This window comes from Thalia democratica, chromosome 6, assembly GCF_965202585.1.
Source record: "Thalia democratica chromosome 6, ktThaDemo2.hap1.1, whole genome shotgun sequence".
Classification (NCBI taxonomy): domain Eukaryota; kingdom Metazoa; phylum Chordata; class Thaliacea; order Salpida; family Salpidae; genus Thalia; species Thalia democratica.
Genome location: NC_139170.1, coordinates 6,926,228 through 6,987,175, shown reverse-complemented (window position 1 = coordinate 6,987,175; position 60,948 = coordinate 6,926,228). Strand labels below are relative to the sequence as shown.

Genomic DNA, 60,948 nt, shown 5'->3' with positions numbered 1-60,948 from the left:
GAGTTTTTGCGAGCTTATACTAAAAATTGTAAATAATGTAAACATAAGTCTCCATTCATTTTCTTTTTAAAAGCTAATTTTTTTCGTTTCCAATTCGTTTGTGCTTTTCAGGCTTTATATATTTTTAGAAAACAAATAAGTCATAAGTCTAAATTTAAATGCAATAAAAGCAAAAAAAAAGTGAATTGAATGACGATACTTTTTATATACTATATAAACATGACTGAAAAATTGAAAAAAGATTAACAAGACGAAATTTGGTTATCTTCGGACTTGTTGTGAAAACAAACAAGTCTGTTTGAGTGTCGTTGATAGGTCTAAGTTGAAACTTAATAATGAAATAGAAGCAGTCTGTCAGTAGATATTACATGCTTTATCAGTTTGACAAATAACAATGTTTTTTATAATAAAAACAGTTTTTATTTGGAATGGTAATATCTAATAAATATGAATTAGTAACAAAACAAAAGTAAAAAAGTTCGCAAAATGTTAGTTTTTAATTCCTTGTCAAGATCAGGGTTTCCTAAAATAAGTCAAGTAGCCCCCTTAGGAGCTATGACAGATATTCAGGGGACCAAGAGCAGCAGAGGGGCCAAAAGGGGATGGGGCCACGAGCAGAAAATGAGCTACAGGGGGCCATAAGGTCATAATTTGAAACTTACACTAGATGTTCTGGAGTTGCAGATGAAGAGCAAAAAACATAGGTCTTAGTTGTTTTTTTTTTGGTAATAGCTTTTTTAATTTCTTTAAAGGGGGCCATTTAAAAAAAATGGAAAATAATGGTCTAAATAGACCTGGGTAATTTATAAAACAACTTGTGCGAGTTTTTTAAGCTAAACATGGAAACTAACCGGTTATATAGTAGTGATAGATTAGTCCACAACCATACAACGCTTGCGACCTTAGACTTACAGCATAGCTTACTAACTGTGTTGGAATAGTATTTGTCGAGATATGCTACGCAGACTAAAAATCCAAAATGTCCTACTTTTAGCTAGAATAAATATCTAAGTTTGGGTGTAGAGTATTCATTTCATGATAGAAGTTGGTTAAATCACTTAGTCACAACCCTAGTCAATTTGTATCTAGCATTAAAAGAAAACTACCAATTACAAACAAATTCTAAAACAAAACCTCTATTCTACACAAGATATGTAAATGATATGTTCGTAGTCCCACAAAACAACACTGATTTGACCAACTTCTATCATGAAATGAATACTCTACACCAAAAATTGTTATTTCTCTCTAGAATGATCCGTTAACGGAAAACTACCGTTTCTCGACACTGAAGTAAAGCAAGTATCAAACCAACTACACACAAGTGTGTACAGAAAACCAACAGACACTGGTCTAAAAATGCAATATCCTAGTATTTGTCCAAAATGTTGCAAACTTGGTTTAATAAACTTTTATCAAAACAGAGCGCTAAGTATATGCTCAAAATTTGTCGCTTTTAAAGAAAAACTTACAAAAAAAACTTATTACCTAACCATCAGTATCCAAAAAACCTTATAGAGTCCAAAATCAACAAATTCCTTGAAATTCATAAAATCGACAATTCAACAGCTAAGCAAAATGAAAGTATTAACACAAAAAGTGAAAAGAAATCATAAATTGAAAACTGTTCTTATTTTACAACAGTTTACGTTGGTCGTTGTTCAATAACATTCCAAAAACGAATAGCATCCATGTTCCAAAAACACAACACTGTTGTTAAACCGGCCTACACCAGCAAAAAGGTTTCTGACTACTTCAGCAACAAAAGTAAATGCTTGGAAGTATTTGACGCAAATGTTATTCATAAGTACACCTGCTCTGCATCTCCTACATTAGAGAAACATCACGAAAAGTCTTCCAACGAATAACAGACCGCTGCGGAACAGATAAAAACACCGCAACATTTTAACATCATTTTTAATTGAACGCGCTGTCAAAATTTTAAAGTTTTGAAACGATGTAAACAAAGCGAACTGTACAGCCTTAAACCAATATTGGTTGAGGAGAAGCGACCTAAGTTGTATACGCAGTTAGCATTAAATGGTAAAACAAGTTTAATTACAATCTCTAAATAAACATATCTTAACTTAAGTTCCTCTTGCTAAACTCTGAAGTTAGTATTTATTTGAATTAATTCTTACGTCATAATTAAAACTTATTTTTTAAACTGGTTTACTAACCAATATATTTTCAAATTCATTAAAATTTACTACTTGATGAAGGAACTCGTATAGTTTTGAATACGTTTTGGAAAAAAAAAAGAGTAACCTCTGTATATTTAGTTGCAAATAGTGCATAAATATTTTAAATAATAGTATAATAGTAAACTTTTATCATAATAGTACATATACTCTTATGCCGACTCATTATTTCTCCTCCAGTAGTTGAGATCTATTTATTTGTTTTCTTAAAACCAAAACATTTAATATTATTGCTCTTAAATCCCGAATTGAACACTCTGTAAAGAAAACCAATTAATCAGTCATGGAAAATTTAAAAAAGATAGAACTTAACTGCTTTAATTAAATTGTTTTAATGCTATTTACCATAACTGTCACATACCTTTTTCGATTTATTTAAGTACTTACGAGGTTTTTGACCGAAACTGAGTTTGAAAAATAAGTTCTTGAGAGAATAAATTCATTATTTCTCTTTCAGTAGTTGAGATCTCTTTATTTGTTTTCTTAAAACCAAAACATATAATATTAGTACATATTTATTTTTAAATATTTTTCTATTTTTTTTTACTATCACTCTTACCCTTAACTCTTACCTTTTGTCGGTATATTTTTTTTACATTATTGTTAAGAATTTATTTTTTTATTTTTATACTCATACAAAATTTAGCCTCCGTGCAAAAGTATATTCGTGGAAAACTGACCCGTTTTCCATAAAATATTTCATAGTTTCATATAAAATATTAAAGCTTCAATATAATAAGTTAACATTTTAAGTTGGAAACAAAATATCTCAGTTAATAAAGAATTGTAATGAAACTAAACTTCAAATGTACTACAGTTTTTTATAGAAATTCTAAAAAGTTAAAAACCATAGTCAGGTATTAGTAAACTTTAAAAAAACTATTAAAAGAGGAACAAAAAACTTTAAAGTAAAACTTTTTTTTATAACAAGAACGTCTTAAATTAAAGATTTTTTTTTTGACTAGTATTTAAATACTAATTAGTTAGCACTTTACTACGTTTTTGTTGTATTTATAAAATAAAAGACTAAACTTATACGTAAATTTGAAACCTACCTAATTTTAATTGACTAAACTTTATATTTTAAAACAAATAAATTATGAGCTACAAGACCTTTAGCTTTTCCTGTAATGTACCTACTGTCTAGTTTCAAGTATGAAGTTAGAATTTTAGATTATGTTATCTCTTTAATTTAACAAAAAACCGATACATATGTACAGGTTTAATTAAAATTTGTTAAATATAATAACACTACACACTGGTTTATAGTTTTGGAGAGCAACAATGGGCGATGATGCTGACAAAAAACAACTTGATTGTTCAACTGACAATCAAAATTATGATGATGTCAACGTGAAACTGCTTTTCAACAAAGTGTACGTAGTGAACGTCAACAAAAGAAAGTTAACAAAAAAATCTCTGTACTTTCGAGCTTTCCTCAACACTTTCCGCAAAAATCACCTTTCGCGCCTATTCGAGGTCAACTTTGAAACGAGCCGAAGCATCTTCAAGCAAGTGGCGCGCTACATTGAGAAGGGCAGCCTTCATTTCAGCAAAAACGAAATTTTCGAAGTTTACGAGCTCGCCGTCTACCTGGGAATGGCCGGTTTGCAGCAGCTCTGCCTCGACCATTTCGCTTTCAATCTGACCAGCGGCAACGTCGAAAACCGGCTGAAACCGTTGCAAAAACATCAATTATCGGGTAATGATTTCAAAAAAGTAGCTTTACAGTTTGAAAAGAGCGGTTTGCCCTCGCTTTCCGGGCTGTATTTTTTAGTTACAGAAAAGAGAAAATTCAGAAGTCAGCACTTGAAGATGTACTGTGCAAAAACCAACTCTGTTCACGATATCAAAGTGGACATGCCCGAAAAGAAAAGGTACGAACTTGAAAGATTCAGCAGTGTTCTTGCTATTTCTTACCCGGAAAAACATGCAAAAAAAAACGAAAGCTCCTTGCTGTTGTACGACATCGTGTCAGGCAAAGTGGATCAGATATCAACCATGAGAGATAAAAGAGTTTCAACGAATAGAAATGAATCAAATCAGACCGTAGTTTGTTCCAGCAGTTTCAGGCTGTTCGTTATTAGCTTCACTGGAGGTTACAAGCTTGCTAGCCGCCTTTCATTGTCAATTTATGAAAAAGCCAACGGAAAAGTTAAGCTGTCTGCAAATGAAAATTTCTACCAACCGTTTAAAGGAAAATTTCCAGTTTTTGGCAAAGTGTATTTGCTATTTGCGCACTACGCCGAAGACAAAGTTTTTATTTTCTACTGCGAAGATAAATGTAAATACAAACAAATCGACATCGCAAACGAATTGTATATGGTGACAGTTTGTGTTGAAAAAATGTCAATTGTCAAAAACGAGAAAGTGTTGATTGAAAACCCTGAACTTGACAAGCTTTTGGTTTTCAGAGACTACTTTAGAAAATTATTTATTGACGAGAAACAACATAAGTTGCTGATCGACGTGGGTCCCGCTTTTCCTACTTATTCTTGTTCGCATTTTCCTGTGGAAGATAATCGTTCGCCAACTTTGATTTTCGACATCCAAAGGCAACGGTTTTATTTGAAAGAGTTCAGAATTGGCGAAGCCATGCTAGACCACTTTGGAAACATTTCTTCCGACGACCCGTTCAAAGTGATGTTGATAGGAGGCGTTTTGTACGCAATCTACCCGCAAGAACGCCATACTGATCCGACTTTTAAAAAAATTAAAGGTTTTTTTGACATAGCGACGTTTCGTTATGAAGATTGCGAAATAAGTGACGGAAAAACTGTGTTGAGGAGCGAAGATGAGGGCATTGTTTTTGATGAACAACCTTTCATCGAGTCCGTTTGTTTTGTTTAAGGACGTTTAGTTTATAATTTTTTTTCTGAATTAGTTTTTAATAGTTTAAAGTATTTTTTTAGGTACTAGTATCTAAAAACTCAAACAGTCTTTTTGTGTTGATAAATATCTAATAAAAACTAACAAATTTGTTCCAGTAAAAATTCAATTTATAATATATATATATCATAAGTAATTTTTATTCGATCTGTTTGTCTAAAACTTTTTTAAAACAGCTATTTTAACAAAAAATAAGTTTAAAATAGCTTTCAGAAAAGATTCACATTATTTTTAAGAGAGTAAATTTTTCTAAAACTGTTATGGCAGAATTTAGGATCAAGTATTTTTTGTAATTCCCTTAGTTGTTCCAGATTTTGAAAGAAAAGTAAAATTCAACGCTTCAAGGTATTAACGTCAACAATCAGATGGCAAACACTGCCCAAACTCTGAAAAACACATAAAATTGAAAATAAAAGTTATTTTTTTTATCCTCTGGCAATCATATGAATGCTTGCTCGTGAAGAAACTTTAGACTCTTTTCTAACTAGACTTTTTTTTTTCTTTTATTAAGGTGGAGACTTATATTGAATTTAAAAAAACTCATTAGGTCACAAATGGAATGGTGCTGAAAAGGAAGATAGAACAAAAAAAAATATTAAAAATTAGCTTAAATGCATCAACAACAGTTAAACTATTAGCTATAAAAATTAAAATTAGCTTTTATGTTTTTTAAAAATAGAAAGAGTCTATCATGAGATCAAGTGCTTATAAGATCAATATAGTATAAGTTTAGTTTATGATCTACATTATTGTTATGGTATTTGTATAGACTATTGACTATATAAAGGCAGACTGTTTTAACTTTTTCATTCTTAAATAAACAAACATCAAAACTACTAAAAGATAAACTGTCAAAACTAATCAACTAGTCTTAAATTCATTACGGCTGTATTAACACACTGGAGTACTTATACATAAATTGAAAGCAATTGAAATTACATCTTCCAAAATTTATAAATTTTATCTTTTTCAAAAAAATTCTAGTTTTGTTTAGGGATTTAACCTTAACTTATTGATATGCAACATTCTAAGAGTCGAAAAGTTCGTTAAAAGTATCTGTTAGCTTAATGTTAAATAAACGAAATCAGTGAAAATCTTAGGAAAACGAAACTTTTATAAGGTTTTTAACGCCGTTGCAGTTCATATCAAATCTAAATATTCTAAAAGCAAAAAAAAATCTTTGACTTTAAAAATAAATTGTAAAAGTATGTAGTTGTTTAAAATAGTTATGATGCCAATCCGTGATTTTACTTCACTAAATGTGAAAAAGTACTACTTTTCAAAACAAATTTTGAAGTTTGCAATGTATAAAAGTTGTTTTAGCTAACTAAAAGTTTTAACTGGATATACTAAAATGTTTGAAAACTGTAGTAAAATTTACTTAAATATTTTCAAAATAACGAAAGGTGAAACAAATACATAGTTGTTTATTAATCAGATAATTAAGTTATAGTTTATTAAACGATAAAAAAGACATTTAAAATATTTGTTCCTATGACCTGGTGCACGAAGAACCTTTCGATTATCGGGTCGCCCACCACGGATACCTTTTAAGGTTTATCCAGGACAGTGGTCATTTAAAATTTTGCACCTAAAATTTTTACAATTTAGAAAAAAAATTTTTGATCTGCTTCAATAAGAAAATAGATTAGAATGAATAGCTAAGAGCACCGCGCAAAGCACGCTTTTGTGCTATCCGAATAAGGCAAACAAATATTATTATAAGAACATTTTTAATTAGAATTTTTTTAATTTTACGCTAACTTTCAAATGCTTTTAGAAAATTCTTAATATTTTTAAAAACTGTTGCTTAAACTAAGCGTTAGATTAGAATAGAATTAATTTCAAATAGAAAATGTAAAAAAAAAAAATTAAAATAAAAAGAACTACTTTAATAAGAAAATTGTTTATAATAAACACCTTAAAGTGCAAAATACCAAAAAGAGCGTTTTTTTGTGCTAGCCGAATAAAGCAAATAAATAATATTATAAGCAAAAGTAGTACAAAAAGTTTGAAATTCTTAAATTTTGTACTAACCTTCAAATACTCTTAAAAAATCTTTCAGTTTTCAAAAACTGCTGTTTAAACTAAGCATTAAAGCACAATCACTTTATCTGATAGAAAAAAGGTTTTTCAATTTTAAAAAAATCTAAATTCGTTAATATAAACTCCTGCCTCAGAAAGCTCCGCCTTCTTTCGGTTTTGCTTCGCATACGAAAATACGAAGGCGTGCGTTCTTGTTTTTATCCCCTATACCTCGAAAGTTTCGTTTTCTCCGTACGTTTACGATGTTGTTATTCATCCCATCCACCCTAAGAATTAATATCGAATATATATTACAAACAATTAATAGATTCCAGAAATTTCATGTTACGTCACTAACTCTTCCAGATGTCCTTTTTTAGAAAAGTTTGCATAAAATTAGCATTATTTTTTTTTTGAGTTTGTTATTAAATTTAATATCGTTGGAACTTTACTTTAAAATTACTGTAATAATTAAATGTTAATAAATAAAAAAGTTATACGTTAAGAAATAAATAAAATATAACACAACTTTAATAATTAATAAATAAAGCAAAGAAGATTTATGTGCTAGAAGAAATTACCACTTGAAAAACAACTGAATATAAAGGTTTTTATACTAATCTAAAATGTTCATATAAATTGATTGTTTTACAATTTAGGGCAACTCAAAGCTATAAAACTTGACTTAAAAAGATTTAAAAAGATTTAAAAAGTATTTTCATGGTTTTATTGATAGTGTGTGTTATATTTTGAAGCTGCATCATAATGGTTAAAACTTAATGTTGAATGTCAAATGTTGAAACTGATGGTTGTTGTACTATAATTTCATCCATCGTAATTAAAAAACTTATTACCTAAGAATCAGTATTGAAAGAACCTTATAGAGTCCAAAATGAACAAATTCATCACAGTAATGAAAAATAAAAGGATTGAAGCTATTAGATTTAAGTTGCTTCTGCTGGTACTTCTTTAAACTAATTCATAAATAATAAAAGTTAAAACTATTCAAGCTTTCTTTCTATTTTATTTGTGTCATTATTTTAGATAAAAATTTAAAAAAAAAACATCAGGTAATCTATTGTGAAATTAAAAAAGCTAATCCATAAGTTTAAGATATTTTCTAAACTATTTTTTCATAAATTAATATAAAATTTTTCTACTTCAAAGATTTATTGTGGTATATTGTATATGTTCATTATTTTATCTAAATTTTTATTAACTGAGACTATCATTTCAACTATCAATGTTTGCCATATACCTTCTAAACATAATGATATTTTATTAATTTTAATTTTCATATTACTGTTTTGACTATAACTTTTAAACTTTTGCATATTTATTTTTCGAAAAGTTTTATATGAGGGGATTTAAACTTGGCTTATTTTCTAAATTTTGGGTTAAAAGTTTTTTATGATAATCTTACAGCTGTTGTGAAAAAAAGTTGAATTTAGAACAAATTTGCAGCGTTTAAACGACTTTTTGCATCTATGAGCCATTACCAGTGATAACCGTTTAAAGATATTTTTAAAGTTTGTAATTTATAATTTTGTAACAAAAAGCTAAAATTTCTTACGTACGAACTTCAGTTATGGTACTCCTATAAGACGTAGATTTACGATTTATACGGGTTTTTCGTTTTTACATGTTGATTTTGACCTCAATATTAGTTTATTTGATATCAAAAAAAATTTCTTAATACAACTTATCATAAAATAATTGCAAAACATCAAAACGATAATACGTAAACTAAGGGTTTTGCACACAAGATACAGCAATATGAATTAAGGTACTAAAAAATATTCAGCTAACTAGAGAAAATTTAAGGATCATTTTTGACTCTTAATAAGAGAATTCTCCGAAAAAAGTGTTTTAAGGCTAAAATGACTTTTGTGTGACGTCACTTTTGAGTAACATACGTCAAAAATAAAATGTTTAAGGCTAAATTGCAAAACTAAATACCTTGGGAAAAAACGGCCATACCATTTTAAAGACCATTTTTGACTCTTTATGGAAGAATTCTCCGAAACAATTTTTAAAGGCGAAAAATGAATTTTTTTGAGAAGTCATTTTTGGACAAAAAGCTTCCAAAATTTAAAATCAAAGACTGAATTGCAAAACTACAAAATTTAAGAAAAGTTTTAAAAAGCCATTTTTGACTCTTTATAGAAGAATTCTCCGAAACAAGATTAAATCGAATACTACACTACTACACTATACAGTACTACACTATACAGTACTACACTATACAGTACTACACTATACAATACTACACTAGCAGATGCAACGTCATATTTTATTGGAATTCTAAAAAGACAACGCTTTCATAAAAATTTATACACAGATGTTTAAAAATTAAGCATTATTATTAAAAATAAACACATGAAGCTGGAAATTAGCACAATGAATTAAACCCGACATTTTTTGCTACAAATGTTTCATCGTTGTAAAAGAAAGACAGTCCGTTGTTGCCTGGCGATACCCGAAATAACTTTTTATTCTTTTTATTGATTTCAAACATATCTGCACCTCTGCCCATGGAAATTCCAAATTTGTATTCTGGAATTCTACATAAACGTGTATTTATAAGTATTATCAAAACGCTTATTACTTTTGCACACTAAGTTATGGGTTGCACGGTTTAAACGTTTTAAAATAAATCGAATTAGCAGAAAACACTATTAAGAACTTTTTTTAAATGTTTTCTGAGAGTTTTAATCTATATCTAATTAGATTTTTGTTATAAAATTAGTAAACACTACAACTATGTTAATTAACTAATTTACTCGTAATTAAATCATTATTTTCATAAACACATATGTTTAATTCATAGAAAAAATACTTACATTAGTGCCCTATCGTGAACTACTAAAGGACATGGGTAATTTTCATCTTTCGTTTTGAAAACATTTAATGTGGCTCCACTTTTCTTCGCATCTTAAAAAGATATTCATATTAATAAAACAGCTAAAAAATGTTGTTAAAAAGTTTCAAAAATGCTAAATTTATTCAGCTTTTGTCGTTTAAATTACATATACTTTTTTTTATTATATGCGAATTATAATATACATATAATTAGTATATATATTTCTGTAAGACGTTCCCAATGATGTGTGACTCAATAACCAAAAGGTTTTGAGTCCTAAGACCAAATTTTTTGAGCGATTTTTTGTCGTTCAATAAAAAATATAAATATTGTGGAACCCCGATTTAAATTATGTTTTATTTATGTATTTTTTATTTAAGTTAAGAATTACCAGTTCTAATCTTTGGAAAGTTTTTCTTCAACAAATCAATTTCGGATTCCTTTGCATCGGAGTTTGTGTACAATTTAATTGTAATATGAGGATATTTAAACTTTCTAATCAAATACTTGAAAAGTTCTTCAAAATTCTCGCGCTGTTTTTATTTTTAATTTAAAACCTTTGTTACATTACACAAGTATTAACTCAACTTATATGGTTTAATTACTTACACAAAATATTTAGTTTATTTAGTAAAAAATAAATCAAAAAGTTTACATGTCTTTTTATCTTTAAATAGGGATCTTTCAGCACAATCTCAGTTGTTTTTTCAATGACGGATTTGCTCAAGTGTCGGAACAGACCCTCATAAATTTCTGTAAAATGTTCCAATCTGCTTCTAAAATTTTGAGATTTGGTGGAGTTCCAAATTGTCTAATAAAAAGATATAAAAAGTATAAGATAATGTAAAGCCTGTGGTGTAGATGTTAGTAGTTATTCATTAAACGAATAGTTTATTATCGCTATTAAAAATTAGAAAACAATCTTCACTTGTAAGAAATAGCTTTAATTTATTAATAGATTTTAAATTTCACTAACAAAATTACTAACTAATTTATTTTGCAAAAATTTTGATTTATTTTCAGGTGTTTCTGCTTTAAAATTTGAATTATTTTGATTCAAAATTCTATTCAGATCCTTTTTATTATCAGCTGTTAAGTTTGAATTATTTTGATTCAAAATTCTATTCAGATCCTTTTTATTATCAGCTGTTAAGTTTGAATTATTTTGATTCAAAATTCTATTCAGATCCTTTTTATTATCAGCTGTTAAGTTTGAATTATTTTGATTCAAAATTCTATTCAGATCCTTTTTATTATCAGCTGTTAAGTCTGAATTATTTTGATTCAAAATTCTATTCAGATCCTTTTTATTATCAGCTGTTAAGTTTGAATTATTTTGATTCAAAATTCTATTCAGATCCTTTTTATTATCAGCTGTTAAGTTTGAATTATTTTGATTCAAAATTCTATTCAGATCCTTTTTATTATCAGCTGTTAAGTCTGAATTATTTTGATTCAAAATTCTATTCAGATCCTTTTTATTATCAGCTGTTAAGTTTGAATTATTTTGATTCAAAATTCTATTCAGATCCTTTTTATTATCAGCTGTTAAGTTTGAATTATTTTCTGCCACTTTAATTTGGTTGTTGTATTTAATTTGATCATTTTGCAATAATTGATTCAATCTATCAATCATTCTTTTACTTTCACCATTGTACGGTTGATCAAACAACGCCTCACTTATTTCATCTAAAACTTTCTTTTCTTCGCTCTCTGCAAACTTTAAGTTAAAATGTTTACTAGTTTTGATTTATCAAAAAATTATCCTTAAGTGTTCTGTAGATGATACCTAATATTACTGTTTAAAGAAAAACTGCGAGTTTAACAAATACATAGTGCAGTGTGAGTTATTTTAAAACTTTCTAAAGTTATTTAAAATTAATTAGTAAAAAATGTTAAAAAACCTCAGTTTGGTCTTTCAAAGCATTTGTCTGAAGGTTTCTTTGCTCTTTCCTATTTTTAGAGAGAGCTCTCCTTCCAAACTTCCAAGAATACAACAGTTCAAAACACATGAAGTTTACTGTGAAAACGCTATTTAAAAAAATCCGCTTAAAAAAGATATTAGTTCCAAGATTTTAAAAAATAATAATTTTTACGATTCTACTGTATTACAACAAGTAAATATACATAAATACACAATGTACATATAATCTGAATAACTATCAAGACACTTAGTTTATGAAATATCGTTTTCATGTAGCAGTCAAAATATAGTGAAAAATTTATTTCAATTGCTAATAAAGTTAATGATTGAACTAGATAAATATATTATTTGTTAGCGTGTCTTAAAAACAGATTACACTTTAAAAAGAATTTAATTTTTTAAAACTTTGGAATTTTTTAACAAATACCAAACTTTGAACTTTTATATAAACATATATATTAGTTACTTAATATACCTGTGACATTAAGGTTGATAAAACTTAAAATCATACTTAAAATAAATTTTTACTGCTTTAGTTAAAAGCTATATTCTGCAATGTTACAACTTTAGACTTTTTTTATAACACTAATTATAAGATATACATGGTTGCATATTTTATATGGAAAACAATTTATTGATTAGAAGTCTTCTCACTGATTAACATTTATTCATATATTAAAGTTATTCTTTTTTGTCTACCTTAAACGAAACTCGTAAACAAACTTCAAAATGCACCAAAAAAAAGTTTTCAAAATAAAAGTTATTTTTGAAAAGTGTTTTTAAGATTATATAGTTAGTTTGTAATAAATGTTTTGAAGTTTATTAATCTTTTACTAAACAATAAAACATTTTTTATAATAAAAAATATATTATTAAAGGGTACAGTTATTTTATGCCGTTTAGTTAAATCAATAGAAGTAAATATATGGGTATGAACTATGCTTAATGTCTTTCTAAGATATTTATTTTGTTGAGTCTACATAATAGAACACTTGTTATTGTATATTTATTTTTAAACGTAGCTTCGATACTTCACTACAATAGTCTTAAAAACTTACAGCTTTAAAGTAGAAAGTTTTTATTTAAATATATTTTATTCAGCATTTGGTTCTTATACCAAACAGCTGCAATACTAGTAGTAGATTAATGTGATTAAAAAATAATCATACTAGTAACTCTTTCGTTCGTTTTAGGACAGCGGTCCGCAAACTGCGGCCCACAAAGCCGAAAATTGCGGCAGGCGAGGTAGTTTCCAGTTTAAAATGTACAGTTTTAAAAACATTTATAAGATTTTTTTGGTAAAAGTTTACAAACAGGCCCTTAATTAAATAACCAATCATTACTGGTGTTCTAATATCGATTTTTTATCCCATTTTCGGTATAAAGTAGTGTCGATACCACAAATAATTTGAAGAACTGTGTGCCGCGAAAGATCTTTTATACAGTGCAGCCCGCGAGTTATTTTTCTAGGCAAACTGTTCTGCGACTTATAAAAGGCTGCCGACTACTGTTTTAGGACCTTACAAAGAATATTGTCAAGTTACTTGAAATTTTTAAATGTGAAAACAAAAGAAAACAAATCCGGTTAGATTTAAACTTTATTTATAATAACTTTTCTAAAGCTTTAGCTTAGTAGTTTTTATTGCAAATATTTCATTGAATTATAACGAAACTTTATTTTACCAAGAATGTAAACAGGTCTCATAACTGTAAATTTTAAAACAACATCCAGTTGAAACTCTAATTTTGTTTTTTACAATAAAAATATATCTATAGTTAGTGACATTTAATAGATTATGTTACTTATAAGTAATTTGAATGTTACTATTTACTATCTTTTTATATGTTTTAACCTTTTGAAAACAATGTACAGAGATTGCTATCTAATTTTAAACTTGCTAATACCGACGAAATTTAACTTTATAACTAATGTGATAAAAATGTTAAGCTATTGAAATAATTATTTCTAAATGTAAAATATTAAATAAAAATTGATCAAAATAGACCACGTTATTTTATATTGATTTAATCAGTTGAAAATTAATTGTTTTTAGCCAATAAATTTTACTTAACAGTTGTTAATTTATCTTAATTATAAATTTTTAAAGTTTTTTTAAGAGAAATTTTCTCTTTAACGCTATATATGACTTGCTTTATTAACATAGATAAACAAAATATGTCTAAATCAATAGGCAGATAAAGGTAAATAACATTAGATGTCTATTTATTTTGTTTACTAGCTATTTTTTATAAAAACTCTATTGTTATTTATATTAATACTTAGCATAATCTATAATTTTATCACAAAACACCAATAAAACAATACTACATATTTTTTTTATTTTTTTTGAAACTTTAATTTGTTTGTTTTTATGTTTTTATATGAAAATGTATATACTAAGAAAAAAATATTAGTACAAAAATCATAATAAAATTTTTAATTATAGAGAAAAACTTCAACTTTTCTTAACTTATAATAGTTATAAAGATTAACACTGATCTTACTTTACTTTTTAGTGATAAACTTCGATTGTTTTTAATATGTTTGTTTTCTGAAAAAAAAAATAAAACACTTATTCTCTCTACTTCAATATTTAAACTATTTTCAAAACATTAGTTTCACTAAGTACAACATTGGTTATACTTTTCAGCTCACTTTGTTACATAACAAAAACACCAAAAGTTACAGTAAAGGTCAAAAGTTTTTTTAAAACACTTTTTAGGAGTACGCGTTTACCAAAACATTGCTTTAAAATCATAAACTTTAAGAATATAAATTACTTTGCTTTGGTATATTTTTGGCATGAAGTTTTATGTTTTTTACCTGTCGTTTTAACTATAATGTGATTTTAAAGAAGTTATTTGAGCTTTGATGATTTTAAAATTCAAGAAGTTAGAACTTTTAATTACTGTTTATTCTATTTTAAAATAAAACCATTTGTTGTCCACTTTGTTTAAAGTAGCTAAAAATCGTTTTCAGCATGTAAAATATGTCATTTTGAAAAATTAGTAATAAATTTAATTATCTACAAGCATTAAAGTATAACTCTAAGCTTAATTGTATACGGATGGACATATTAAAAGTTATACTGAACGATAAAACAAAGCTTAAAATATTTGGTCCTGTAAACTGGTGCACGAAGAACCTTACGGTTATTGAGGCGCACACCAAATGGATACCATTTAACTTCTTGTCAATGACAAATAGTTCAAATACAAATAAGTAGTAGTCAATTCCTTCGATTTAATAAGTAGCCGATTTCAGTTTTAAAGCAAAGTAAAAATTTAATAAAAACCTAAGTAAAACATAAAAAATAAAATGTAACAGCACTATTATTAGAATGTTTTCTTTAAACAAAACGTAAAAAGTTTACGTAATATTCTTAGTTAATTTGTCTACAATTAACTTTTCTTCCTACTATGAAGCATTATTTTTATTTCCTCAGGTTTGTTTATCAAAGTTTCTACCTGTAAGTAGTTTTCTTCAAAGAGTTTATACTCGACAAAAATCATTTAAATTTGAATTCTTATTCTAGATTTTACTGGAAAGTATATCTCATAAGCTATACAACATTTTTTGTAAATAATCAATTCAAAATTTCTACTAAATTTTCTATAATCTCAGTTTTGTTGTTCAAAAATAGAGTCATACTTTAGCAGAAAAAACTTTACATAAGTTATATTATAGCTCTTATAACTAATTAAAATTCATGATCACTTCAAAATTATTTTTGTTTGATACTGCATAAACAAAACATAAAAAGCCGAACAACTTATTTTCATTTTTGTTTACAAAATATTGTTGATTGTTTGTTTGTAACTGTATGACTGTTGAAAAAAGTTTTTTGAATTAGCTAAAAAACTTTTTACGACAAATCAAATAGTTACAACCACAAAAAGTTGGACAATTAAAAAGTTAGGAAAAACATCAAGATCAACCCTGTAAGCTCCGCGGAAAGTTAAAAAAAAAACTAGTAAGGAATAACCAGGGTAAAAGGTATTTTTTTTAATTAAAAGTTAAGACACAGGGGAGGGTGTTCATTTTGGTTTTTATAAGTTAAAACAATTTTGTAGGGTTTTATCTTAAAATTGGCTTTATCTGGGCTATCAGACATTTTTAACTGCTTAAAAACATAAAAGTAACTTTGGAGATATAATCGTCAAAGTCAGTGGTCTCAATAGTAGTAGCAAACTAAAAAGAGAGCATAAATTACTAAAAATCTATCTTCCATTTCATTTTATAACCAACCTTCTTCAAAATTTCATAGAAAGTTCGTAGCTAATATTTACGGTCAAATGGATATCTTCATTGTTTTTGACGAATCATTTTTTTTCATTGTTTTCTATTAGCTAGTTGACCTTTTTTCCAATAGTTACACATTTCTCACTTTGCCTGTTTTCAGGTTTATTTCCAAAAAATATGAGGTATCTACTTTAAAAATCAAAATATTGGATAAATTTTGCTCAAAGTATTTAATTGTTATATATAATTAAGAAATTGTTGTGCATATTTTACTAACAGAATCTTTTTTACAGAACTTTCTATATCTCAAAAGTTTATTTAAATTGCTATGCTTTAAAAATTTAACTTTTAAAACCAATCGAAACGTTTTTGAGAAACGTTATCATAGCCAAAAATAACTTTTTATTTTGTTTAAAAAAATATTTTTTAATTAAGTGAGGATCATATCGTTTAAATTGTTTAATTGTATTTATTAATTTTTATTTATAAACAGCATATTAATTTGTATCTAATTTAAATTTCATTATGCTAAAAACAAGTATTTTGAACTTCCAGGTTTTATTGTCTTGTTTTAACTGAAACTAAATTTCCAGATATTGTGTTTCCAAATTTTCAGGTAAAATGACCGGCCTGTTGTTTTTTAAGTTAGATAAAAGTCCAATTTCTTTTACTTTTTACATCATTTTTCATATTAAATTTCAAGTTGTTTTAGAACTTATCTGGTCTTGGTTGTTATCAGTGCAGTTCTAAAACATTATTAATTTATAAGTGAACCATTAAAAATGGTGCATATTTGTAGAAAAGTACACATATCTGGCAAGTCACCCAAAAAGTTTTTGTACAGGGTTAGCACATGTGGCTTTTTTATGTGGGGTCGCACATTCATTTGAATACTTTCTATAGTATCTTTTATTACCACTGAGAAAATAAAGTAAGTTTCTACTTTTATTTTATATTATTTGATTAATTAACTGCAAACAACAGCCACTTGGCCCAGTTTAGGAAACCCTGCTCTGAAGCAATTTAAGTTCTTGAGTATCTGTAGGAGTTGCGTTTATTAAAAGGGGCCTTTCGAAAAAAAAGTTTGGGAAATCCTGCTTAAGAGTATCTCTTGAACTTGTATAATACCGTTGAAGTGTATGAACTCACTTGAAACATTTGTTAATTAAATAAATCGAACAATCACAGACTATAATCTCACAATAAACTGACAATGTCTGAGACGTTGAGTTGTAAATGATTTAGCCGTGTCAATTTTTATTAGTTTCATCCACTAATGGTCGTTTCAGTTCTTTGTACTTAATCCCGCTTGGTAAGATGCCAAAGCGGTTTCTCGTGACTTTCCTGCCTGTTGACTACAAATAAGGACGAGACCGGTCGTAGGTCGTCTCCTCGGATGCTGTTGTTGTTGATCGTGTGGTGAAGTTCATCATTAGTTGATTAGATAAAGAAAGAGTAATGTGAAATTTGTTTTTATCAGCAATTATAGCAAATTTGTTTCGCTAGGATATTTTTTAACAAACGATCAAGTTGAAATTTTTAATACTTGTGTAAAAAATACTATATTTTCATATTACTTAACATTTATATGCTACATATACATGCAGTTTCTTACCTTAATATTTTTTGGTTTAGTTACGCATTTTGGTAAGGGATAATAAGCTGTAATAAAAATAAAATAGTTAGTATTTTATGTTTTGATTTTTCAGATATTAACAAAAAGATTTCAACTTCTAGAGGAGAAATCATGTTTTTTAAATTATTTCCAGATTTTTTAAAACAGACTCAGCTCCGGTCAAATACCTCTTTAGTGCTTATTTAAAAAATTATATTCAAATAGAATGATATCTTTCTATTTGAGTTTTTGAATTTGCCGCTGTTGGTATCTTTCAGAATTTGAAACTTCTATTTAAATAAGATTTTTCAAATAAGCACTGAAGAGGTATTTGACCGAAGCTAAGTCTGCTTTAAAAAAACCTGGAATGAATTTAATAAAATTAAAATAGTTACAATAAAAAAAGATAAGTAAACTCACTTAAACGTATCAGTCAAAACTGCATGTGTATAAACTATAAAGCAATCAAATCTAGTAATGCAAATCTCCAGCCAATACTTTAAACGAAGGGACACTTTACATAAGGCGTCAGCTGAAGTTCTATGGTCGCTTCTGATTGGCTACTATCTTATTTATTTTAAGTTTAAAGTAACAAAACTTTTCTTTATATATTTTGGTAAGGTGGGTTAGGGACAAGGTTGTACAGAAAAATGTTTGGGTAAGATTGGTTCGGGATAAGGGTATAGATGTTCTCTAAAATTCTGCTGCATTTTCTTTTTACCTCATTTGCATAATGTTATGAAAGAAAAAAATTTAAAAAACTTACAACTGCAACCGACCCTGGCACGAGTGGAGATTTTTGCACAAATTAAGTACGCAACACGCATCTGCATAGAATTTTTCTGTTTGGTTTGTTTCGAGATTTAGTGGTTACTAACGCAGATTCGCACTTAATGTGGATGCGAGCTGTACACATGTGTTACTTTACGCGGGTGTGTACCACTTTAAATGCATACTTTGTGCACTAGTGACCTTACGTGAAAAAAATTAACCTTCCCTACAAAATTTACGCTATGCAAAAGTGTTTCCTCGTTTAAAATGACTCATTCCCACTTTAAAACCCCTAATCCATTTACTTTTGAAAGTAATAAAAAATGTTTTATAAAAAAGGTTAAATATTTTTTGATATTTACTTTTGTGAATTTAGCAATTCTTCTCTTTTTTCTGTTAAATCTTTGAGCAAATAACTTTAAAAAAATGCTTAACAATGATAAACTGTTAAAAGAACCTATTTATCGTTGTTAATTAAAATAAGTATTTAAAAATTTCAATATAACTTAAATTAAGTTTGTAACAAATTTTATTTTTAACTATATTAACTTTTTTATTACAACCTTAAATATTTAAATAAATAAAAATGAACATTAAACGCATTAACTTTATTTAAGTATATTAAATTAAATTTTGTACATACAAAAAAATAATGAGCTACAAAGTATTATCTTTTATCAATTATTATTTAGTTTCTTAGTATAAATTTTTAGTTTGTCTTTATATGTTTCACTTGAATATTTTTAATAACAAACTATATAATAAATACTATGCCGCTGTTTTAACCTACTTGTCAAAATCATGTTATCAACTCTGATTTGACTGAGTTTTGAGTATTTTAGAATAATGAACAACATTGAGTTATAGCATAGTTTTAGCACTCAATTGCAAAATAAATAAATTCAAATAAAATACAGTACACTACCACTTAAGTACGCAAATTGAACCCGACCAAAAAGTGCGTACTTAGCACGCACGGGTAGTGCGTACTTTTTAAAGACATAGTATAATATAAACATTAGTTGTTTGTTTTCTTTCTTTAAACTAGCCACCAAATAATTAAGCCAAATAAACAAGTCTTTTTATTTTAAATAACATTTAATACATAATTCTAATCTGCACAACTTTTTATTAGATTTAAAAAACATTTTTTGTCTATAAAAAGTTTCTACATAATTAATACATACTATTAATATAGAAAGTCAATGTCAGTCAATGGTATAAAAAAGAATATTAAGCCATATTTTGTTTTGTTAGAAGTAAAGTACCAAACTACATTGTGTCTACCAAACACTTTGAAAACATCAATGTTTGTACATTTAAATTAAGTTATGACTTAACTATGTTGTATTTGTAGGTTTTTTAGCTTTGTCATCTAGATTTATTAATTTAATAGCATTACAGCTAAAATATCATTATTTTTTTCAGTTTTCTTCAGCCACTATATAAGTATTTTGTTTATTAACATTTAGCAACAGGACTGTCACAATTGGCTACTTAGACTACCCAGGATTACTCACCCTAATTTTAATTTTTGTGAAAGTCTTAGGCTAACTCAGCAGGTTGGCCATTCTACCTTTCTTGATAAGTGCGTACTTAAGGCGTGATGCGTACCAAAAAAAGTGCGTACTTAAGCGGTAGTCTACTGTAAAACATAGAATATATTAAATATAGTAACCACAAACTTTTTACTGGACTATGTTGTATTTTTAAAATCGTTTATTTATTTACTTTTAAGTTAAAAATGACTTGGATGATATGTGTATAAACTAAAAAATAAATACTAACCAGTCCATTTGAAATCATTCAAAAATGATGACTACATAAAAAGTTGAGAAATAATTTCTTTTATCATAACTTACACTTAATATCAGGAAGCTAAACTACTAACTGAAGTGCCATGTATTGACTTTTAAACCAATGCCATTTTAGAAAATACAAAGTTGGACCAAGGGATGTTTTAATAAAGAGAGAAAAGACCTCACAACTATGGATCGGTGTGGAGAAAGACCTTTCAGTCATTGAGCTTCATACCATATATTTTGTAAATAACTTTGATAAGTTTTAATAAGAACTTTAATAAATTTAACTTAAAATAAAGATCAGTATAAATTAATTCTGTTTTTTTACTTCAATAAGATATATAAATTAATTCTAAAAAAAAAAAATGGTAGGCACTCTTTTTAAACCCTCCTTTTTACTACCAATATTAACTATGAAAACCATAGTTTACCATTGTCACCACACTGTCTCCTCCCAAATATTTTGATTATTATGATCATGTACGTTCACATTTTTCTTGTTGTCCTTTCTACAAGAGCAACCATAAAAAATGCAATAAAAATGTCAATAATAAAACAAAAAGGGAGAATTTGTAAAATTGATATAACTAACATATTTTTCATTTTATATGTAAAAACAAACATGAGTACATGATTTAAGTTTAGAGCATAACTTATTCTAATATTATCTTTAAAAAAAACTCATTTCAACTCACAGTTTGACTGAAAAATTGTTTTAATATTTTTAAGGAGAAAATAATATTTTATTTTTTCAAGGACAATGGTTACAATTTATTTTTTATTAAGGCTCTTAAATATAAGCATCTTAGATGTTTTAAATAGAAACCTAGAAATAATACCTACAAAAAGCAGAATTTAAAAAATTAAGTTTAAAAAATCTTAAATTAGCTTCTTGAATAGCATATTGATTTTCTAAATATTAGGGTTCTAGTGTTAAGGTTTTGGTAATTACCAAGCATGATGTCACACCAATATCAAACTAAAATTGTAGAATTTTCAATGTCTAATTGGACTAATCATAAATTTAGGCTAAAATCAATGTTTTTAGTGTTGTATGTTAAGTATAAAAGGTTAATCGTTTTTAACAAGCTTTATAAATACATTAATAGATTTACTTTTAAGTAAGATAAGTTGTTTTTAAACATTATATATTTATAAGCTAAACTAAAAAGTTTTACTAGATACTTCTAATTATTATTATACTAAACTTAAACATATACTTTCAGATAAAATTTTTTATAATATTGTATCAAACAAAAATAAAACTGTATTTAAATAATAATATATAATAAATAATATATTGTAAATACCATTTTTTAAATTCAATTTTATTTTATATACTTTTTACTAAGCTACAAAATGCTTTTTACAAATTTAAAAAATTCAAAATAAATTTTGAGATGTAGCCGGTCAAAGTCTGAGGCAAAAATAGGTTATTTATGTGAGGTGCAAACTAAAAGGGAAAAAAAAGACTATTTTAAAAAAATCTATCTCTTCCTACGCTTTTTGAGATAACTACCTCAAACTTAAAGAAATTTTTCCTCGATAAATTTAAAAAATTGAGTTGGAAAAAAATAAAAATTGTATATAAAAGATAAACAAAAAAACATTTTTTTGTTTTTTCATTTTGAAATTTTAATTTTTTGCTTTTTTTAAATTTTGTTTTAACAGAATTTTCTAAATAATGCAAGGAACATTTCCTGAAAATTTTAGTTAGTTATCTCAAAAAACGTAGGAGGAGGTATATTTTTAGTGATTACTAGTTATTTGCCATTTTAGTTTGTGCCTCCCATAAGGATCCTATTGTTGCCTCCGACTTTGACCCGCTATATCCCTAAAATTATTTTGAATTTTCAAAGTTAGTAAAAAGCATCTTGTAGCTCAAAAAAAATTGTATAAAATAAGATTAAATTTCAAAAAAAAAAGGTGTTTTACTCCCCCTATACCCTTAATCTAATTAAAAATTTATATATTATAATTTCAAGGCAAAATTGCACATGCTAATTGTTTGAATATAAAATCTGTTATAGTATTAATATAAACTACTATAGAAATTAAAATTGATAAAGAAATGAAAATGATAAAGACTCTTTGACAAAAATTGGAAAAAAAATTAAGTAAATTTAACAAAATATAATGCTGATAACACACACCATAAACCTAAGAATATGAAAGTTTTCTGAACTAATTATTTATTGCAGGTCAACAAGTAAATATGTAACAGATCACAAAATTATATTTTCTATTTAAAAATTTATCTCAAAGACATAAGTAAGTCAAAGTATTCAAAGAAAATCTGGCCAAGTCAATTCTATGTCTTCTAGTAACGAACTGTTGATTTTAATAGTTTTTAATAGTTTTAATAAATTATTTAAACAAACCAAAACAAATTGTATAAAGTTACTGTGGTCATAGACATTCATAGTATTATGACTTATTTAAATTATATTTGAAATTTTATTATATACGCAGATTAAATTAGGCTGGTTTTTTTCCTTAAAGAGTGGCAAACCTGTCAGAGTTGTTACACTTTCAGGCAACTCATGCTTGTTTTAAAGTTCAGAAAACCTCAGTTAGTTTTAAAGTTTAGAAAAACTCAGGCTAGTTAAGATAATTTTTCCTACATCACAGGCTAGTTTTTGAACATTACAATCTGTTAATTTCTTGAAAAGTGAGGTTTTCTCTTCTAGTTAGTTAGTCCTTTTGTTGTTATGTTTATATTATTAAGTTTAGGATTTTTGAATAATGTTATTATTTTTCTCTTAAACTAGTCAAGCTAGTTTTTTGTCACTCAGACTGGCTTTTTGCCTTGAATTAATAAAGTTGCTACCCTGAATAAATAAAGTTGATACTTATATTTTTGTAATAAAACCTTGCAAGCATACAAACAAAAAGTTACAAGAAATATCGTAAACTATAGTAGCTAAAACTTTGTCAATTTTTAAACCTGAAGAACCTCTGAATATAATTCTTATACAAAATAAATATAGAATAAAACAAAACTTTTTGTTAATCTCTGACAGTGAAAAATTTATAATTAAAAAGTAACAAACATGAGCACACCCCAGCGGATGCCCTACCAGCCGCCAAGCAGAAACTACAGGGGTCAGAGGGGAGGTTACACCCCTTCCGGTAACTACAGGCCCCATTCCCCTGCCAACCCGGCCATGCACGGAAGAAAAAGACCTGGCCCAGGTCACCCAGGGTCGCCTGCCCATGGACCTGCAGGAGCCATGCATGGAGCTGACATGAGGTGAGATTTTATTTATGTTTTTTATTTTAATGAATGAGGTCAGTTGTATCTGTTTTAATAAATTTTATAAAGAAATAACATATACACAGGGCTACAGTCAGGTTAAATTATTTTTTTTTAGTATTGTTAAAATGTCAGTTTTTATCAGTTCATATACTTGAAAATTTTATTTTTAATTATATTTTTAATTATTTTGACAATAATTTTAAAAATTATGTTATTAAATTGTGAATGGCTTTCTAAATAAAATATTGGTTTGTAAATAAATATCATTTCCTACATATTATTTTTTAAAATACAGTATGTTTTGTACCTTAAACTTTTAACAAACACCAATACAAAATACTGCTAGCATAATAATAGTATTTTTTTTTCAATACCTAATAAATATTAATGAGTTTTGATTATTTGGTTTTTATTCACACTAATTCTTTTTTTCTAATTTGTTACATTATTAAGGGCATAGGGATAGTAAACACCTTTTTTTGGTTTTTGATCTTATTTTATATAGTTTTTGCTAAGCTCCAAAATGCTTTTTACAGATTTAAAAAATTCAAAATAATTTTTGAGATATAGCTGGTCAAAGTCGGAGGCAACAATAGGTTCCTTGTGGGAGGCGGAAACTAAAACAGCAAAAATAGACTATTTCACTAAAAATCTATCTTCTCCTACGTTTTTTGAGATAACTACCTCAAATTTTCAGGAAATGTTCCTTGATATATTTAGAAAATTCTGTTCCGACAGAATTTTCTAAATATATCAAGGAACAATTCCTGAAAACTTGAGGTAGTTATCTTGAAAAACGTAGGAGGAGATAGATTTTTAGTGATTTCTAGTTATTTGCTGTTTTAGTTTGCGCCTCCCACAAGGTTCCTATTGTTGCCTCCGACTTTGACCGGATATATCTCAAAAATGATTTTGAATTTTTTAAAATCTGTAAAAAGCATCTTGTAGCTGAGTAAAAACTATATAAAATAAGATCAAAAACCAAAAAAGGGTGTTTACCCCCCCCCCCCATTACCTTAACTTATTTTACCCTAATTATGTTGAGAAAAATAAACCTATTAAAAAGTACAAGTTACCATACAATATAGAACAAAAAAACTAACTACTTCTGAGAAACAGTAGTATAAGCTAATCATTCTCACTGTTATTGTTCAAAAACTTGTGTTGTTTTTTATAGAAGCTATATATTATTAACTTAGGAAAACTTTTAGATAATTAGAATTTTTATGTGTAATTTTTGTACTTTTGGTTTGATGTGTTTTTTTCTGGATGCAAGTATGTATTTTGTTCAGATATAAGTATACTTTTCAGACAAAATCAGATTAATGTTAAAATATAAACGTTTAGACTGTATTAGTGTAATCGTTTGTAACAATAATAATTCTATACTTAAATACATGACTATTTATTTGAATACATTTAATAAATAATCAAGTTTTCAATCTTTAAAGGAGCAAGCACGCACCCAAAAAGAAAAAGTTGAGCGACAAAATAGTTCCGGAGGCGGTCAGAGATGATTTTCCTGACTCACAGGTAGATAAGTTCTTGTGTTTGTTACAGAAATTTAATAACTTGATACTTCTTACTTATTTTGTTTGATAGGTTTTAGTTTATTTTTCAAAACAATGTTAAACCTTGGGAATCAAATTTTAATTTGTATCTTAAGTGCTTTTACATAAAGTGGAATAGTAGTAAATTGTTACTTTCAATGATTTTAACTCAATAAAAATGTGTAGATTAAAACACCAATTATAAAACCTTAAAATACAACCCATTTTAGGTTGTTAGACTTAATCTTTTATTTAAATTTTAAGTAAAAGTTTGAGTAAGTATTAAGGGCATGGGGGTCCGACATTTTTTTTCACCAAAAATAACATATGATCTTATATGAAAGCTTGAAGTACAATCTACAAGCCAGTTTTTATAGAATTAAAAAATCTTATTTAACTTTTGAAATATTATAATTTTATAAAAATTTTCCAATATAAACGTATGGACCACAAATTTTTCAGGGTCAACTTTCTCAGAAATTTAAAAAATCACTAAAAATCTATCTTCTCCTTCATTTTTTGAGCTAGAGACCTCAAACTTTCAGGAAATGTTCCTTTTATAGTTTAAAAGACTTTGAATGTTGGAATTTTAAAAAATAAAAATTTTGTATAAAAAAAACAGAAAAAATAGATGTTTTTTTTTAATAAAAATTTTATTTTTCAAAATTAAAAAAATTCCTGCAAAATTTAATAATACACTTTCTGTGAAAATTTGAAGAAGATTGGTTGAAAAATGAAGGAGGAGATAGATTTTTAGTGAAATTGTCTTTTTTTGCGTTTTTAGTTTGCGCCTTCCATAAGGAACCTATTTAGGTCACCAACTTTGATCGCTCATATCTTGAATTTTTTCAAGCGTTTAAAAATGTCTGATAGCTCAGATAAAACTCTACAAAATAAAACCAACTTGTAAAAATCAAGGTGGACCCCCTATGCCCTTAAAGTCATTGCATTCTAAAATTTTTAATTAATTAAATTTAATTAAAAGTTTTATTAAAAGTTTAAAACGTTGTATCATATTATTATAGTTTTACTGTTGTAAAGGTTTCAACATATAAAATTAACACTAAATTTTTAATAATTTAAAAGTAAGTATGAGCTTTTAATGATTTAAAACGGTCATTACTCATTTCCCTATTTTCTTATATGAATGTTATTATAGGAAAAGTTTTATTTATTTTTATAAGTTTAGTTTAAATATAGTTGGATATTACGTACTTGAATCAGTCACTAACTTTTAGCAACTTAACATTACAAAAAAAAAGTTTGGTTTGGTAGTTTTTTTTACAACTTTTGTTTGAATTGAAAACAATTTAATAACTTTCTATCAAGGGACTTTCTTTTTTCCCCAAAAAATAATAACTTGTAAAAAACTCCTTGTCAGTAAACAAACGTTATAAATGTTATATTGCTACTCAATTGAAAACTCGCAACAAATCCTCACACGCACAGGCATACATGCATGTACATGCATCATACATGAGGATAAACTTTCTAAAATATTTGAAACTGTAATAACAGGTTGCCCATTGAGATATATTAACACTGTATTCTGTAATTCTCAAACCCGCATTTGTTTGAAACATCCCACACACTTGCGCAGGCCTACATGGATCTGCTGGCGCTGGAGCGCAAGCTGGACTCGACGATAATGAGGAAGAGGCTCGACATCCAGGAGGCGCTGAAGAGGCCGCAGAAGGTGAAGAGGAAGCTGAGGATTTTCATTTCCAACCACTTCACTCCGGCCAAGAAGGACGAGCAGGGCAATGAGGTTTCCAAGGTGGGTTTCGTGATATATTTGTTTTTCAAATACATAGTTTGAAGAATAACAATAATATAAAGGTAGGTAACAGATTTTTTTCTTGAAAATGAAGTTTGTAAGATAAGTTTCATGATATATTTTAATATATTTGTTTTACAAACACAAAAGTTTTAAAGAATAACATTGAAATAAAGGTAGGTAAGAAACTTTTTTCTTGAGAATGAAGTTTCTAGGATAGATTTTATGTTTGTTTAGATATTTATAAAAGTTAAGTGAATTAGAGGTTACGTGTGTGCTTTGTTTTAAAATGAATACTTTTTTGTGCTGTACCAAGATGTAAGTTTTCAAGGTAATTTTATTGATTGTGTGATATTAAAGAAAATTTACCAGGATAAAATTTATGTTTGTACTGTGTGCTTTCTGACTTGCATTGATGGTCAAACATTTTTGAATTTTTACTAAAATTCGGTTATATACACCGTGACTTGTTTTATTTATTTATAAATTTTTTAACACTATAGTTTTTTAACAAGATTTTTTTGAATTTATCATACATTTTTGTTAAACATTTTTATTGCTTTTACTAGTTCATGTTTGAATTGGTAAGCTGCTAAAAAAATGCTACATAAAAAACAAGTTTATGATTATGACGTCACAAAATCATGTTATGACGTCACAGGCGTGCTGGGAGCTGAAGGTTGAGGGCAGGCTGTTGGACGAGCAGGGAGCGGTGTGCAAGCAGGACGCGTCCGGCAAGCACAAGCGCAAGTTCTCCTCATTCTTCAAAAGCCTGGTGATCGAACTGGACAAGGAGCTGTACGGACCGGACAACCATCTGGTGGAGTGGCACAGGACCAGCCAGACCAACGAGACCGACGGGTTTCAGGTTTACACGCTTTTGTTTTGTACAAGGTTGCCACAGGAATTTTGTACAGGAATTCGAGAAATTAAAAAAAACCTGAAATTTTAACAATTTTCACATGTTCAGTAGCAAAATTTCGATTTGACTCGAAAAATCTATCATATTAATAAAAGTTTTTGTCATCATCAAATATTTTTTATTAAAAACATGTTTCAAGTTTCTTTACAGTATCTTTTCAATGTTTTTATACTATTTTACACAGTTTCTTATATAGAAGTTAACTTAAAGCTAAAAATAGACCCAAAAGTTGTGTACTTAAAAAAATCTGGAAGAAATTTGGAAAACCTAAAAATAAATTTAAAAAAAGAGTGGCAACCCTATTTGTAGTTGTTACTTTTTGTTTCAATAAATAGTTTCTGGATCTAACTCATGTTTAGTTGTCATTTTGAGATAAAAAATTTTCAAAGCGTGCGAAATTAATTAAAATAGTTGAAAAGCTATGTTTTTTTTTGTTACATCAAATAAATTCAAGGTGTTTTTATGCCCTTATTGAAAAAGATAAGTTTTATATAATTTTAAGGTATAGTACTACCATTTCACATTAGTAACTTGCTTTTTGAAAACAAGGACTTCCTCTATTGTTTATTAAAAGACAGTTGAAATCAATGGTTTTCAAATTTAATGATTCTACTCATTGACAGCAATCAAATAAATACATAGAAGACTATGTGCTAAAAATCTGTCAATGTTCAAAAAACTAAATTTTACAAGAAAGAAATACTATTTATAAGCGAGACTTAATAAAACAAACTTTTACTTGATCTTTTCACTGTAATTGACTTATTATCAACTGAACGGCTTTCGAAAAACTCCATATTAGTTGGTAATTAATTTTTATTGTACTACTGTTGTAACAATATTAAAATTGTAATATTTTGTAAATAGGTTTGTTACATAAATTATTACTTTTTTTTTGTACCGCAGAAGTTAGACATGTATCAGGTGAGTTATTTTAAAACTCAAATGTCTATTAAAATTAAAAAACTGATGCATGAATTTGTCATTATTAAGTTTTAATAATAAATACAGCCTCAAGTATTTATTTATTTTTAAAATAAAGAATTAAGTTTAGTTCTATAGTCTTTTGTTTCCTGATAGATTCTCCGAATTAAGTTAAAATATTTAAAAATAAGTTCGTCTGTTGGAAAAAAAAGCTTTTTGATAAATTTTATTTCTTCAAAAATACATCAACAACAAATTTAAATCAATTTTGCAACTTTTACCAAAAAGTGTCTCAAAATAATAACGCAGCTCTTTTTTAAATAAACATTGAACTTTCTTCAAAGGAGCCACTTTTTCCCTTTATTTTAAATTTTCTAGGAAAGTATGCGCTTCCATGGTAACTCATTATAAACGAAACTTCAACGTTATGACGTCACTTAAACGTAACTGTTATGACGTCACAGGTGAAGCGGGACGGTGAGAAGAACGTCAAGTGCACGATGCTGTTCATGCTCAACTACCAGCCGCTGCAGTACAGGGTGGAGGGGAGGCTGGCCAAGCTGCTGGCCCTCCACACGCAGACCAGGCCGGTCATCATACAGGCGCTGTGGCAGTACATCAAGAACAAAAAGTTGCAGGTTTGTTGTTGTGTGAAATTGGTTAAATTTTTTATATAAAGTATATGAGCTGTGGCAGTACATCAAGAACAAAAAGTTGCAGGTTTGTTGTTGTGTGAAATTGGTTAAATTTTTTATATAAATTATATGAACTGTGGCAGTACATCAAGAACAAAAAGTTGCAGGTTTGTTGTTGTGTGAAATTGGTTAAATTTTTTATATAAATTATATGAACTGTGGCAGTACTTCAAGAACAAAAAGTTGCAGGTGGGAATTTTTATCTAAGTGTAGCTACGTAAATTCAATTAAAATTACAGATGATTTAATTGCTAAATTACGTGTATATTCATAGAAATGTATAATAATTCAGAACAGAATTATAAACGGTGGCCACAAAACCTGGAATTTGACAATTCAGGCAAGAAATTCTCGAAAAACCTTGAATTTAGAAAATTAAAAAAAACCTAGAATTAAAAAAATTAAAGTTTCTTAACAGCTATGTAAATTTTATCATTTTTATACTAAAAAAAGTATACCACAATTTTCATGTAAATTTTACAGGGTTGCCACTCGGTCAGGAAATCAGGAAAAGTCAGGAAAAATTTTAAAAAAATGACAAAAGTCAGGAAAAATTGGGGGTTTTAAAAAAAGTCAGGAAAAGTCAAGGAATTTGATAAAAAAAAAAGTCAGATTTTGTCAGTTTAAATTTACAAAATTTCTTGTTTTCCAAAGCCTTCAAATGGCAAAAATTAATTAAAAGTCCTCTAAGTCAGAAAAAAGTTCCAAAATTTTCCTAGAAATGTACAAAAATATTAAATTTCATTTCCAATGCCTTCAACTTGTATAAATTAGTAACATTAAACAAGTAAGGGTACTTACTAGTACAAACAGATTTTGTAAGCTTTTTAATATTGATGATCTGTAGCAAGGACAATTCCATAGTGAAACTGATATATACACAAAAGTTTATCTAGCATAGTTTTAGAATCAAAGTGTTTTTTGTTTAAGTAAATAGTTAGTTCTTTATAACTCAGAAGTTAGTTTAGTATTTTATGTAACAAGTTAATGTCTATACTCTACCTCTTTATAATTTTTTTTAAAGTTGTTTATATTTATAAAATAAGTTATAAGAGAGGTGTATGCCAAGATTAAGTTTACTTATTATTTGTATTTTTGTAGAGTAAGTTAAGTTTTTAAAGTTAATAAGAGTATATTTGTTTGTTACAAATTTTATACTAAATGATAAGAGGAAATATTTTATAAATAAAAGTAAAAATAAATGAGTGCCAAAAAAATGAAGCCCACTGGTTGTGGCTTGATTTAGAGAAAAGATTCTCTTCAACAAGTGTAGGGGAAGCAGATGAGAGCGTTTTAAATAAAATAAGGCAAATGATTTTAACTGCCAAGAAAATGAAGAGGAATGCAGTTCAGATGAAGGAAACCATATCTTCATTAGATGAAGAGGTTGAAGAGTTAACAAACAAACGGAAAAAATAAATTTTAGTTCATACATTAAAAAAAACAGTATTTGATTAAGTTCTTTATTGTTTTAATGTTTTAACTGTAAAAGCTCGTTATTGTTTTAAGGTTTGAGTTGTGAAAGCTCCTTTTTGATTTAAGGTTTTAATTGTAAAAGTTCCTTATATGTCGTTTCGTTTATTTAGATACATTTATGCTATAAATTCTAAAAAATTGTGTTCTTTATTGTTTTAAGGTTTCAACTGTAAAAATTTGTTATTGTTTTAAGATTTTAGTTGTGAAAGTTTGTTATATGTCGTTTCTTTATCTAGATACATTTATGCTAGGAAATGCTAAAAAATTGTGTCTTTTTTCAGACAAGCTGTATTTATAAGGTAATAATACAAGTATTTTGCTGACATAGCTGTTTAATACAAACATCAATTATACACAGATGGTTTAATAAGTGATGTACTAGAAGTTTGATTATAGAATTCAGCAAAAAACTGTTGTTTTTAACCTGTATAAAAATTAGATTGAAAGCTGTATATAGTTTAAGTGTTAGATTATGTATTTTAGAATAAGTTTAATTTAAGAGTTTTATTTAGAAAAGTCAGGAAAATTTTGGTAAAAAGTTTGATCAGTGTCAACCATGATTTTATCATTTTTATACTAAAAAAAAGCATACCACAATTTTCAATTAGTAATCGATAAAATGTCACTTTATTTATAAAGTACCTGTTTACGCAACATCGCACAGGACTCACACGAACGCGAGTACATCAACTGCGACGTCTACTTGCAGCAGATCTTCAACAGGCAGCGCATCAAGTTCCAGGAGATTCCCCAGTTGCTCAGTCCGCTGCTCATGCAGCCCGAACCCGTGGTCATCCATCACACCGTGTCGGTGGACCCGGCTGACGCGAAGAAGCAGTCCTGCTATGACATCACAGTGAGTTTGTTGTTAAGTTTTTAATGTTTGTTTTTACAACATCACGTTGTTTGTATTGAAACTTGGAATATTTGATCAATACTCGTGTTAAATTATCTAAGCGATTTGTTTTTTGTATGAGAAAAATAAATTATTTGTTGTTATGATATCGCAGTGAACTTTCACTTGTCTGTATTGAATTTTTCAATATTTGTTATGACATTGCAATGAATTAATTGTTTGTATTAATCTTCCTAATGAATTGTTTGTAGTGAATGTAAAATCACAGTGAGCATTTTTCAATATTACTATTAACTTTTTAAATACTTGTGTTGAGACATTTCAATTAGCGTTATCGTATTTCTGCTCAAACTATTAAGAAGTACGTAAACTAATAGGTTGATGTAGACAAAAAAATTAAACTTTTGTCAACAATCAACAAAAACATCGGCGAAAGTCTGCAGAAGCCCGGTTTTACGTGAGAAGCCGTGAGACAAGCTCAAGTTTTAACAAAGGGTTGATCATGCCAATTCAGTTATCAGACCACAAGCCTTCGGTAAACCGAGACCGGTTTCGTCTTTATTAGGACTCATCATCTTTAATAAGGACGAAACCGGTCTCAGTCTACCGAAGGCTTGTGGTCTGATAATTGAGTTGGCATTATCAACCCTTTGTTTTTAACTTTTGATTCAAATAAATTATTTTACCAAGTTGATGTAGACAAAAATAATTATTTTTACAATTATTATATCGCTAGGTGATGAAGACAAAATTTGAACTTTTATTTTACAATCATTATATCGCTAGGTGATGAAGACAAAATTTGAACTTTTATTTTACAATCATTATATTGTTAGGTTGATGAATACAAAATTTAAACTTATATTTTATAATTATTATATTAACAGGTTGATGTGGACGACACTCTTCAGAGCCAGATGTCGACATTTCTATTGAGTCAAACAAGTCAGCACGACATTTACGAACTTGACAAGAAGATTCACGACTGCGTTGCCAACATCAAGCAGCATCACCTGCAGAGAACTTTCTTCCTTGCTTTCTCAAAAAGCCCGCAGGTAAGAATTAACTATAATTTATTATATTTAATTATATCCTTCGGCCAACAGGACATCGTTTACATTTTCAATTCATTACAAATTTTGTTAAAACTTTTTCACAAAACTCATCAAAAAAAAAATGGCCATTCACCTTCTTTAAAATTTTAAAGTGCAACTAAATAAAATTTTTCAATGCAGTTTTATCATACAACCAACTGGAGTTCATATGCGAATGGAATCATAAAAAAGTTAAAACATTTTTAAACTACACTTTAAAAAACTTAAGAATTCACATGCGATTAAATCAAGATGTTTTTTTTTTTACATTTTTTCAAGGAGTTCATATGCGATTGGATCATTGATTTTAATCAAATAATTTTTTTAGGGGTTCTTACATACAGGGTTGCCACTCGGTCAGGAAATCAGGAAAAGTCAGGAAAAATTTAAAAAAATGACAAAAGTCAGGAAATTTTATTAAATTTAAAAAAGATTCAGATTTAGTCAGTTTAAATTTACAAAATTCCTTGTTTTCCAAAGCCTTCAAATGGTAAAAATTGATTACAAGTCCTTTAAAGTCAGAGAAAAAATCCAAAATTTACCTGGAATTTAACAAAAATATTTAATTTTACTTCCAATGCTTCACCTGGTATAAATTAGTAAAATATCCTTTATAAAACTGCAAAAATTTTCTATTAACATATTGAACAAATACCCTACTTGAACAAACAGATTTTGTAAGCTTTTTAGTATTGATGATCTGTAGCAACGACATTTCCATAGTGAAACTGTGATATATACACTAGTTGTAAAAGTTCCTTATATGTCATTTCTTTATCTAGATACATTTATGCTAGGAAATGCTAAAAAATTGTGTCTTTTTTCAGACGAGCTGTGTTTATAAGGTGATAATACAAGTATTTTTCTGATAGAGCTGTTTATTAAAAATTTGAATCATACACAAATGGTTTAAGTGATGTACTGAAAGTTTGATAGAATTCAGCAGAAAACTGTTGTTTTTAACCTGTAACAAAATTAGATTGAAAGCTTTATATAGTTTGAAGTGTTAGATTATGTATTTTAGAATAAGTTTAATTTAAGAGTATGATTTAGAAAAGTCGGGAAATTTTTCTCAGCTTGATCAGTGGCAACCATGTACATAGATTAAATATAAAAATAATGAATGAAACTATTTTTCCAACTCCAGAGTTATACGCAACTGAATAATAAAAATTTATTTTTCAAGGAGTTCATATGCGATTGGATTCAGTCGCAATCTGCCGATTTGAAGACGATGACTGACGCGGCGTGTGGTGACAGCAGAGAAAGATCAGCTGAATACTACTATCAGGTAATTAAAATTTAATAAAAAAAGTAATATAAATAACTAATATTGAATATTACTACCAAGTAATAATACTTACAATTAATATAAAATGAATATATAATACTTAATATCACTACCAGGTAATAATACTTGTTATAAAACAATTAATATAACACAAACAAATAATACCTGGTATTACTACCAGGTGATATTATTTTTTTATTTGTGAAACTAAAATTCAAAACTTCTGAATTTCTTACAAAGTACCGGAGAAATAACATTGATGCTATTTATCTGATAATATATATATATATTATAAAACAAAGTTGTAATATCCAGGGATGGACGCATGAGGCGGTACAGAGGTACTTTTATCAGAAGGTGCAGCAGCGTAGGCTGGAACTCGAGCAAGCGCTCAAGTCAAACAACCAGATTTGAATGTGATGAAAAGTTTTCTGATAAAAAAATGTTTAAAGTAATTTTTAATGATAGTACCGGATAAAAAACAGTTTTACATAACAAATGTTTTATTACAGTCTTTCTGTTTTGATAATAAGTATAAACCAACAGTTAGATTAAAAAATTGATTTTTCAAAACAAATGTATTGTTTTACTTAAAAACTTTTTTTTGCTTCGAATTGTACAGATTAGTTTTCCTGATGTTTTGGTTTAAAAGTCCAACTATCAAAAAAAAATTAAATAACATTTTTGTAAACAGATATGCTTTTAGCTTTTTGATGTGTGTAAAATGAACCACAATTTTTTTTTGTATAAAACAAATTTCTAACAATAGTTTTAAAATTAAAATTTTGGTTTTAGTTGTTCAGATGATATGTTGAAAAGTCAGTTTAAATACTAGTAATTTTTGCTGGTTTATTTGACATATTAAAAACTTCCGAACTTAGCTGATGTTGTTTTAAAGTAAAAACTATTTAAGAATTATAATACTTTAGTATGAATTGTACATATGGTTATAAAGTGTTTCTTTTTGATTTTCAAACTAATTTGTTTTAGCTTTTCGATGTATGTTGTAATAATCGTCCATTTAGTTTTTAAAAGTGGCTGTTTTAAAGTTCTATATTAATATTTCTTATCTTTGTAAGAAAAACTATTACTTAAAAATAAACCTTATGATATAAATGATTTATTAAAAAAGTTTTTTGTACTTATATTATATCTTTTTTTCATCTAGATACAGTTTTTGTAACTGCTTGTATAAATATTATGAAATATATGGACAGTAATTAAATTTTTCAAAGAATTAAATTGAAACCAAATAGTGTGGATTAAAAAGATAAATAAATATTATAACATAGACTTATCTCTAAAGTTAAAATGATACCATTATCTTAAATCTTTTCAATTAAAAATACCAATAAATTACAATCTACATAAAATAGTATCAAAATAGTAACAGTTTTTGTCGGAATAATAAACTTGGTTTATATTTACTTCACAAACTTTTAACAGTTTATAAAGTTTAATTTCTTTTTTTACAGCTAATATAGTTTTTAAAAGTTTATAAAAACTAAAAGACTTTTAAAAGTAGTCATAAAAAGTAATTGTGTATAATTAAAAACGTATAATACTTGTAACAGGGTTTCCAAAAAAAACTGGAATTTGAGAAATTAAAAAAAAACCTGGAATTTTCGACAAAAATCACTAAAAAACCTGGAATTTTAAACAACTTTACATGTTAAGTAGTTAAATTTCGATTTCTCCCAAAAAATCTATCATATAGATAAATATTTTTTGTCATCATCAAAAATCATAACAATCTAATTTACAGTTAAAAAGCGTAACCTGCAAAGCAATCCAAATCTTTTTTAAAGTTGGTGAAGTTTCGTTGATTAAACATTTGAAATTTTTTTCCTTAGCAGATTATAATTACCTACATCTTTACAATTCCAAATTGTTTTGTAAGTTAATTTTATTTTGTTATACTATGCACTACTGTTATACAACGTACTACTGTTATTTAAAATCAGTTATTATAATACTATTACATTTTAAAATAATAAGGTTTGCTTAAAAAAATTGACCCTGAAAGGAATACTTTGCTATTAAAACGACAACTTGTCTAAATAATTTGTCATATTACTGCTTAAAAAAATGTTTTGTATAAGATTTATTGAAACTTTCAGCTATTCAAAGTGCTGTTATTATGAAATAGAGTTTTAAATAAAGTTTTAATAATTTTTTGTTTCCTATTTCATTAAACAATATATAAGTACAGAAATATTTTAATGTAAATAAGCTTAATATATTGTTTTAAATTACGTTCCTGTAAACTCTTTGTTTGTGAAATATTTAATTAAGTTTTACAGAAAATTAAGTGCATAACAAAAAATACAAATTGTTGTGTTTCTAAGAGTAGTTTTTATTAAATAATAATTTTTTTGATAAGGTAATTATCATAAATATAGACAACTTATATTGCTTTAAAACTTTCATATTGGAGTGTCTATAAATTTAAACAATTTTTTTGCATATAACATGATTTAATATTTTTTATCCCACTCATATATATACACGGACATCTGAAAAATGACAAGTACGGCAGAAATAGTCCCACACAAAGCTGCACCAAACCAAAATATATACCAACAAAAAACGCTGTAGCTTTGAAAGTTGATACGAGAATTTACCGATGCTCCGGTTCACACACATTATCTTTTATTTTAACTAAAACCTTGATGCTTCTAACTGGCGTGACATGGTCTTGTGCACTTGCAGCTGCATTTCAAAATAAGGCGGGTTCCAAAAACGCGGATTTCCCAAACGTTTGTCTCCTGCGAAATCTTCAACGAAAGGGCGGATGTACATCAGCTGATCATACATCATGTGCTCTGCTTTGCACAAGACGTTCCAGTTCATCACGTCGTTGATGTTTTAGTAAAAATTAATTTTACAAATTGATTTTAAATGTTAATACCAGTTTAATAATTGAGACATTTTTTAATATTTTTCAAACACTTCTACTTTTAAAAATGAAAATTGTTTTTATCTTAAGCTCATTTTAATAAGGTTAGGCTCATGTACGCTTAAGTAAAATAACCATCTTTACAAAAATATAGTCTGAAGCCAAAACTTTTAACTTGTAAATAAAAATAAATATACCTATAATGTTTTATTAGGTTTATTTTAGTCGTTAAAAAGCTAAACTTTAGTGGTTTTTAAACTAACTGGCTATAAAGTAAACTATATTTAAAAGTGTTTTTGCATTTCAAAGTTACCAAAATTAGTAAAATGATAAAAAGCTAATTCAAAGGTTTAAGTACTCTATGATAAATATATAAACTTCAAATAATGAATCAATAGTAATAATTTTTTTTGTACTATGAAATATAAAAACTATAAACTAATATGTCCAAACATTATGAGCGCCTTTTTTATGTTCAACAAACAATATTAATTATTAAGTTTTGACAAAATACTTTTCAACTTCACTACTTACGCTTTAAAAAAAAAAGTTTAATTATTTATAAAACGTTAGAAAGATCACTGTCAAATATTTTTCTACAATAAAATTTTACATTTTTTTTAATTACTTTTGTACCTTATTTATTCAGAATGTTTATACAATATAAGGAAACTGTAATAAAGCATTGATATTTAAACTCAGAAAAAAAAAATTAAAGAATTCCATTGTCTGGATAGTTTTATTTGAAGTTAAGAAGCTAAGTGATTTTTCTTTTATTTTCCAAAACTAAATATTTGTGTTAGAAAGTGCACTTGGTTTAAACAGGCTTAGTAAATCTAAAGTTTTAATATTAATTGTATATAAAATATACTTTACTGCTTTTTTTTTCACATGAAGGAAAACATGTATGAAAAAAAAAATTAAAACTATTATAACTAACAATTAGTAGAGTGATGCTTGTTTAATTATACCATGTTTAATAGTGCTAAAAGAAAAAAAAGTTAAATATAAAGTATTCTGCAATAGCCAATAATATTTTTAACCTTTATCAAAGTAGAACACTTTGTTAATTTTTTTGTTTTAATAATGTAATCAAAAACTGACATCTAGTATACTAGCTCAGAGTTGTCATTACTTGCCATGATTGAAGTTTTGGTAAATCTGTTTGCTTTAATTAACTTGTTTTTATTTTTAGACTGCGTGTAATTAGTCTTAACAATATATTTAAAAGAAATGAAGTTTTTTAAACCGCAGTTTAGATATAAAAGATTTAGATGAAAAATTAATAATGCATTTAGAAAAGCAGCTAAAAAATAAAATGTTAAAGATTTGCTAACAACAAAATAAGACAAACTCTTTGCTAAGAAGCAATAAAAAATTAAAAACTGAAGATGAAAATCTAGAAAAAGAAACAAACACGCAAGTAAAAAATAAAAGCACCCAAACTTCAAATTCAATTGACGAAAGTAAAGAAATGCTACCCACAATCATACCTACCGAAAACAGAAGCCTTATGCAGGTTACAAGCACCCAGCAAGTAGAAACAGACGTATCAGAAAGCACAAAACAAGCAGAAGGACCTAGCATTGCGAGTACATGTAAAGTGAGTAGCCCAAATGACGGCGCTCCAAAACGGCAGGAAAAAATAGATCAAAGAAAATGTCTGATTCCTGGCATGAGAAATTTAAATTCAACTTAAAAACTTCTTTTTACAACAGATGAACATATTCAGGATTATCTAACTTAGTTATTTGTTTTTAGTGCTTTTTTTTAATGCTTCTATGGTTTAGAATTTCGAAAAAAAAATTTACAAGAAAGTATTTTAAACTAAACTTTTATTTTTTGTATACTTTCTAAACAATAAAAAATTGTTTTTTAAACAAAAATAAATACTTAATTTTCAAAAGTACATTAATAAATGAATCTGAAAATTTACAATTTTGAATTTTTACAATGAATGTTACAACTTTGTTTTACAAGACTTGATCAATATAAGAATGTTTTTACAAACAATATTTTAACTCAAATATTAAATGTTATTTGATATAATCAATTATATATGTTTTTATACTTTTTCTGTATAATAAACTGTTATAACACTTTAAACAAACTTAATCATTTAAGCAATAAACATTGTTTATTTTTATACAACATGATCAATATTAGTTAAATTTTTTATAGTGTTTGTTTTTCTCAATCAAATATATTTAGAGTTGCGGTTTCTTACTCAGCTTTAAGTGAAAATATACAGTTTTGGTATACTTAAACCTTAAATATTTCTCCTTCAGTGTTATACGAGTTTAGTTAAATTTATTAATATAATATAATAAATTTATTAATATATTTAATACATACTAATTTAAAGTTAAATAAATATATGTTTTTATATTTACCAATAATGCAATTTTAATTATTTAAACAGTTGTTTTATTTTATTTAAAGTGTTTTATATAAAACAAATGAAAAACTGTCTTTCAATTCATTCTAGCCACTCTTTTAATGCAATGAAGTAAAAACTTGAAAAAGTAAATGAAATGAATATTAGGCTTTTTAAAAGTTTTACTAGCGATCTTTTAAGTAGATCTGTTTGCTATTTAAAACTTTAGCACTTTTATGCTACAAAAACTTATTTGCAAATCACTAAAAAAATACAATAAGCTTTGTTTCCAATAAATTTGTGCCTTTGTTTAATTTCAAATGATAAGGAATTGTTTAATTAAGACGATTTCGTTTTGTTCACATTTATTAATGTGACAACCTTTGATATAATGCAAGAGAATTTTATCATTTAAGTTTTAAAAGTTTGATTTAATATACTTTTTCGATAGTTTTCGGATAACTAATAAAGATTCTAGCTAGTTCGTATCTTTTTTAGCTTACACTTTAAATAATATACTTTTTTTAAAGTTTTATTTTTATGATTTAAAAATTATTTAAATTTTTTTGGATATACTGTTAATTGAACGATAAAAAAAGCGCTCAGAAAGTTTGGTTTAAGGACCAAACAAAGGAACCTTTCGGTTATCGAGACGTACACTACATTCTTATTAAAATTTCTTACGAGCTATTAAACGTATTTTTTATTATCTAATTGTTTAAACCTTAAGTGATAAATCAATCAAATAAACCTATCTTTTAGTATTAGATCGTTTAGTACCAAGTTTTTGTTTTTCTATTTTATACACAAAATTAAAATATTGATACTTGCTTAACTTAAAAAAAAAATTGGTAATTTAATTTTTAATTAAACTTTTGAATGTATATTTTGTAGGTATGTAACTTATATTTATTTGTTAACAACGTGAACTATTATTTTACACTTCGGCCGCAAAACCCCCGTAATCAATCTGGCCGCCAATAAAAAAGTAATACATTTCTATTTTAAAATACACAATATATAAATATATCAAAATATCTGTAAATATATTTAATAACACATAAATAAAGAGTCTGTAAAATTGCCCAAAATAAAACTATTTAAGATAAGAAAGTTGTAACTGTGAAAGTTTTAACAGTATAACAAACTAACTAAATGTGCTTAATTGTTTTTACAAAAAATGACAACTTATAACAGGCGTCGGCAAGCAATTTACGTAATCTAAGATACTTATGTACTAATGCACTCTTTGTCATTACTTAATAGCTGAATAACAATTTTATTTTCTTAAACACCACCCAATTTTGTTAAGCCAGCTATGAGGCAAAATAAGCTGTGCGTCGTTTGTGTGTTTGTAAACAGTTCCAAACCATATTTAGCATATGATATGTTTGTTGAACTTCTTAATTACTTTTCTAATAAATGATAGAATACGTTTAAGTTAACAAACAGTTCTATTGTCAAATGCTTTTTAAACTACAACATCTATTGAAACCAATTTAGTTTAAAGTTAAACATAGTTGAAGAGGACATGCTCATTAAAACTATAATTTATGTTTATGCCAGTTTAGATACAATTTTGTTTTACTAACTTTCACTTCAAAAAGAACCCTAGAAGACCTACGGACTTTTAAAAAACTATTTTAAATAAATACTAAGTTATCAGTCGTTTATATTGATTGAATAAAAAAAATCACCTTACACATTGCAGTAGCTTTTATGGTTTTAAGAACTCAAAAATATATTAGCTAAATCGAAAATCAAAGGACTTCGTGTTATATAAGGTGCAAACTTATAAGTTTGTAAAATGAATAAAATATAAAAAAAGACCTGCGTTAATAAAAATCAACGATTCATTTTTAATATTTTACAACAGTATATAAAATAATAAAGTACGGCAATACAAAACTGCACCGAACTAAATATATACCAACACAAGCAGCTGAAGCAAATTGACACAAGAGTTTCACTGATGCTCCATTTCTCATACACCACCTACTACTGAATCAAATAAACCCTTGTACGCTTCTAGCAGGCGTGACATGGACTTGTGCACTTGCAGCTTCATTTCAGCATTGGACGGTTTTTTCAAATGATCGTAAAACCAATCTCTTAAAACTTGCACACTCGCGGAATCACTGTCTCCTTCGAAACCTTCCGCAAAAGAGTGGATGTATCGTAGCTGTTCGTCGTTCATGGATTCTGCTTTGCACAAAACGTTGCTCTTCATCACGTCGTTGATGTACAACGTGAAACCGTTGGCAGGCTTGACAACATTGATGCTGTACAACTTGCTCCTTTCCGGAATGTACATAACTAGCTGGAGAATTTTTCTGAGTTGTCCAAAGGCTCGTTCGCCAGTGAAGTGAGACCAACCCGCGTCATCGGTAAAACTGTTACCTGACATACTTTCGACTGAGATGTGTTTATTGACTGTTAGGGTTTGTATGAGGTAATTTATAAGTGCAATATACTGTCTCACTGATTTTGATCGCTATAAGTGATAAGGTTTGCACTGTTTTACAAAATAGCGTTTAGTTTTAAATATATTAAAATAAGTAGCAACATATTTCTCATATAAGGTACAGTTTTAATTAATAACTATTACAAGATTAATAATTTATGCTTATAAATACATATATGTAATTAAATAAATCGTTATAGTGCATGTTAACTTTTTTTAGAATACGTTTTTATAGGTACATGGTAAGTATTTTTTTAGATATAAGTATTTTAACAATCGTTAAAAAAATACAAAAATTAGTATGTAAGTAATGAAATGAACCAAAGATTATTGAGTAATTTTGCTTATAATTACAAGTAGAACGTTTCTAAAGGTATGTGGTAGTAAAAAAAACAACTTACAAACCAATTCTAAAAATTAAATACCCTTTTAGTTATTGAGATAGTTTATAATTTTTTTTTAAACACTTCGACTTTAAAAATTAAAAATTGTTTTCTTTATCTTAAATGCATTTTAAAAACATTAGGCTCATGTAAGTTTAAGTAAAATAACCAGTTAAATTTTACAAAATATAGTCTGAAGCCAAGACTTTTAATTATTTATGAAAATCAAGAAACCTGAAATGTTTTATTAGGTTGATTCAGTCGTTAAAAAGTTAAATTTTAGTTGTTTTTTAAACTATTGGTTATAATGCAAATTATGTTTAAAAATATTTTGTATTTTAAAGGTACTAAAAATTATTTAAATGATAAAAAGCTAACTTAAAAGGTTAAAGTACAACCATCATAAACATATAAACTTCAGATAATGAACCAATAGTAATCACAAAATCTTTTTTACGTACAATGAAATATAAAAACTATAAACTTTTAGCACCAAATATTTTGAGCTCTTTTTTTTTGTCGTTCAACAAATAGTATTTGTTATAAGTTGTTTCAAAATACTTTTCAAAATAATATTTTTGCTTTAAGTGAAAGAAATATATATCAATAAACTTTTCAAAAAAGTGTTCTAAAAAATTGTTTTTAAAATGTTAGAAAGTTAACAGTCAAATATTTTTCTACAAAAAACGTTTACTTTTGTGTATCAATTACTTTTGTATCTTATTTATTCAAAACATTTATACAATTTATGGAAACTTCATTAAAGTAATAAAACTTTAAAACAACATTAGAAAAAAAAACTGTTTTATAGGAAAGAATATAAGCTTAGAACTTTTTTAAAGAATACAATTTTGACTTTTTTTAAGCTGTCAGGACAATTTTATCTGAAATCAAAAAACTAAGTGAATTTTTTTTTGTTTTCCAAAACTAAATAATTGTGTTAGAAAGTGCACTTGGTTTAAACAGGCTTAATTAATCTAAAGTCTAAAATTTAATTATATATACTACATACTTTACTGCTTTTTTTTTAAATTTTACTAAAGTATTTGTAAAACTTGCAGGAAACGAATAAGAAAATTAAAAATATGTTAACTAACATTTAGTAGAGTGGTGCTTGTTTAATTATGCTATTTTTAGTTGTGCCATAAGAAAAAAAGATTAAATATAAAGTTTTCTGCAATAGGCAACTAATTTTTTAATTTTTATCAAAGTAGAACACTTTTTTCAAAAACTTTGTTTCAATAATTTAATAAAAATTGTCATCTAGTTTACTTGCTCAGAGTTTTTACTTCTTGCCATTATTGAAGTTTTGGTAAGTCTATTCGCTTTAATTGATATGCTTTTATTTTTAAACTGCGTGTAAATAGTCTTGACAAAATATTTACACGAAATGAGATTTTTTAAACCGCTAGATTTAAGAAAACATAACTCATAATCGCCCTGCTTTGAAAATTGACAATTTTGTAACCATACGCTCATTGCCACAATAGCAACTACGCCAGGGGTCGGCAGGCAGTTGGTGCTCGCGGGCCAAATTTCAAGTTTTCAAAATCTTCGCGGGCCACAGTTTTAGTGATATTTGAATAATATTTTGGCTTTTGTTTTGGCCACACCAGAGATAGTTATACTTTTATTCACTTTATTACTTTAAATGACTTTTAGCTACATATAGAATGCCTATTTAATATATAAATATCTATTGGAATAGAATTTAAATTGTTTAATATACTTATGTCTTAATAAGATATGTACTTTCTTAAACACTTGATAAGTTAAACTTCATAAATTAATTTTATTATTTTACTTACAACTTAACTCTTTATAAAAACCGAGCTTGAAAAAAATTTTTGGTAACTTTTATACATTTTTAATATTATGAACCACCTTTTCATATTTAAAAATATCTAACTTTTGAAAATATTTTTTGCATCTTAAATAGTTTGCATTCTTTAGAAAACTCAGCAATTAGTTAGTTAAATAAAACTAATATTTATTTATACTGTAGATAAGCTATATCAAAGTTTTTAACATAATTAATACTGCAATACTTTAATAAAATATTTTATTAGTAATCTATTAGTCTTTTACACGGTTGCCACTTTAAAAGCAAAAGTGTCGAAATTATATTAAAAGTTTAATAAAAGTTAAAATAGCTAAAAACTTTTTGTTAATCAAGCTTAAATACATAACTAAAATATCATTATTATAAAAAAGCACAATATGTAAATAGAAAAAAAAATTACAGTTAGTAAACTACATTACAGTCTTAAAAACTATTCTGAGAATTCAAAGATTTATTCAAAGTCTTTGAAATAAAAGTTTCAGATAGACCTGAATTTATCAAAAGTTTCTTAAACAGCTATAACCTAGTCTAAATTAAAAAAAAAACTAGCCTGTTTGTTTGGTAACCCCGTTTAGAATAAAGTTCACAAAATAAAGAAATTGCGAAGTTTATTAACAGTGAATTAATTATGTAAATAAAAACATTATTATTCAGGTTGAATATACATTTAAGTTTTTAATAATTTTTAACAAATGTATAACAATTTATTACGCCATTAAGAATTATAAAAACCTGTTTTTTTTTTGATCATTCAAGCAATTCTTTATCTGCAATAAAAATATTGCATTTAAAAAGAGCAAATGTGAATTGTTAGACTAGCTATTAGATAGAACTATAATACGTTGATTTGGAGTTATTGCGAGAAACAAAAAAAAAAGTAAATCGCTTAAGTCAGTTTCAACAACATCATGACCATTTTTAGTAACTACAGACTGATAAAAAAAACTGTTAAGGCAAGTTATAAAGTAGCAAAAGTAATTACTATAAAAAGATACCGTTTAGAGTTGAAAACTTGTTTAAATAACTTGTGTTGGGGTAAGTAAAATTTTTTTGTTTATTTCTTCAATGTCTACAAGAAATCGTGTTTAGGAAATGTCTGAAGGCAATAAAGTCGCATAAACCAAATTAGGATTTAAAACAATTTGTTAAGATGTGAGAACTGATACAACAAATAATGCTCATTTTAGAATTTTTATTACAGGTGGTTCTAATAATTTTGACATTTTAGAAGAGTTTTTAGGTTTAGTCAAATACAAAGCACAACAATAGGTGAAGACATTTTAAAAGCAAAAGTGCAATGCACCAATATAAAGTTTTTAAAAGTACAACTGTTTCTTCTATTTTTGTGTATAATTAAGTTAAAAGTAAAAAGAAACTGTCTTAAGTTGTATAGAAAATTTAAAAGATACTGTTAAGCTACATTAAATATATTTTTTATTAAAAAAAAAATTATATGGTAATTTTTTTGTGTCAAATCGAAATTTCATTACTTTACATGTAAAAGTTGTTTAAAATTCAAGGCTTTTACAGATCTTTTAAGCAAAAATTGTCAAATTCCAAGCTTTTCCGGGGTTTTGGCAACACTTATACGTATACAATTTATTTAAATAATAGTTCAAATTATATCAGCTGCAAGACTTAAGTCTAAAATACATTTACAATCCAAACCAACACTGTGCATTGAACAAAACATACATCATAAATTTAATTTACCACTCTTTAAAGCAAAAAAGTCAGTCCGAGTGACCGAAACTAGCCTGATATTTTAGCTTACAAAAAGCTATTCAAGCCAAAAACTGAGAAATGACTAAATTGGCCTGAGATTTGAAGTCTTTAAAAAGTCATAGTCTGAGTGTAGCAACTTTTATTTGTTTATTTGATCGAATTTGAACTAGTTTGATTAAAAATGTACAAACTTAATAAATTACCATCTGTCAATATAGTTTGTATTAAACAGGTAGTTTTAAAAAACAGCAACTGTTTATATTAGTATGCAACGCATTAAAATTAACTTATTTTGCCAAAAATCATTGTTTGAAAAATCAAAAAGTATACCTAACAAAAAATTTTTTTAAATTATCTCATATATATTGTTTTAAATGTGTCTGTACACACTTAGATATTACATGTAGAAACAACAATGTTAGAAAACTATGCACAAAGTAAATTATATCTCGTTAAGTATTAAATAAAAAGTGGTTTAAAGTATGAGCATCTTTGTTCATTGGTGTGCATAGGAATTAATTTAAATTGCAAAGTAAACTTATAAAAAATCAAAGGTATCAAAATCAAATTAACCTTATTTATTACTACTGTTGTTATTTTAAATTTTTTTGTGCACACTAGAATATAAAATTTAGTAATAAAACATCTGTAATAGAAACTTAGGTATAAAAAACGTTTAAAAAAAACTAAACTGTAAAGAAATAACATTTTAGTTAATTACTGTGCATTATCTTTGTACAAAAGGGAAAACAATTGCATTTAGTTTTTACCAAACAGGTTTTATATAACTATTTTACTATTTTAAAGCACTTTTTACACTCTTTTTTTCAAAAATTAAGTTGCTGTTGTAAGAAGAAAGTTACTATGAAATTGAGAAAAAAAACCTGGTGGAATGCTAATCTGTCTTTTTCAAATTTTTAAGCCAAATTAGTAAAGTCTTTTAGTTGTTTTAAAATGTTATACAGAAACTTAAAACAAAATTAGTCAAACAAATATAACTTAAAATATATTTTTGCTCAGCGAGCCACTTTTACATGCTCGCGGGCTGCAAAATTTTCTTTCGCGGGCCGCATTCCATTCAAAAAATTAACGTGCTCGCGGGCCGCAGATTTACCCTTCGCGAGCCGCATTTGGCCCGCGGGCCGCAGTTTGCCGACCCCTGAACTACGCCCTAGTTTACTCAATGCTAAATTAGTATCTGCTGAACTTTTATTTATCTCTTATTTACTTTTTTTTATCAAATTGATAACTTTAACTGATGCCCTTATAATGAGCTAAATTTTTATGATATAATTTCAGATTTTTATTAAACAACGATAGTATGTTTTTATATGAATATGTCATGTAATTAAATCTTAGTAATTGACGGTAAATTTTTCATTTTAACTTGACATCAAGAAAAAATAAACTACTACTGTTAGTACTAAAAACATAATTTCTAAATATTGAATTGAATAAAAGGTCTACTGTATAAACTTAAGTTAAATTTATTGAAACACTTAAGTAATGACTTCACCACGTAATATAAGCGTTTTTGAAACATTTTGTGCAAAAAACAACAAGCTGCGCCCCTGCCTAGTAACACGTGTAAATCTAAAATAGAGGATTAAAATAGAGAGAGCTTAAGACTTTTTTAATTGTTATTGTATTAGTTTTAGAAATATTCTTTTGTTGTTATATAATTTAGTATTGAAAGAAAGTTATAGAAATAAAACCTATTAGAAATAAAAAACTAGGCATACAAAACAACTTTGTTAGTTCAAAAGAAAAACATACTACACACCAATTGATATGACCATGTACAATTAATTATATTTACTTGAAAATGTCATAAATTATGAAAATCTAACAAAATTAGCTATATTCAAATTTAACTTTTAAAAAATTTGACATCTAAACAAGTTTGAAAATCTAATTAATCCTGTATAATTAGCTTACGATTTCTGATATTTAAAAAATTTGTCCGAAACACAGTAAACTGTTTTTAGTATTCAGCAAAAACAAAATGGGCCAGAGGAAGAGGCAAGCTTGCCCCATATGACCAAACATCGTTTTCAACCTCGTACACTTCAACAGAGTCGGTATTCGCTTTTTCGATTGTGCACTTCCCGAAAACAACAACTTTACCATCTATTGCACTGCAGCAAAAATATGATCGAGCCAAGTTCATTTGTTTAACAAAACTCAGCTGGTTTGTCACGCTCGAGTAAACTTCAACTGATGCAAGTACCTCGCCCCAACCATTAACACCCCCTAGTACGTAAAACTTTTTGTTGTGAGCCACAGATGTGTGGTTATATCGATCCGTTTGAAGTTTGATATTAGCAGTTGTCCACTTATTTTCTGCTAAATCGTATGTTTCTATTGTGTCTAATCTTTTTTGGTTTGAAATACCACCGATTGCCCACACTTTATCTTGAAAGTAAATTAAGAAAAATCGAGTTCTTTTTACATTCATACTAGCAGCTTGAACCCACTTGCAAGTCTCTGTGCTGTAAACTTCACATTTGTCGAAATCTGTGCCATAACTGTCATCCCCCCTTCGCTACGAAGACGCACTCTGCAAACGAACACATCCCAAAGTTACTTCTTGTTTTGATCATCATGAGGAATGATGAGTTGAAATTTTCAGCACTTTTACAAACTGGTATCATCTCAACACCAGTAAATTCTGTGCTGTTATAACCCCCAACAGAGTATAATTTGTTTCTAATAAGAAAAGAGTTGTGACCGACTCTCGTTATTTTGATTCTGAAAATGATTTCCATTTCTTTGACTTCAAACTGAGTTTGTAAACAGCACTGTTGTATACAAAACAGTTCGATCCATTTAGTGAACTTGTAAGTCCACCAGTAATAAATAAACCATCTTTAGCATCTATGGTTGGGAGTCTTTTTCTGTGTATTTAAAATTTTATAATTTAATTAACTCCATGAAATTCACTGTATGTAACATTTTGAATAATCATAAAAACTTGTTAATTTTATAATTTGGACAATTCAGATTAATTTTCATCGCGTTTTCCAAACAACCTTTATGATACTTGTGAGCACATTGGGTGATAAAAACATCTTTATTTACTAAAACCAAAGTATCCAGACATATATTGCATATGTACTCCATATTATTTTGTAACTTTATTAAGCTAAATTAGTGTATGATTTAGATTGTTATCGTAAAAGATAAAAACCATATAAATATAAAATTTAATAAAAACGGTGCTTAAATTCAGTCGTAAAAAAAAACAAAAAAATCTATTTAAGTTTAAATTTACTTTTAAAACGATTCAAGTTTTTTTTTAGTTATTATCACAAATATACACTTCAAATTTTTTACATCATCATTCAACAATCTCTAGACGGCATCGCTCGACAATCAACGACAATTATGTTTTGCGAGCTCGTCACCACCTCTTTAGGAGTCATTAGACAAACATAGTCACGGTGAACCGTTGTAGCAGCCGAACTAAAAATACAACTTTCGCACATAGCTTTTTTGTTGGTAGGGTACAGCTTGTTCCATGATGATGTAAAAATATCTAAGCTTTGCTGACGATCACTAGATTAACTGATCAAACAAGTGTGAACTAGGCTAGTATACTTGAAGGTTAGTCTGAGCTCAAAAAAGCTGAATCAACAAAAAAAAGCAAGATTTTTTCACGTTATTTAAAACATTTAAATTTTATTTAATGATTAGTTTTTAATGAGTTTGGGTAAGGCTAGTTAGAAATAAGAGTGAAAAAATATTTAAAAAAAGTTGCTGTCTCAGTTTTTTTTTCAAGCTAAGACTGATTTTTAAGTATACTTTCCCGTGAACTATAATGTCACTTTAAAACTGACAATGTCTAAAAGGTTGAGTTGTTATCCAATATTTGGCTGCATTAACAAATAAACGCTCCTTGGACCAAACTTATTGGCGCTTTTTTTGTCGTGAAATATACAATATATACTACTTTTGCGTTAGTTAGTTTTTTTAGTGTTTATAACCACGTGTAAAATAAAATGTCTAAATTATAAGAAGTTTAAATATTAAAAAATATAAATTCAGATAACTAGAAGCAATAAAAAAATGAACTCTAAATCGTTTTTTAAGAGTATATGTTTGCTTAACAAATCTTAAAGTTCAAAAAGTAGAAAACTTTTATTGATTCTTTAATGATGAGAAAATGCCTAACAGTTTCAATCAAAAGTATTTTCAACAAAAAAAAAGACTTGTATTTTGCAAAATCTTGTTTAAATACTTCAAAAGTCTAGCATTTTAATAAAAAACGTCTTTTTGTTGTTTTGGCTTTGAATTTACGTGTGATTTTCAATAAAAACTGGGAAATACCCAGATTTTAAAAGTAATAATATGATATTTTTGACACGAGCATAAAGTTATTGTTATAGGAAAATTTATTAATTTTTCAAAAAACATAAAACTTTAATGTCAATTATTTTCCTTATCTTAAAAGCTATCTAAAATTTTTTTTTATTTTAGAGAACGCACCTTTGCCTTTAATTAAAAAAAAAAAAATATTTAATTTGGGGTTGGAATTATTTCATGGGGTCCCTCCAAAAATAAAGGTTTTTTTTCGTTTTTTTTCATCAAATGGTATTAGAACCAAAAATAAATATTTTTTTTTAATTTTTTTTTTCGATTTCCCTTAGTTTGCATGTTATAAAAACTCTTAAATAGTTATTTTATAAATAATGTTAATATCTTTTACGATTTGGCCCAAAATCAAAATGTAGTATATTACACTATCATTTGCCTTGGCCATTTCCTAGATAAAAAATTGATAAAAGGAAAAAAAAAGTTAATAAGAATGTGAATATACAACAAATTTAATTAAATTATTTTATTTTAATTTAGTTTGATGTAATTCACATTCTTACTAACTTTTTTTTTCCTTTTATCAATTTTTTATCTAGGAAATGGCCAAGGCAAATGATAGTGTAATATACTACATTTTGATTTTGGGCCAAATCGTAAAAGATATTAACATTATTTATAAAATAACTATTTAAGAGTTTTTATAACATGCAAACTAAGGGAAATCAAAAAATAAATTAAAAAAAAATATTTATTTTTGGTTCTAATACCATTTGATGAAAAAAAACGAAAAAAAACCTTTATTTTTGGAGGGACCCCATGAAATAATTCCAACCCCAAATTAAATAATTTTTTTTTAAAATTAAAGGCAAAGTTGCGTTCTCTAAAATTTAAAAAAAAAATTTTAGATAGCTTTGAAGATAAGGAAAATAATTGACATTAAAGTTTTATGTTTTTTGAAAAATTAATAAATTTTCCTATAACAATAACTTTATGCTCGTATTTTTGACTAGTAATGTTTAACTTTATTTAATTTATAGGATTCTTATTGTTATACTATATAAACTTATAATATATAATTTTTTAGTCATTTCAAAGCCAGCACTTGTGAAATTTAATGAATTAAAAAAATAATAAAATGTAATTTTTCATTCAGCTTTATCTGTTGTCCACAACACTTGTTTATTTTAAATCAGATTCTTGCAGACCATATTTTTCATATTTCTCAAAACTTAGGCTAACATGTTTAATTCAGGCTGGTTTTGGTATCTCAAGCTGGCATTTTTGCTTCAATGAGTCATAATCCTGTTTTATGTATCCTAAAGGCGTACTATATATTGGAATATGATATATCTGACTTAAACTTTCAAGAATTTACAAAAAAAAGCTTAAGACAATATGGCTAATTAACCTGGATTTTGGTCATCAAGGCAAAAAAAAACCTCAAATTAAAAAAATATAGTTTGAACAATTTGTACAAGTTTATGAAATTTAGATAAATTAAATATTTTATTTAATTTAAAAGCTACATATTATTTAGTGGTTTATTTGGTACAAAAAATAAAAGTAAATCTATTTAATGAATATATATTGAGTAGTTTTATACTATCAATGAGTATTTTTCACCATAGATTTCTTCTACTACTACTTATCTGTAAATATTAGTGTTAAAAAACATAATCTATTAAGGCCATAGGGGTTAAATCACCTTTTTCACAATTTAGTCTTGTTTTATTGAGTTTTAACTAAGCTACAAGTTGCTTTTTACAAATTTTTAAATCTTAAAATAGTTTTTGATATATAGCCGGTCAAAGTTGGAGACTACAATAGGTTTCTTATGGGAGGCGCAAACTTATGACAAAAAAACAAAGAAAAACTTTTTTTTGTTAATTTTTTTTATAACATTGTAATTTGTTATTTTTTTTAAATTGTGTTGCAGAAGAATTTTCTAAATATGGTAAGAAACAAAAAGTTTGGGGCATTTATCTCAATAAACAAAGGAGAAGATAGATTCTTAGTGAAATAGTCAGTCTAATTTTACTGTTTTAGTTTGTGCCTCCCACAAGAAACCTATTGTTGCCTCCAATTCTGACAATATATCTCAAAAATTATTTAGAGTTTTGAAAATCTGTTAAAAGCAATTTGTAGCTTGATTAAAACTAAAAATATGACTAAATGGTGAAAAAAGTGTGCTTAACCCCCCTATGCTCTTAGTAGATTATGTTTTTTTAATACTAATACTTACAGGTAAGTACTTAATGGTTTTTAGAAAATTTAAGGTTAACATGTTAACTTGTCATTGAAAGTTGAAATGACATCATGTTTACTAGTAAAAAAACACTAAGCTTTATAGGTAGTAATAAAGACTGTTTATTTTTCCCTAGTAATAAGCAAATAATGATTATTAGTACAAAAAATAGTAAATATTTAAATAAAATATGTACAGACCTAACAACCCTGCAGGTTGTAATGTAAGATTAAAATGTCACTAAATACAAAACTAGCTTAATGATAGAAACTTTTATAAAAATATTCAGGATGACTGAGACTATCTATTTTTCTTCTAAATGTCACAAGTATGATAAAAGAATTAAATATTTGTTTAGTTACCATTTTTGGTACTCTTAAATTCAGAAAGCTGAAACGTGAAAAACAAAGTAAAACACTGGGTAAATTTGAAAAATGTTGTAATTAACAAAGTTTTATTTTTTGTTGCACTGAATACTTTTTTAAATATTATACATTTGTTTAAAATAAAAACTTGTACATTAAGTAATGATATACTACTTTATTGAGTTATTGCTTTTTATTTGAGTTGTTAATTTAATTGAATTAAGGAGGAAATGTTTAAGATTGTTATCTTAAAAAATATTCTTTAAAAGTAAAGTTATAAAATTGAAAATAAAAAATTTAACAAAATAATATTATAACTGCTAAAAGTTTAACATTAAATAAATTAAAAGAAGAAAAAGAAAAATTAGCTTAAGTTGTTTGTTGTCTAACACTTAAAAACATATGCTTTGTTGATAAATAAAGAAAGTTTCTTTGCACACCTAATTTAGTAGTATAATTTTATCAATAAAAAATCAAATAGTTATTACTTTAAGTTTAATAAACTATCAAAACTCACTAAGAAAAAAAAATTAGTGCTAATTGCAATATCTGTGCACACTACTGGTACACTATGAAAAATACTGACTTTGAGCTACAGGGCATAAGCTTATATAAAATCTTTATTTACCAGTTAAAAAGTATTATTCAGGCAGCATCATTCCTAGCAGACAATTTTAAGATGTACTGAATATAGTTATAAGATATTTTCTTTCCCAATCTAGAAATAGTTTTTGAACTTTTAGTGGTAACCATGTAGTGTTGATTTTAAACTTTTATATATTTTTTAACTAGTATGTTACTTTAAATACATGTTTTTATATATTATTACATGGAAATTGGTTAGACTGTCTAAAATAATATTAGCTACAAAATTTTAATTATTTAGGTCTTTAAAGGGGGGGGGGTAAAAAAAAATTACAACTTTATCTTATATCTTACATGATTTTACAAGCTAATAGTTACTTTTTACCTCTATTTAAATTCCAGATTATATATAGGTGGCAACATTTATGCTAGCTTTTATTTGGTCAACATATCTGAAACTGTTTTTATTTATTTTAATTAGAAAAAATTAATGTTTTAATTATGTATTGAAATTATTTTTATTAAGTTAACTAGTTTAGGTAACAATGGAAGTGAAGGTTTTTTGTAGTATAAGTTGAGGGCATAGGGGGTCCACCTTGATTTTTACAAGTTGATCTTTATTTATACAGTTTTATCTGAGCTATCAAACATTTTTAACCACTTAAAAAAATTCAAAGTTACTTTTTAGATATGAGCATCAAAGTCTGTGACCTCAATAGGTTCCTAATGGAAGGCAAAAAAAAGATCATTTCTCTAAAAATCTATCTCCTTCATTTTTTGAGCAATCTTCTTCAAATTTTCACAGAAAGTGTGTAATTAAATTTAAAAAGATTGAATGCATAAATTTTTTGATTTAAAAAAATAAAATTTATATAAAAAAAACAGCTATTTTTTGTTTTTTAATATTTTCTATTTTTGTAATTCTAGCATTCAAAGTCTTTTAAACTATAAAAGGAATGTTTCCTGAAAGTTTGAGGCTCTAGCTCAAAAAATGAAGAAGATAGATTTTTAATGATTTTTGAATTTTTTGACAAAATTGACCCCAAAAAATCTGCGGTTCATATGTTTGTATGGGAAACTTTTTATAAAAATTACAATATCTCAAAGGTTTTATAAGAGGCCTTCTTTGAAGAATCTATAAAACTCAATAGTTTTAATCCTTTATATCTCAAAAGTAACTTTAAATTATGCTAAGATGTATGTAAACAGTGTCTTATAGCCAAGATAAAAATCTACAAAATAAAATCAGTTTGTAAAAAACATGATGAGCCACCCTCTATACCAGGGCTCAGTAGGTCAAAAAAAGAAAATTTTTAGTGTGCTCAAAAAGAAAACTTAGGCAACAGGTTATCTTCAAAACATAACTATAAAATTTGAAAAAACATTTGAAGCTAAAATTTTGAACACTATTGTGGGTCATAGTTTGCCCACCTCTGCTCTTAGCTAGAAGCAGTTAGCTCTTCTATATATTTTCTTGTAGTAATACAAATATAACATCCTTTATCTTATTGCATATACTTTGCCAAAAAAATAATTTGTATACTAATTGATTGGAAAAGTTACATAAGTTTCAACATTAAGAAAAAAAGACCTATCTAAATACAAATACAATTTGTTAAGTAACAAAAAAAATTTTAGCCAAAACAGTACTAATTAACTTTACTTCTGTATTTAGTGCACATATACCTGTTATTAAACGCTGGTTGTTTGACCTAAAATCTAATATTCTCAGAAAGACTTAAAATTTTGCCAAAAAACCTAGAATTTGACAATTTAGACAAAAAAAAACCTGGAAAAACCTTGAATTGAGAACTTTAGAAAAAAACCTGGAATTTTGAACAAAAATAACTAAAAAACCTGGAGTTTTTCTAACACAAAAAATCTGCCATATTATTAAAATCTTTTTGTCATCATCAAAAATTTTTTATAAAAAACACATTTAAAGTAGCTTTACAGTATCTTCTCAGTGTTTTATACTAGTTAGCGCAGTTTCTAACCTTTAACTTAGCTTTAAACTAAAATAGATCACAAAATTTGTACTTTTAAAAACCTGAAAGAAATTAAAAAAACCTGAAAAAAATTTCTTAGAAATAATTTGGCAACCCTAGACTAAGCATGATTAAGGCTATCTTTTCACTACAAACTTTAACTTGCTAATTTTTTAACATAATTTTCTACATTTAAAGTATATCTTCTAGCATTGTTTTTACTATAAAGTTTATCTTGTTAATTTCCTGCAATTTTTTTTTACACAAATCAAAGTTGTTGCTTCTCATAACTTATAGATTTTTATTCTAGGATTTTTTTTGTTGAACTTATATGTATTTCTGATTGTTTAGAGATGCATGGTTCATATTGTAGTTGTTGTATGCAGTTCAACAGGCTAACTTTAGTTACTGTTAAAAAAATTAATCTTTTATAAAACTGAATATGTGAAGAATTCTTAGGTTGCAATTACAGGTCAATGACCCATTGGTGTAAGTACCCATTGGCTTAATAAATAGGATAAAACAGTAAACCTAGACAATGCCACAACATTTCCAATACATTTATTTTAATTGTATATTTGTTTTTGTATCATAATTGTTTTTTTTTTATCTTTGACAAAATATGCTTTTTACTTAACATTTTTTTCAACAATTTGTTTCAACCTTCTAGGTTGAAAAAAAATCAGAAAATAGATCTGTTATAGCTAAGGCCACCTATAATCCTGGTCAATTTTGACTCAAACAATTTAAAAATAACTCATATTACACAGTGAGCTGGCAAGCATTTATTGACTATTTTAGTGACTAAAAAATTAAACCAATAATCATATTAAACTATGTAGAACTAAGTTTCTTCTTTTAAAAACTGGGTTAAGATTCTGCTTTAATTATTGTAGCTATATCATCTTAAACGCAGCAATTTTTTGATATTTTAAGTTTAAAATTAACTTGAATAATCCAATGGTTGATGGTAAAATTAAGGCTTACATCAAATTTAATTATAAAAGTCAATTTTTGAATATATTGAAAGGAAATTATATTATTTCTCATTTAAAAATCTGCTTTTTTTTTTTGAAAATTCATTGGTGTTTTTACGGCAAATTAGGATATTTCAAAATTAAACATTTTAAAACACCCATTGCTGACATATATTTTTTTTTTTTTTTATCAAACTTAACAATTAATCTATATAAAAAATTAGAAATAATTTATCTATGGGTTTATAATATTTTTGTTAGGTTTTTACAAGCAATATTTTGATGCTTTTTTACTTTTTTCTGCTGAAAAAGTATATTTTTTTTAATTTAAAAAAAGTCTTAAAGTTTCCAGTTTTTAAATAAGATATCTTTATTTTTAATAAGCATACAATTTTTAAGAAACATAGTAAAAAAAAAAGAGTTTCTGAATAAGTATTTCAGGTATTTTGCTGTAGCTTTCTGCAAGCAAATTTTTGACAAAAGGTATTAAGAAGTTTGAATAGTTTTTACATTGTAAAAGGCCAAAACTAGTTGGGCTTAAGACTTACATAGCTTTTTAAACAATTAAAGCAGAAAAGTAAGAAGACCCATTTTAAAGAAAAAAAATCAAGTTCTATCTAACTATTTTTAACACTTAGTTTGATTTTATATTCAGCAAAATTATTTTTTTTTAGTCAATGTCCCCCTGAACCCTGATTCTGCCCACTATGTATTAGTTTTATCTTGTTGACATTGAGTCTACCCTTAGTTTACAAAAATACTAAGTTTATTAAAAGTTGGATGTAGATACAGGGTTGCCACACAAACAGGATAGTTCAGGATATTTTTAAATTTTTGAAAATATCAGGATGACTCAGGATACTTTATTTGTTTTTTTTTAACTCAGGATGGTTCAGGATAATTTTGTTTTTTACAAAATACTCGGGATGGTTTGATTTTAAGAAAATCTCATGACATATTTAATTGTAGACTTTGAATGAGATTTAATTGATTTAGTTTCAATAACTTGTTTTTTTAAACCAATTTACTTCAAGAATTTGATTGTTATTTATTTTGAAAAAAAAACTCAAAAAATTGTTAAAGACTTGAAAAAACCTGGGATGACTCAGGACAGTTTAAGGTCACTCAGGGTAGCTTTTGGCCACTCAAGACATTTTTTTGACTAAAAGAGTGGCACCCCTGTAGTTACTAATTATATACCCAATCCTTAACTATTCACATTAAAAGTTTAAAATTTAAAAAATGGGTAAGAGTTCAAGTTAATATTTTCATAAGCGAGGTTAAACATTATAAATGTCTATATATCAAATTAGTTTAAAAATTCTTAATGGACATTATTAGTACATATGCATTAATCTGGCTCATGAAGTATAAATTATGACTATATGCTTATTCATTATTATTTAAGCTAAGCTAAAGTTGGTAACAGGACCTGCAGTAAAAAAAATATATAAACAAATTGCCACATACTCAGGCAACTTCAAATAACTCAAGATAGATAAAAAACTCAGTCTAACTTTAATTTTATTTTAACTTTTTTTTAACTAAGGTTGATACAGGCTTGTTTGAGTTTTCTAGAAAACTCATGATAGTTGTGACATCTTGATAAATTTTAGAATAACTATTTTGACTTGGTTGCTTTTAAATTGTTTTTTATTAAGGCATTTTGATGTTGGTGGATATTTAAATTTGATTAGCGGTATTTTTTCAATGTTTCCAATAAGTCATATTATGACAAATCAATTATTTCAAGCATTTTTCTCGTAAGTCAAAACAACTCAAGGCTAGCTTGATGTGAGCAAAGCTAGTTTTTGGTCACATCAAGCTAGGCCAAGCTAGCTGACACACTTTTTTTTTTAAAGTTGCAACCCTGTATAAAGTTTAATATATTCTTCTAAATTTTATTGAAATTCTCGTATCTTTAGGATTTTATCCAGTTTTCTGAATAATTAAACTTTCTAACTCTGCTAGTTTATCACAAATGTTGTCTTTCAAGATCATTAAAAGCAAAATTTAGGTTGTAAAAAATATAAAAATTCTGATATTATACTATATGAAGTAAAGCAACCTTCAATAGTTTTTCTTATACTTTTTTTTTATTAAAATTTACTATTTTTTAATATTGTTATAATTTTTTAATTTTAATTAATATTTAATATTAATTTTGTTAATTTAATTATTTAGTAATAACACTGTATTGATATTATGATTTTTAATTTGAATTTGATTATAATGTCTTGCATTATTATATATTTTTAGTTATCCATCGTCATATTTTTATTTTATTTTGCAGGCCTGAAGATCTCTTAGGGGTTAAATGTCGTTGCTTTTGTGTAAATAAATAAATTTAATATTAACTTTGTCTCTGAAATTAAATTTGTTGAGACCTGTTGTGCTTATGGAATAGTCCTTGCATATACCTATTATTTTTTAATAGTTGATTTGTGTCAATGAATTATTGATGAATGTGGTTTAATATTTTTTTTCAACTTTTACACTTAATTTTATATACTTTGAATGTACTTTATTAAGAGTACTTTCTTCAAAAAAAGCTTTTGTAATATTAAAGACATTGAGTGTATATATTATAACCTAAAAATAACTTTTATTTTTGGTTTTTTGTTTGTTATGTTGTTTACAAATTTAAAAACTTTGTCCTTTACTTTTTATTTGACCCATATATCTGTTTGAAAATTTTATTAATAAATCTAATCAAAGAGCTCCACTGAAGAACATTAATATTTTAGATAAGTCAACAGTTCAAATAAGACAAGCATGCTGGCTAAAAATATGTTTTATTTGTGTTTTATTTTTCCTTATGCTGTTCATATGTCTTAAAATAATTTGTTAAACTTATTCTTAATTTAATCTTTGTCTTATATAAAGTTTTAAATATAACCTTTTAAAACTATTTAAATTTCTGTTTTAAAATTAGTTGATAACTGTAATCTGTATCATTGCAGAACATTAACATTTAAAATGAGTCAACAGTTTGAGTATGACGAGCAGGGGGCCACCTTCCTCTACTTTGTCCTCTCTGTCCTCGTCATGATCCTCTGCCCCCTCACCTACGTGTTCTGGCCCCGCGGCAACAAAGAAGAGGAGGACCGGCTCAAATCATTGTGCAGGATCCACGGGCAGTCCAAGTGGTACAAGAAGAGCCAGAAACTGCTGCAAGCCAAAAAGTACCGGCCCGCCATCAAAAAGATGCTGTTTCTCTTTGGCTGGCTGTGCCTCTTCTTCATAATGTACAAGGTGTCCAGGGTGGAGAACACTCACGTGGAGTACAACCCTTACAAAGTGCTTGGCATCGATGAAGACGCCACAGAGAAGCAGATAAAGAAGAGGTACAGGCAGCTTTCCAGGGAGAACCATCCCGACAAAGGAGGTGACCAGGAAGTGTTCATTGCGATCAGCAAGGCTTACAACTCTCTTGTTGACTCTGAAACAAGAGAAAACTGGCAAAAGTACGGCAACCCAGACGGACCTCAGGCCACCCAGTTTGGAATAGCCCTGCCCAAGTGGATATTTGAGTCCAATAACTCCATGATAGTGATCGGGGTCTACTTCATGATATTCATGGTGGGGCTGCCCATCATGGTGGGAAGATGGTGGTACAGGTCGATCAGGTACAGCAAGGAAGAAGTCCTTCTCAACACAACACAATTGTTCCTCTACTTTTTAAACAAAACAACTAATATGAATCTCAAAAGAGCCCTCTTGGTGCTCTCCTCTGCCTTTGAGTTCTCCCACGAGCACTGTTCAAAGGTCAGGGCTCCAACGCCAAAGGATAATGAAGATTTGCCTGAGCTTCTCCGTCAACTGGACATCCACTACAATGTTGTTGAAAACGCCAAGGAAAAGCCAATGAACTACCCTTACAGCATCAAAGCTAGAGCTCTAATGAACAGCCACTTGGTCAACTTGGACATCTTCTCTCAGAACCTGGCAAACGATCTTGACTACGTCCTGATTAAGTCCTCTTTGCTGGTGCAGGAAATGATTAACTGCATAGCCCAGCTGACGGTGATGGCAAACTACAACAAGGCCCAGAAACCTAGGCTGGACTCCCTTGAAAACGTGATGAAGCTGGGCCCCATGATGGTGCAGGGCATCAAAGAAAACAAATCTCCATTATTGCAGTTACCCTATTTCAATGATGACTATGTCAAATACTGCGTCACCAGTAAGAAGCACTCCGGGGTCAAAAACCTGAGGAACCTTGCTGCACTTGCAGATTCAGACAGGAAGCAGTTGCTGAGGAGGATGGGTGACGAGTGCTATGAAACCATGACAACCGTCTTGCGCATGATCCCGGAAGTAGACCTGAGCGCCCAGATCCATATTATTGATGACGAGGAGACAAGCAACATCACTTCTGGGGCCATTGTGACAGTGACCCTCAAGATGACCAGGAGGTCCTTGGGCGAAGTGTTTCCCGAAGAGGAGGTCACTGAAGACAAGGATGAGTCTGGAGATGAAGCAGAGCAGCTGCTTGAAAAGGGAGAAAATACCCAGGTGAAGCTTAAGCCGTGGGAAAAGCAGACAAAGCAGAAGAAGAAAAAGAAGAAGGTGGTGAACAAGAAGCAACAGGTGAAGAAAA

The 60,948-nt window shown here is 27.3% G+C and overlaps 3 protein-coding genes across 3 annotated transcripts in view; 2 read left to right on the top strand and 1 right to left on the bottom strand.

Moving 5' to 3' along the window:
- The first annotated feature begins 23,361 nt into the window (after positions 1–23,361).
- LOC145839380 (SWI/SNF-related matrix-associated actin-dependent regulator of chromatin subfamily D member 1-like) lies at positions 23,362–34,900 on the top strand. The gene is made up of 9 exons (XM_082946958.1): positions 23,362–23,586; positions 25,044–25,125; positions 26,743–26,919; positions 27,581–27,787; positions 29,230–29,403; positions 31,601–31,792; positions 32,680–32,847; positions 34,073–34,177; positions 34,493–34,900. The coding sequence occupies exons 1-9, from the start codon at positions 23,387–23,389 to the stop codon at positions 34,589–34,591; spliced, it is 1,404 nt and encodes a 467-aa protein (XP_082803084.1). The 5' UTR covers positions 23,362–23,386; the 3' UTR covers positions 34,592–34,900.
- A 12,952-nt stretch (positions 34,901–47,852) lies between these two features.
- Positions 47,853–48,636, bottom strand: LOC145838211 (kelch-like protein 33). Its single transcript, XM_082945771.1, has 2 exons — positions 48,456–48,636; positions 47,853–48,283 (listed from the first exon to the last, which is right to left on the bottom strand). The coding sequence occupies exons 1-2, from the start codon at positions 48,634–48,636 to the stop codon at positions 47,853–47,855; spliced, it is 612 nt and encodes a 203-aa protein (XP_082801897.1).
- Positions 48,637–59,312: 10,676 nt separating this feature from the next.
- LOC145837835 (translocation protein SEC63 homolog) overlaps positions 59,313–60,948 on the top strand; it is a 4,354-nt gene continuing 2,718 nt past the window's right edge. The window contains exon 1 of the mRNA XM_082945288.1: positions 59,313–60,948. This exon is cut by the window's right edge and continues 256 nt beyond it. Coding sequence (XP_082801414.1) covers positions 59,325–60,948 — 1,624 coding nt within the window. The 5' untranslated portion in view covers positions 59,313–59,324.

Coding starts and splice junctions, on each gene's coding strand:
- LOC145838211 (XM_082945771.1), bottom strand. CDS start 48,636: ATGGAAATCATTTTCAGAATCAAAATAACGAGAGTCGGTCACAACTCT. Junction 48,284..48,455: donor CATGATGATCAAAACAAGAA/GTAACTTTGGGA, acceptor TTTACTTTCAAG/ATAAAGTGTGGGCAATCGGT.
- LOC145839380 (XM_082946958.1), top strand. CDS start 23,387: ATGAGCACACCCCAGCGGATGCCCTACCAGCCGCCAAGCAGAAACTAC. Junction 23,587..25,043: donor ATGCATGGAGCTGACATGAG/GTGAGATTTTAT, acceptor CAATCTTTAAAG/GAGCAAGCACGCACCCAAAA. Junction 32,848..34,072: donor CTTTCTCAAAAAGCCCGCAG/GTAAGAATTAAC, acceptor TTATTTTTCAAG/GAGTTCATATGCGATTGGAT.